General features: G+C 31.8%; 3 protein-coding genes, 1 long non-coding RNA gene and 1 pseudogene across 4 annotated transcripts; 1 reads left to right on the forward strand and 4 right to left on the reverse strand.

Annotated features, from left to right (window-relative positions):
* Positions 1–6,092: 6,092 nt before the first annotated feature.
* Positions 6,093–11,251, reverse strand: LOC146885753 (uncharacterized). The gene is made up of 3 exons (XR_014995555.1): positions 11,116–11,251; positions 10,870–10,976; positions 6,093–6,586 (listed from the first exon to the last, which is right to left on the reverse strand). It is a non-coding gene; the product is annotated as an uncharacterized LOC146885753 (long non-coding RNA).
* A 6,950-nt stretch (positions 11,252–18,201) lies between these two features.
* LOC114188445 (uncharacterized) lies at positions 18,202–21,114 on the reverse strand (annotated as a pseudogene).
* An 8,184-nt stretch (positions 21,115–29,298) lies between these two features.
* Positions 29,299–31,797, reverse strand: LOC114186965 (phytoene synthase 2, chloroplastic-like). The gene is made up of 5 exons (XM_028075052.2): positions 31,284–31,797; positions 31,131–31,181; positions 30,862–31,034; positions 29,894–30,129; positions 29,299–29,752 (listed from the first exon to the last, which is right to left on the reverse strand). The coding sequence occupies exons 1-5, from the start codon at positions 31,633–31,635 to the stop codon at positions 29,377–29,379; spliced, it is 1,188 nt and encodes a 395-aa protein (XP_027930853.1). The 5' UTR covers positions 31,636–31,797; the 3' UTR covers positions 29,299–29,376.
* Positions 31,798–43,808: 12,011 nt separating this feature from the next.
* On the forward strand, positions 43,809–47,548 carry LOC146885754 (uncharacterized). The gene is made up of 3 exons (XM_085675081.1): positions 43,809–44,135; positions 46,671–47,260; positions 47,341–47,548. Exons 1-3 carry the CDS (start codon positions 43,809–43,811, stop codon positions 47,546–47,548), a joined length of 1,125 nt encoding a protein of 374 aa, XP_085531207.1.
* Positions 47,549–64,407: 16,859 nt separating this feature from the next.
* LOC114187694 (coniferyl alcohol acyltransferase-like) lies at positions 64,408–67,735 on the reverse strand. Its single transcript, XM_028076007.2, has 2 exons — positions 67,249–67,735; positions 64,408–65,575 (listed from the first exon to the last, which is right to left on the reverse strand). The coding sequence occupies exons 1-2, from the start codon at positions 67,699–67,701 to the stop codon at positions 64,616–64,618; spliced, it is 1,413 nt and encodes a 470-aa protein (XP_027931808.1). The 5' UTR covers positions 67,702–67,735; the 3' UTR covers positions 64,408–64,615.
* Positions 67,736–72,089: the final 4,354 nt, after the last annotated feature.

Consider the following 72,089-nt stretch of genomic DNA (forward strand, 5'->3'; position numbering starts at 1 on the left):
TCAAGAAAGAAAGGTAAATTTGGATTACATAGGGTACTTTAATTGTTTCTTTATTGTTGAATTCGTAGTCTTGTCTCATGAAGGACTTCGTGATATCATATTCCAAGGATAAAATCCAAGAAAGTAAACAAACTCTCAAAGAGCTTGAAACTAAGCACAACAACTATGCGAAAAGACAAGAGGTTCGGATAACATGGGTTTTGTAATTGAATCAGTTTTCATAGTTATATTGTTGTGCATTTATTCTTAATACTAAGCTTTTAAGGTGGTAAGTATTCGGAAGATTTCATTGCAATTGAAACTCTATTCAAGAGACATCTAATTCTTTTGTTTCTTCTTTGTTAGGATTCATCCAAAATTGAAGCATTTATGAAATAAAGCAAGGAATGAACTGAATTGATACCAAAACTACAAAAGTTGTTGCTTAATGAGGAGAAGATCTTGGATGAAATACATAGAGTTTCAAAGGTGGACTTTTATCATTTTTATTAATTTATTTCCAATATATTGGAAAGTGCTTTTAATTAAATTTGATGTGCAGAAGTGGTGATGGATCTCCAACTCCAATAATTATACTTTAGTCAAAACCTATTTAAAACGTTTTTTAATCTTAAGCATACTTCCTTGCAAGTTGCTACATTTTATTTTTCATTCTATTTTAACATAAAAAAGTTTGTTTTAGTTAGGTTCCTTATTCCAATGCCTAACAAATAGTCATGGTTGTCTTCTACCTCTTGATATTATGAAAAATTGTTAGAGTGAACACACACATACTTAATTGACATATTTGAATAGATTTTTAAATATACTCCACTATATTTGTTAGAGTAAGCTTTATATAGTTATCACGAGAGGTCTATTTTTGATAGGTGAGTTTTTCATCCATGCCATTGAATAGGCATGGCATAAGGTTTTTCATTACCCTAAGAATATTGATTAAGGATTGGGGTCTTTGTATTTGTTACCGGAGAAAGAAAGTTTCATATATTGTTCTTTTTGCATTGTCATTACAGTGGTGGCTTTAATCAGTACTTTTTAGAGATGTGGATAAATCATACAGGGCTTTAGGAGGCCACAATGAGATTGTCATTTTGGATACTATTATCTCTAAGGTATGAGGCACATAATTTAAGTCATTTTTTTAGCTGACGAATACCTTTTTTCACTCAAATTAGCTTTTTGATTTTCCTATGCAATTTGTTGGCTGAACATTTCTCTGAATATTTAAATACCACTAGCTATATTTATATACCACTTTCTTGGCTAACTATATATTTATACACCTCCTCCCTCTCTTTCTTTGTATGTTTCTTTACCAGTTTGGCTTTGTCACGTTGAGGGTGATTGGGTCTGATTTGGTGATATAAACTAAATGGATATAGTCCGGCGAGGAACGTAAAAGGTGAATGACACCTAAAATGAAGGCCCAGGATATAAACACTAACGAGGATGTTATTGTTAGTCTGACTAAGGAGAATAAAAACCTGGATATAAAGTGAACTTACATAACTCAACAAGTGATTATTGTTAATTCTTTCCATGGCTAAAGAAACTCAAGCTAAAATCTTGTTAACAATGTTATTAATGTTGTATTTGGTAAAAAAAAAAAAAGTAGTTCTATCTTTACTGTCATATTTTTTCAAGTCCACAATTTTTGTTAGCATGTGCTTTCCATATAGTTTTGTACTTATTTATTTGTTAAATGAAAAGGTTTCTTTTTCATTACTAAGTTGACATGTTCAGACAAGAACAAATGTTTTGACACCTCAAAAGGTCGGTGGCTTAAAGAGCATTTCTTATTTGTCTTTTCAGAATCTTAAATAGATGCCAAAGTTACATTATATGATTCATCCACCGAAGAAGAAATTTTGTCAAGCCAACCTGATACTTTGTATAGGATTCTATTTATGTGTTGATAACATTGATACAAAGGTTCTACTTGACTATATAGTTACAAGTTCATGTTGCCATTGTATCATATAACATAATTATCTCTCAATTCGCTGATGTGAGAGGTGTTATGATTAGGCCCTAATGGTTGTTTTATATTCTTAGTCTTTTACTTTTCATTCCTTTATAATTCTTTAGCTTCTAATTTGTGTAATTGAAACATTCAGGGATCCATACAGGAATGTAGTCTGATGGATAATTTATATTAGTACATATGCCAATATGACTTGGTTTGAAAGGCTTCTTCCATACATACATGCAATATCTGTAGCTGGATTTTTTTTCTTCCTCCTATGCGAAAAAACGTGTGTAGGTTCATTTACACTTTTTATCAATTTTTACCCTTATATTGTAAGAATTACATATATGTAATTTTAACATTTTAATTATAATAATATTATAATTACATAATTTTATTATATTAATGAAATTACATAAAAATTGTTGTCATATTAAAAAATCCAGAGATACTTATATTATTTCAAATTTAGTCTAATTTAAAATTAAGAAAGATATATTTAAATAGTAATTATACGATGATTTATTTGTTTATTATATATACTTTTGTATAAACCGAAAAATAAACTTATGCGTTATATTAGGTTTTAAACTGAAAAATGAACACTTAATGCATAATAATTTTTTTGTCGGTCATTTTTTCTTCTTATTATTAATAGTATTGTTATTATGATTATTATCATTATTAGTAGTATTATTAACAATTTTAGTGTTTTTTATTTTATACGGGACCAAAGTTTATTACTTCCATTTTATTTTAATAACGATACGTACAATATATTTACATTTTACTTTATCAATGATTCAAATATAATTTCACTTTAATATGATATATAACTTAAAAATTTAATAATAAATTTTGACTATATAATATTATTACTTTTCTATACATTAATTATTATGTCAATCTAAAATATATGAAAACAATTACCTTTGGAAATTATTCAAATATCCCAACTTCAATCATTAATACCTATCTATTTTACAGGTTTTTCGGTAAATTACTCCTCTTTTAAACATGTTTTTCGTGTCTTTGAATATGTGATCGGCATTTTTACAACTTGAACCTTGCTTTGAATCTAGAGTCCATTTTGAAGTGTTTGGGTTAAAAGTCATTTTGACTTTTCTCGTCTTTGGAATTTGTGGAATTGGTAGATGGAAGGAGTATTGTACATTGAGTTGAAGGATGTTGCATCCATTAATAAAAGTTACAGAACTGATTTAAATAAAAAAAATATAAAGTCACAAAATTATTGATCTGAGAATTTTCTCTTTCCAAATGCAGATCTATCCGGAATGCGGACTTAAACAGTGCAAACTTAAATCAATACGGACTTAAACGAATGTTTACTAAATATCAATTTTATAATTTAAACAAAATCATATCCATTTTTTAATCTTAATCATTCAAAAAAAGTAATAATAATATCTCTGATTCCATATCTCATATCTTTCGATATATCTTTGTCTGTTTATATATGCATGTGTTACTATTTACAAATTTTAACATTAACGTGTTGTTTTTATTTTGTACATATCTTATAATATGTCTATATTTTACTTTAAGAAAGAGCATACATAGGCATTTTATTTTAATATACACATCACTACTAAATTATTACATCAATTTTATAATTCAACACAAACAAATTTATATCCTAATATTATTGGGTAATCTTAATATTACCATTTTAAACAAAATAAATAAATTGTGTGTACGCATCAAGAATTAACTATTATAAATTCAATGTCTATATTGATAACAACACCTGCATGTATTTTTGCTTAAAAATTTTAACATCAATTCATGTTATTTTTTAAATAGGGACCATATCTCACAATCTATTTCCATTTTTTCATTTTTCTTTTAAGTTGATTATTCATGTGTGGACAATACTCTTGTACGGGACCAAAGTTCATAATATACCTACATTTTATTTTAACAACAATATGTACATATACACGGGACAAAGTGCACAAGATACCTGATTACTATATCTTGCCACCAAAACCACACATTTTAGATTTATTCTCAAATGTAGTCATTTCAATATTTCAATATAAATTAAGTATAACTATAAACTATGTATTGTGTAAATTATGGATTATATCAATATATAATGAACCTAATCAATGGTCTTAAATAATTAGATAATGAAGCAGAATGTCGTAATTAACCAAAATCTAAATAATATATTTACAAATCCACATAAATTATACCAATAATAACAATACTTTAATTTATATTTTTACTGATATAATATATAATATTTAAACAAAATACCCACAAAAATAATAACACACAAAAATAAAAATAAGACTCGTGCGTACATATCTATGAAACATGACTGAACTCTAGAAAAAATTGTTGAAACTAAATCGCTTGGTTACTAACATTTTCTTTTCCCTGTACCCAGATGTCATTCACAGTCTGTAGGATTTTTTTTTTCCTATTTCAGCATCGTATCTATGAAATGCACACACCTATTCAACGCCAACTATAGAAGAGTCAAATGCCAAATCTTTAACGCAGACTACCAAATCAATGTGCTGAGATATCGAAAAGACACATGATAAGTTTTCCTTGTCGCCAAAATTACACCCTTCATATTCATTCTCAAATATAATCATTTGAAAAAAAAATTAACTATAACTATAAACTATGGATTATCTGAATACGTAATAATCCAAATTATTATTTAAGCATTACTAAAATAATTAGATAATTTTTTTTTACTAATACAATATGTAAGCAAAAGACCAAAAATAACAATAAAAAAAAACTCGTGCGTAGGCACGTATCTCATACTAGTTCAACATAAAAGAAGGAGATGATCCTATTCAGCATAAAAGAAGGAGATGAGTTCAGTAAATTAACTCATTTAATTTTTTAAAAAGTGTGGGATTTTAGTTTTTATTTTTCATTTTTTAGGTTAAATATATATTTAATTTTAAAATTTGAGATAAAATTAGAATTTGTCAAAATCTTAAATTTTAATACGAGGCAAAGATCTTTCATGTAACATCCATAAATCAAAAAATAATGTATTACTTTATAAGCATTTTATTATATATTATTATTATTATTATAAATATATATATATATATATAATATACATATTATTATTATAATAAATTATGAACATATGAATGTAAAAATTATAAATATTCAAAATATATAAATAATCGATAATTTTATAAAAAAAATATATATTAAATATTTTAAAATGTTAATAAAAAGAATACTTTTTTAAAAGAAGAAACATAAAATAAATATCTTAAGTTCCGTAAGTATGAACTTACATATTGTTAGGTAAACTAGACATATTATTAGGTTATAAAAGAAAAAAAGAGAGAGGAAAAGAAAAAAAAAAGAAAAACCCTTCACCATTATCTGTTTATTACTCCACGTCATGAGATGAGATCAGAAGCTAATAAATGCATGTAAAATTATAAGTTAAAAAAAATGAAATGAGAACTTAATCCATAACAAACCACGGTAACTAGAATTTGAAAGAAGAAAACAGAATTGAACAGTGTTACAAACCAAATAAACTAAATGTAATGATTAGGTGCATAGTATAAATAGGAGTGGTGGTAGTGAAACGAGACAAAGACAATAAGATCAAAGAAAAAAAAGGGAGAATAGGAGTTTGTGAGTATAAGTCGGTAGTGAAGAAAATAGAAGAAGAAGTTAAAACGTTCACAAAGCTTTGGGATATATCTTTCACAATAATTAAGGTAAGGGAATGATACATCTATCATTTTATCTTTTTACTTTAATTATTTTTTTATCTGTTCATAATTATTTTTATCTCTATATTTACCTTAAGTGAGGTGTCCCTAACCTCATTCTAATTTATATTTAGTTCCCATTCCTATTTATTTATTTATATTCATCTCTAGTTGAACACTGATCCTATTTATATTTACCCTCATTTACTTATTTATATCTCCAGTTACGTACTGGTCCTTTTTATTTATTTATATATATTATTTTTCTTTTTAATTATGCATCGATCATGTTTATTTAATTAAATAATTAAAAGGTTAATATTGAAATAAAATTTACAATAAATGAAGATTTGATTATTGTAGTTGAAGGTATGACCTTGGGGATTTAAACGAGTTAGTATTACTCAAGATGAGATGTTCTTGAGTTACTTTGTTGGCCATGAGCTCATTTATCCTGACTAGTCACTACAAAATTAATCAATATCTTTATAAAAGTATAATAAAAATCCAGTTTTATGGAACTGGGAGAGATTTCATTTCATTATTATTTTATTTGATATGCTGTATTTTTTTATGTGATATTTGTCTCACTTCCCTATTTGATGATTGTGTGTGAAAAACAAAATTTTATAACCTTATCATAAATGGTTGCTCCCAACATGTCTGATCCCTTCTTTGCTGACATTGTGGCTGTTTTCCCGAGAAATGCATGGCAAACCAACACAGTAAACAATTTTCTAACATTTCAGGGAACGGGAAACTCTACCATTACTTTTCTCTCTGCTCCAAATGCGCCGATTGTCATCGAAGGACAAATTGGAGTTACCTTTTATTTACCCCCAACAGTCCAAGTGAACCCTATCCATAACTTTTTTCCCTCCTCCTGTTTGAAAGCCAGTATATAAGGGAAAAACTGTAAATAAATAATACTTTTTCTCCGTGTAGTATAGGAAATATAATATGTACTAAACGGTGTAAATATAAGATACATATAGTAATATATATATATATATATATATATATATGAATACTTTATGTATAATTTTACCTTTAAATTTTATATGTATATTATAAGATAATAATAATAATAAAAAAAATTGTCGTCACATTTCAAGTTATCATTTGATATGTTTTAATTTAGGTGTTAGTCTTAGACGATTATTTAACAAGTTAAAAAAAAAGTTAATGTTATGAAAATAAAAAAATTATATTCGTTATTCTTTTAAAATTTAAGAATTAAAATGTATTAAAATTTAAAATATAACAATTTTTAATTTTTTAATCTAAATTTAGAAACTAAAAATATCTATTTTTTAATATAAAACTAAAACTAAACTTCCGATATATAAAATAATTATGACAAAAAAATATTATATTAATATATACATCATAACATAGGTTAGAATTTGTAAAATAATACATGATAATTATAATACTATATTAATATATGTTGAACACAAACACTTATTAATAATTTTAAATAAAAATTAAATAGGGTTATTAACTTTTATTGGTAGCCGAAGATTCATAGACCAACTATATTTTGATGGAATGGTAATTTGTAGTTATATGGGATTCCCAGACCTTTTTATAACTTTCACATGCAATCCTAAATGGCCAGAAATAACCAAATTACTCGCTAAGCTAAAGCTATCACCAAGAGACTGTCCGGATATAGTGTCAAGGGCCTTCAAGATTAAGTTTGAACAACTTTTGACAGACTTAACTAAGAATCATTTACTAGGAAAAACTATTGCATGTAAGTCATCCATTTTTGTTATCATCATTATTTAATATGGTTTTCTATCAAATTTGTTATAATTCTTTTCTATGTGAATAAATGTTTTCTGCTTCATTTATAGTCATGTATACCATAGAATTTCAGAAATACGGTCTACCTCATGCACACGTACTGATTTTTTTGCATCCCAGTAGCAAATACCCAATTGCTGATGATATTGATAAGGTAATTTCTGCTGAAATCCCTTGTCCAATAAATAGTCCTGAATTGCATAAATGTGTTCAAGATCACATGATCCATGGTCCTTATGGAATGTCAAACAAATCTCTACCTTGCATGAAAAATGGAAAATGCTCATGCCTATTTCCAAAAAATTTTCAAAGGACAACTATCATATCAGAAGATGGTTTTCCTCATTATCGTAGAAGGAACGATTCATTAATAATAACCAAGAATAGGGTTTTGTCTTGATAATCGTTCTGTGGTTCCTTACAATCCATAATTGTTGTTGAAGTACCAAGCACATATAAATGTTGAATGGTGTAATCGTAGCACTTCCATCAAGTACTTATTCAAATATATCAACAAGGGTTACGACAGAATAACGGCTGCTATAGTTCCAGAGCAAAATGAATTCTTTTTTAACAAAGAACCAATAGATGAAATCAAGCAATATCTTGATTGTAGATATGTATCTCCTTGTGAAGCATGTTGGAGAATATTTTCGTTTCCTATTCATGGATGAAATCCAGCGGTAGAAAGATTGTTTTTCCATCTTCCAGTAGTATACTTTAAGGATGATGACGTGATCGATGATATCATGGGAAAAGCAACAGTTTCGGAATCAATGTTTATAGGTTGGATGAAATGTAATAAGAAATACCCAGAAGCCAGGGAATTAACGTATGCTGAGTTTGTTTCTAAGTTTGTATATGTTAAGAAAAATTGATGTTGGAAACCAAGGAAAATGAGGAATACTATTGGAAGATTGATTTAGGTTCCTCCAAGTACTGGTTAAGCATTTTATCTTAGAAGAATGCTAACCCATGTAAAAGGACCAACATCATACATTGATATCAGAACAATTAACAATGTAGTATATTCTACATTTAGAGAAGCTTGCTTAGCTTTGGGAATATTAGCAGATGATACAAAATATGTTGAAGCTATAAAAGAAGCAAAGGATTGGGGTTCCAGACATTATCTAAGAAAATTATTTGTCACTATCATGTTGTCAAATAGTGTTAATCGACCAGAAGATCTATGGAACAAGACATGTGAGTGGTTAGCATATGGAATTCTCTACCGAGAGAGAAATATAGCAAGAATTCCAGGTTAGCTCCAATAAATTGTATTGATAAATATATATGTAAAATGACACATGATCTACTGTAAAATTAAATGTCTTAAATGTTTTTGTCTGCAGAACTAAATCTTACTCCAGAAGTGCTCTAAAATCTAACCTTGATTGAGATTGAAAAGATCTTGGAGTCTAACAGAAGCAGTTTAAAATTGTTTCCAACAATTACATACCCAAATGGTTTTGTTACACAAAATTGTGGAAATAGATTGGTATATGCAAAACTTGACTATAACACTGCTGAGCAACGAGATTTATTCCAATCAAATTTCAAATCCATGACAGGTTAAGTATTATTATCGTTTTTTGTATTTGAGTATTTAATCAAATTACATTATGCAATCAGTTTGAATAACCATTCAATTACAGGTGAACAAAAAAATATTTTTGAAAAGATCAAGCAAGCAATCGTTAATAAACAAGGAGGTGTATTCTTTCTGTATGGGTACGGTGGAACTAGGAAAATGTTCATGTGAAAAACACTGTCAGCAGCAGTACGTTCCGAAGGTAAAATTGTACTCACAGTAGCTTCAAGTGAAATAGTTTCCCTACTATTGTCAGGGGGAAGGACAACACATTCTAAATTCAAGATACCAGTACCAACACTAGAAAACTCAATTTGTAACATTTCACAAGGATATGAAGCATCAGAATTATTAAAGAAAGCAGAACTGATTATTTGAGATGAAGCTCCAATGGCACACAAATTTTGTTTTGAAGCTCTGGATAGAACTCTAAATGACATAATGAACGGTATCACAAAACAGGATTCAGTTTTTGGAGGAAAAGTCATAGTATTTGGTGGAGACTTTATGCAAATATTACCTGTTATACCAGGAGGGCCCAGATCTGATATTGTTAATGCCACAATTAATTCATCTTATTTATGGGATCACTGTGAAGTTTTAAAACTGACAAAAAACATGTGTCTGTTACAAGAAGGCCTACAATCAACTATTGCATCAAAGATTCAAGAATTCTCATACTGGATTGTTCAAATTGGTGATGGTAAGTTACAAGAACCTAATGACGGTTTAGTTGAAATTGAAATACCTTAGGAATTCCTAATTTCAGAGTTCAATGATCCTAACAAGCAATTGTGTCTCCCACTTACCCAAATTTGATACAAAAGTATACGGACGAGTCATTTCTTCATTGTAGAGCAATATTGGCAAGTAGGATTGAGACAGTCAATAAAATCAATCAATGCATGTTATCACTAATTCCAGGTATATCAATCTACACCCTCAAACTAATATGATTATAATTTGGAAATTTACTGTGACTAATATTATTACTAATATAGGGGAAGAAAAGGAGTATCTTAGCTGCGATTCAGTTGATGAAATATAATCTTCTTCAAACGATAGCTACAACACTATAACTTCCAAATTCCTAAATTCTCTGTCTATGTCTGGCCTTCCTAACCATAGAATCAAACTGAAGATTGGAGCACCAATAATGCTTTTGAGGAACTTGGACCAAGTTGAAGGTTTGTGCAATGGGAGCAGATTAATAATAACAAGACTTGCAAACCATGTTATTGGAGCTAAGATGATTACAGGTAATAAAGATGACCAAGACATTTATATTCCACAAATGTCAATGTCCCCCTCACAATCCCCATGGCCATTTAAGCTAATCAGAAAACAATTTCCTATCATGCTATCATATGCAATGACAATAAACAAATCTCAAGGTCAATCACTACGTTTTGTTGGATTGTGTTTGTCGACACCGGTATTTAGTCACAGTTAGCTATATGTTGTAGTCTCTCGAGTTCAAAGTAAATATGGGATAAGAATCATAATCCATGATAAGGACAACAAACCTTCGAATACAACAACCAATGTTGTATACAAAGAAGTGTTCCAAAATGTATAGTTTATCTTGAGATAAAATTTTTTGTTATTAATTACTAAACATTTTGTACAAGCCTTCCAAACAATTGATTAGGAAAAGGAAATATTATTGCATTCCAATTCCATAGAAAGAAGTTCGATCTATTAATTAAGTTTATAGGTCATACCAAAATACATTACCAAAGATGTAAAAAACTTCTTACTTTTCGAGATAGATAGAACCATTGCAATAAGCTTGTGAAGCTTTACCCATGATAAAACTTGGAAATCCCAATTGCAAACAATGATGTATGACTCTCCGCAAGCTTAACTGCAACAATGAAAAATCTTCAATAAAATCCGAAATAAAAGATCCAGATCCATCTAATATGGTTTAGACAATAATTGATTAATATGAGATTAAAAAAAACAATAATAAATTCAACATTATTGAGGCCAGAAGAACTCACCAAAATAGATATCAACCTCCTTCCATTGTTCGATCTTTTTAATTGTTCCCAAAAGCATACAAGTTCCCCTATATGAACCCATGACTACTTTAAAATCTTTTCAGGTTGACCATTATTTTGTCCTATTGCACAACACATGACGATGCATTTAAACTGAAACCAACAAACGTACCTAACTTATATTGAACTTTGATAACAACACCACCAAAATTTAGTATATTTAGTTTTTTTTCCAAGTCCAGTTTTTACTCACAGTCATACATCTTCCAGTATGTTGTGTTTCATGATCCATTGGGAGGACGTAAACTTCGAACCCAATCCAAATTTTCACTAACCACCACCACAAGTCTTAGCTACAAATATACCATCAGCCATGATTATAATATTGGTACACAACTGAATTATCACACTTAATTATTTGATTAACATTAACATTAAAGAATTTTCTTTATTAATAAATTATTGCAATTAAATATTTTCATGACATTCGTACAAAGCATTTGGTTTATTAATCAATTTTTGCGATTAATTCTTTTAATAAAATTTCTATAAAACTTCTATTCTATTAATAAATTTTCTATAACATCCAAAAGCATACGAAAATAGTTATTACTTTAATTAGTACACTAAAACCATGTGGATAGAAAAGCATGCATTTTAAGTAATAAATTATTATTATACCAGACAATTTATTACTTTAATTACTATATTAAAACCACGTTAATATACCAACAAAAATTCAACAATTTTATACCGGACAATTTATTTCTTTAATTACTACATTAAAACCACGTTAATATACCAATAAAAATTAAACAATTTTATACCGAACAATTTATTACTTTAATTACTACATTAAAACCATGTTAATATACCAACAAAAATTCAACCATTTTAAGTAATGAAATATTATTACATATAGTCTCAATCAATGTTATATCAAGTAATAATTAATCATTAAAATAACAATATCTAAACATTTTAACAATATTTGATCTTGAACCTCGAGTACTTGGTCAAATAACATCGTTGCACAAAATAACAATCCAAAGGTAAACAGGAGTTCACCAAACAGAAATTGTTTTCCAATTCTAACATGATACCTAACTATAAAGGCATCCCAAAATAGCCAAAAAGATAAATTAACTAAACACTATTGTCCAACACACCTAAACCTTTACAACATGGATGATATTTTTCTTATCATCGTCTATTACAAATTTTATGGCATCACCAACAACTAAGCCATTGTCCTTGCAAAATGTCTTTCATCCATAGGTCAGATAGCATTTAAAACTACTCCTTCTAGTCCAACGAATTGAGCAAGGCTAATATATAATAGTATCATTCGTAAGCAAATATCTCTTGCGGCTTTTATCCAAAAATTGTCCAGCAAAATTGGAATTCAGATACTGCAAACAAAAGGAGTTCTGTTAAACACCAAGTCAATAGCAATACTATTGTGAGAAATATACAGCCATAAACATAAACTATACCAAAGATGAAGTTCGAACATCATAATAAGTTAAGTATTTCACGAGTCCATCATCACTAATATGTGACGCATTATCAGGAATAATACTAACAACAACATTATCAGGAATAACACTAACAACAAGATCATTAACAACACCATGCTCTATGTCAAAGCCACCCACTGAATCCCTACGGTAGACCATTTCTACTACTTCAGGGGAGAAAATCTTATGGATAAATTGATTTTTTCCTACATAACTCAAATGTAGGAAAACACATTTCTTCAAACCATAGTACTTCATAAATTTCATCAACCCAAACAATACAATATTGCCTACATCTGTTGTATCCATAGACAGTTCAAATTTTTTTGTAACAGGGTCATAAAGTTCAACATTACGATCAATCTTGAGTTCATCTTAAGAAAACATCTAAAATTCGTCTGGGAGAAGAATATATGGCTGTTCAGAAGCATTAAAAGTAAAGCAAAATTAGTAAATATAGATATACATGCACAAAATTAATCAAAATATGTAAGGCATACAACATTTTACCCTCGATCGCAACAACTTCACTCTAAAACATTGAAAAAATCTCGGTGAACCAAAAGGGTCATAGGTCATCGCAGACCTTGATTGCCCTACCATAGGATACTCAATTTCCTTCCAATATGAGTCAAAGAGTCTTAACCGAAAGTACCTATCTCCACAAAACAAAGTGCATACGTAACACATGCATTGTAGATTGTAAAACCCTAATATCTGAGAAACACCACGAAATTTCCTCTCTGCCACCAGATTTTCATCAAACTTAATGTTAAGCACATTTCCCCCCGGATCAGAAAAATAGTTCGTCCCTATTACTAATGATTTACCCCATTCCAAGAAGAAGCCTTCATCAAACACTAAAAACTCCCGGGAAAAACAGAAATGGGAAGGACTATGTTTCAATAATTATTCTTTTCTAAGAAATTTCCTACTCTGAAACAAAATCACATTAAAAATATCTGCCTTCAAAGTAAATCACAGTAAAAAGAAAAAAACGAAAACCAAAGAACTCCATTAACACTAACCTCGGAAGGATCCAAGAACATGATCGAGTTCTGGAAAAAAATTTTGAAACCGAAACATTTGGAACCTGACATTTTCTCCTCTGCCAAACCGAAACACAAAGCTATGGACTCTGAAGGGTTTTGTTTTGTTTTTCGTCCTTGAAACTGAACAATACACTTAAACACAATAAGCGTTTCCTTTGCTCTTTTAATCCAACCTTTCCTTTGCTCTTTTAATCAAATCGAGATGCAACCATATAATAAAAGGTCAGATATTTCGAAAAGAAAAATAATCACTCTGCCTTACCACCAAAATCAGATTCTCCAAATCGAATCTTAAACGTAATCATACTTCTGCTGTGAAAAGAATATTATATTATAATAATATTATTACTTTTTTCATTAAATTTATTACCTAAACCTACATCTATAATTAAAATTTCTATTAATCAAATAATTTGATATTTACTTAGACAAAACATAAATAAATGTGAAATCCAAAACCAATAAAACACAAAAAAAGGACTCGTGCGTATGTACGGGTCTCAAACTAGTTCAACATAAAAGAAGGAGATATTTAATTTTTTTTTTAAAAAGTATGGGATTTTAGTTTTTACTTTTTATTTTTTAGGTTAAATATATTTTTAATTTTAAAATTTGAGATAAAATCAAAATTTCTCAAAATCTTAAATTTTAATACGTGTCAAATATCTTTCAAGTTATCATTTGATATGTTTTAATTTAGGTGTTAGTCTTGGACGATTATTTAACAAGTTAAAAAAAAAGTTAATGTTATGAAAATAAAAAATTTATATTCATCATTCTTTTAAAATTTAAGAATTAAAATGTATTAAAATTTAAAATATAACAATTTTTAATTTTTTTATCTAAATTTAGAAACTAAAAATATATTTTTAATATAAAACTAAAACTAAACTTCCGATATATAAAATAATTATGACAACAAATATTATATTAATATATACATCATAACATAGGTTAGAATTTGTAAAATAATACATGATAATTATAATATTATATTAATATATGCTGAACACAAACACTTATTAATAATTTTAAATAAAAATTAAATAATTTAAAAAATTAATTTAATATATTTATCTTAAAACGTATTAGATTTGATTTCGACACGTAATAAAATTTGTAATAATTTAATCCGATTCTTATTCAAACTCATAATAGACCTAATTCACTCTAGTGTATTTTAACAATTCTAAATTTAAGTATATAATAAATAAGGATAATTTTCTCTTTATTCTCCTATAATATTCTTTACACTACGTTTTTCTCTCTATCTTTTATAAAACGAACCGTGGGAAAAGAACGGAACTTTATCTAAGAATACCAATATTTTTATGTTTAATCTCTTTGGTTCCATTTTCGTAATAAAATCTTAATTTGATCCTTTATTTTTTTTTTTGTTAAAATACTTCGTTGGTTCTCATTTTTGTCACAAAATCTCAATTTGGTCATTGTATTTTTATTAGTCTCAATTAGGTCCTCATTTTTGTAAATTAGTATCAATTAGGTCATTTCCGTTAGTAGAGAACTAACACCGTTAAGTAGGTGCCACGTGTCAGCTCCTCACTTTTTTGAATTTTTTTTGAATTTTTTTTGAATTTAAAAAAAAAAATATTTATGCCACGTGTCAATCTAATATGGTGACATGTGTCAAATTATTCTATGAATCTCAATTTGGTCCTCATATTTGTTAATTTGATTTTATTTGAGTCCCAAATTAAAAAAAAATTAATTTCAAATTTCCGAAAACAGGACCAAATTGAAATAAAAAAATAGAGGGACTAAATTGAAATTTTGTTACGAAAATGGAACCAAAGGCATAATTAAACCATATTTTTATTTAACAAATGTTTTTCTAAATAGAAAGATTATTTACTTTATTTTGTTTTTTCTTTACTCTATGAATAATAGGAACATTAAATACTTCCTTTGTTATATTCTTTTATCCGTTTCAATTTTAGAAAAAAAAAATTATCTGTCTTTTAGAATTTTAATATTTTCAATTCTACTGTATCCTTAGTCTTTATAACCACATTAAAATAATTTACAAAAATACACCAGTGCAGTAAGGGCTTTTTGCCCCGGTTATTTTCCTCATTTTGCCTCGGGTCTGGAACCGAGGCATATTGGGGTGAGGCCAAAAGGTATCCCTTTTGGCCTCGGTTGTTACCCGAAATCATCGGCGCCGCTGCGACGAACGACGAGAAGACAGGCGCCGTTGCGACGAACTGCGACAATTGGGGCTCACGATTTGGGTCCTCAGGTTCGATCAGGTCCAGTGACGGCGCAGTCGCACGACCTTTGTTGCGGTGACGGTGGCTTTCTGCAATGACGGAGATCTCGACAGTGGTTCCTCTAGTGGAGCGCGATGGCCATCTCGTGAAAGGTGCTGCCATGGTGGATCGCGTCGCCGCGTTGCAGATCTGGTGCCCTGTTTTCGTGTCGCTGTGGTGGCCGGTCTTTGTTCATGTGTGAGGTGAAAGGGAGAGGGGATCCAGGAGACTAGCGAGACACAAAGAGAGATGGAGAAGATGCAGCGGCGCGCGAGGAAGAAGTAGAGGAGTTCGTGTTTTTGTGCCCTAATTAAACTATATAGCCTCGGTTCAATTAATAACCGAGGCATATAGCCTTATTTGGCCCCGGTTCAGTGCCACCCGAGGCCAAAGACGTAACGGCTAGTGGCATTTTTGAAATTTCTAGCCACATTTTTGGCTTCGGGTCTGTTCAACCGAAGCATATAAGCACCTTTTGGCACTGGTTTTTTTTTTTAACCGAAGCCTATAACCCCTTTTGGCTTCAGGTTTTTCTTGAACTGAGGCATAAAAGTTGCCTGAAATTGCAAAAATGACACCGCGCCGTTATATGTTTCGGTTCCTTGCCAACCGAAGCGTATAAGGTGAGGTAAAAATGCAATTCTACACTAGTAATATTTATTACGTTAAATTATGAGAAATTTTGATAAATAGAAAATTGAACTATTATTTATTAAAATTAAGAAATTTATTATATTTCTTACTTCTTGTAAAATAATCTTAAAAGATATATATCAAGGTCTAACACAGAAAACATACCAAGATCGACATTTTGTTTCAGATAACTTTATTAAAGAAATGTTTTTTATCATTATTTTTAAAAGTCTCCCTCCTCCGGTGAATTACCAAGAAATCATAGATTACTGGTATATAAGCAAATGTGCCTAAACATTATTAATTAACAAGAAAAAGGGACAATTTTAGTTGAAAGTGCCAAGTTATAACTATAGAACATCTTAATAGAATTCATTTTGTAAAGAACAGTAATAGTTACACATCTAAATACAATTTGATTTTATTGAGAGAAAAAAAAAGTGGGTAATTAGTCCCTCTCTATTATCTAACAGATCAACAAACTTCGAATGAAAAGTCATTGATGAAGATAAAGTCCATTAGATAGCCCAACAAAACACACTAATGTGATTTGTGATATCAACAGTAAAAATAAAAACCAAACTACCAAGAATGAAAATCAATGGTAAGTGGATTTGTAGTCTTGATTACAGAATCAATATTCTATAAATATATATGGCCAAAAGTGCTTCCACCAAAAAACATAAATCTTTAAAATTGTGACACACAAAAGCAGATGAAACTTAAGCTTAAATTTAGCATTGAAACAAGAAAGTTAGAAGTGAGGACTATTGCCAGTAGAAACATCTAAAGATTACGTTACTTTCAAAGAATTTAACAGATCTCTATAGATATTTGCTTACAGAGGCAATCATTCCAAAAATTGATGACAAATTTCTTCAAAAGAATTTCCAGTTCTTCAAATAATGAAACTGAAGTGTACATTATCCTTAATGCAGACCTTTTGATTTCAAGAGTGATTACTCAGGAATAATAGTCCTCTTCTCCAACTTGTGTGCTACATGTAATATATTTTGTACATACCTTCCAAAATCAACTTATACAGAGTATCAACTCTTCCAAATGAAACAACAAAGACACATGATCACTTTCCTTAAGTTAGTAAGGTACAAGTTTCTGATGTAGTATAGAATATCTTTGAATAGTACTTTTTATTTTATAACACCCTGTCATATTACATCAACTAAACACAATTTGATTCTTTTAAAATAAGCTTCGGATGTTGATCCCTTTCACATGCTCTTGGAAATAACCAATGACCTCCTCAAATATGGTTGCTGGCAGCTTTAAGATTAGACATTTTGGTTGTCCTGTCCTGTGATAAAAGTACAGACTGGTGAGTTGAAACAAATGTTTTCATAATAGACAAACCATATTTAAAACAAGAGGAAAACAATCAAAATAAAATTCAACAGAATTACTCTAGGCCAACAAAATATTCAACTTTCTTCAACATCAAGACGCTATAAATCTGGCCAAAAGTCTCACCGTCAAGGAAAATAAAACTTAAAATACCAACACAAAAAAAGGCTAACAAAAATCTAAGTTTACTATAGCATTGACACATAAAACCTTAAAGTTTGAACACTCACCAGCAAAATCCTTCAAAGATTATATTACATTCTGTTGATTAATCAAACTGGTGTAGACATCTCGCAATATAGGCAAATCTTTCTAGAAATTAACAACAAATTTCTCCAGAAAAGCTTTTTCCTTCATGCAAACAAAGGAACTAAAGTGAAAACTATTCTTGTAAGGCCCACTTTTCATCCCGTCCCCTTTTCTTAGGGCTGTCTTAATTATTGGGCCTTAGGGCTGGCCTAGGAAGGGAAAACAAACCTAGTCCGCCCCAAACCCTAACCTATGCTCACATTTCGTAAACAGAAACCACACCTCCTTGAGCTGCTGCTAGGGTTCCCAAGGTTCCTCAGACTCACGCTTGACTTGACCTTAGTTCTACTCACGTAAGTATCTTCTAATCCTTATCGCCCTTCTCTAGTATAGTTTTCGTAGTCACAGTTGGAAACTTTGTAATAATTTGTTTCTATCTGCTGTTCCAGTTTGCGAGTCTGGTTCTAGAGCTGCTGTTTGACGGTTATTTCGAGATTCAGTGGTGGATGTGATAATATGTTAACTGTGGATGTATGAATGTACTGCCTTGGACTGGTGTGAGGAACTGTTGCAGGAAAACAGTGGCGAGACCTGCTAATCTCGCCCAAGCGAGCCAGTCTCGCCTAGGCGAGATGGACAGGGACTCGCCCAAACCCTCTTTACGCGAAAGGTCGCCCAGGCGACCAGCTCAACTTTTGAGTGAGCGAGTATCTCGCTCAGGCGAGGCGAGATACCGCGTTGGTTTCCTGTTTCCTTTTCGAGCCCTCGCCTAGGCGAAGGGGACTCGCCTGAGCGAGACCCTTCAGCTTGAGCGAAGGGCTGGGCGAGGCAGTGCGTTGTTTGGTTGCTTGGTTGTTCTTGGATGATTGGTATTTGTTTGGGTATGATTGTTATGATGAGAAATATATATATATATATATATATATATATATATATATATATATATATATATATATATATATATATATATATATATATATATATATATATAATGGATTGCTATGTATGCGGGACATAATTCATGAATGGTGAATGATGGATATTGTGGGAACTTAGCATGTGAAATTAATGAATGGGTTGGAATTAAAGGGACATGGTATTGATATGAGATGAGGCCATATACTCACGAGGTGGTAATGACCGTTGGTATCAAATTGTAAGCATGATTAGTGTTCTCTTATTGTTGATTTATGATTTTTGGTCTGTGTCAGTGTGTAATTCCTTGGAGTCTCTAGGTGAGACCTCCGGGGTTGCGCTTTAGTGGTCGGGACATAATTCCATGGCCTCTGTTAGTGGGTGTCCATGGTGGTGCCCCATCTATATAACTAGGTAAGGATTCAAGGTAAGGTTGCATCCTGACGCTCTAAGGGGTCAGCTAGTTCACCTAGAGCGGACTGACTCCTGTGGTGAGAGTAGTAGGAGGCCTGAAATTCATTAAGGGCTAACCTTGTGGTGAGGGAAATTGATTCATTGTAACACTTGTAACACATAGCTCGGGGGTGAGCAGCTCAGGGGTGAACAGAGGTATCCACCACAAGTGCGGGCATCCGCTGAATCCAACCAAGTTATACGTATCCGGATGAGTCGAGTCATGTCGTAGTGTATTGTCTGAGAAGTCATAACATGCTTGACTGATATAAGTGTATGATTGGGCAAATATAATTGAATGCATGGATGAAATCTTTTGTGCTCTAGCTTACCCTATTTTCGTTGTTGTGTGCTCTGTTGTGTGGTACTCTTTTTTGCGATGATCATCAACTTGTTGGTGTGAGTAGAGGCGAGGAACCCCCGTGGACAACAGGGAGGTTGTGTAGGCTGGACCTTATTTCTTGATGAGTTTTTCCTTAGGGCTACGACCCATGTATTGCTTCATGTTTTATTACTGTACTGTCTGTTAAACTTTTATCCAGTTTTCTTTTGGGCATCGTGGTGTACCTTGAATTGTAAGGAATTGAGTTTTAAACTTCAGGACTGCACTATTATGTTATCTTTTTGTAATGCTTCGTTTAATTTCGTATATTAAATTAAATGGGGTGTTACAATTCCCAATGAGACCCTTTGATTTCAAGATTTTGATAACTAAAAATCTAGGGATAATCCTCTTCTCCGAGTTGTACCCTACAACTACAGGATATTAAGCAATAGCTTCTGGTGGACAACCCATCTCATTCACAAGGAAACTCATCTTTCTGGAAAATGTCTCCCCTGAACACTTCATAAAACTGGGAAACCTCAAACCTTGATTTCCACACCGCTTTGCTCCTAGAAAGCATTTCAATAGCCACAACTCAGAACCTCAATGTATGGAACCAAGTTTTTTTTCATGTCACTATAAAAAACTAAATGCGGTGATTTTCAAAGACCTAACAACTTCCTTATCGTCAAAAAGCACACTCCTTAACACCTCATAACGCGGAACGAGGCATTTTTTCAAGCTTCTGAACAATATATAACGGCCACTAATTAGAATCTTAGGCAAGTCAGAGTCGGAAACCCCAATAGAACGGAAGAACTTGAGTTTAGGCAAAAGGGTATTCTCAGCATTTGCAGAAAGCAATGTGGAATGAATCTCCAAAAGTTTTGCAAGTTGGGATTTGGAGCACCCATAGTTGCTGAGAAGATCAATGACAGCATTTGGGCCATCTGGGTTCTTCAAATTAACCCTGTTGGAGAGTTCCCTTGCTAATTTCGGGGACACCCCACATGTGTCAATGAGATAAGACACGGTAAAGGTTGCATCTTTGTGGTGATTTCCATCTGATTCAGGATCAAAAGAAGTACTTGAAGTGAAGTACTTGAAGTATAAAAGGAAAGCATTGGGTTTGTGTTGCAGCAGAGAACGCAATTGAATTTTGCACTTCTGTGGTTTGTGAATGATGCACTTAACGTTCGAATCAGAAAATTAGGAACCATTGAGTGAACTTGCTCTAGATTACACAGCACACGGTTGAGGATGTAATGAAATGCACGGTACGATGAGGTGGTGAGATTGGTAAAATCGTGTTTCGGTTAAGAAAATGAGATTTTGACAATTTTTTTTTTATAAAATTGATAAATTTTCTATGAATAGAATTAAAGTAGATTTTTTTTAATCAAAAGGAAGTAATAAAAATAATATTTTTTTATCTTATTTAAAATTTTGTCAAACTGTGTTAAAATAAACTTTATTAATGTATCATTTTTCTTTGGCTTAACAACAATACTGAATGGTTTGCACCGTTTGTGGTGCCCACATTTCGTATGAGCTCTATTTAGTATTTGGGGGCCTTTATAAACCCTAAAACTTAGAATTTTGATGGTAATATGAGTGCTTAAAATATTTTGGACTTAAAATTTCATTTCACACCATTACAATTTGAAATATAAATTACTATTTGAATTTGTTGTGTTGTGTACTGTACAAAATTAATGTTTATTTTAAAATTTAAAAAATATTTACTTGGTTTTCAAATTTTAATTTTAATTCTTTGTTATTAGCCACATTATACCTATTACTGATATGGCTAATGACATCCAAGCAAGCAATAATGACTCATGTCACCAAAATAATAATGAGTAACTTTAATTAATTCTCTTTTTAATTCGGAAAATGAGTGCAGAGATTGGTAGTGATGGGTTCGAAAGATTTTAAAAAAATGCAGAGAATGAAGGGAATCGGGAAAGTGCATAGTGAATGAAGGGAGAGTGAGTGACAATGGTTGGGTGAGTACAGAATGATTTGGAAGAATGAAATGAGAAAAAGAGACAAATTAGAAAAGAGGAGGGGGTCAGAAAAGAGAGGCAAGAGCAAACTAAAAAATAAAAACTTATCTTGAGAAAAATGACTTATTATAAAATGACATTTTAAAATATCATATTTTTAAATAATAACAATAATTAAAAAATTGACAATTTAAAATATATATTATATATGAAAAGTATGGTATTCTTTTAATTGATGTGTTAAAAGCGAAAAAAAATGCACCAAGGTTTTTACACCGCTTCACTCAATCCAAGAATTACACCCTAACCAAGCTCTTGAACCCTAATGTTTTGTTTGCATGAGGGGATTTATCAATTGTGCTGATTTGGAGCAACAAACGTTGAGCGAAATTCGTGTTCTAATGCGCCAATTTGGGAGCGAATGCAAAGACGAATTTGCATGTACTAACACAAAAACTTCTTATAACATTTGTTATTTTTTACTTTTGACGTCTACAAAAATACCGACGTCATATTGGGTGACGTTAAAATTAACGTCTAAAAGAAAAACTAACGTTACTTCACATCGAAATATGGGTGATCGATATCCCTTAACGTCAGTTTGATTCTCACCCGAACGTTCAACTCGTGCCATATGGATGGGAAAACTACTGAAATTGACATCTGACAGACGTCAAAAGGACGTCAGACAGTGCTATAACCGACATCTTTGGACGTCTGTCAGTGCAAGGACAGACGTCAATTTCAGCAATTTTTTTAAGTTTTGCTATTTACAAATTTTCACACCTGAAAAACAGAAAATACCCAAAACAGTTCATATTATATTCCAACAACGTGGTAATTTTAACTAATAATTGTAAAGTTGTCTAAACTTTTACAATTACCAAAAGTTTCATCCATAAATTGTTCTACCACGTTTTTAAAATAAAATTCTAATGTTGTTCTAGGGCCTAACTCCATTATTCCAATAAATATGTTGCCTACTATTGTCTTAGTGTCTGGATAGTGTCATCCTATAGAGGTGATGAATTCTTGAAACGCTGAAAAGATAATACAAATTCATTATGCATGAATATCATTGTTTAAAGTTTGATATGATTTATAATATCTTAAAGATATATTATTACTTCAATCCAATCATCTTTAACTACAATTCAAATGATTGTTCTTATCCAAGACATGACATAATACTCACATTCTCATGAATCTTCTTGCTTGTTACACTAAAGATGACAAAGAAAATAATCACATATCAAGTTCATAAGTTGACATGTGGAAATTAATAACTTGGTAAATAAATGAGTTACAACCTTTGGGTATAATACTTTAATTTGTGTGCTCTAGGCTTACCCATAACTCTAATGAAAATTTGGAAACATAAAATATAGATTAGTTTTAATATAACTAAATACATGATATGAAAAGTAACACTTATTCTTGTAACATATTTTTCAAAACATTTTCAAAGTGTCCGATCGAACAATTCAAGATTTAATACAAACGATTAAAAATGTAACTATTTGTACTAGATCTCAAACGGAAACTAAGGTTCACTCAATATTGTGAACTAAAATTATAATAAATCTTCACATATAAAATAAAAATGCAATAATAATATTAAAAAATTAAAAAAAGTTACAATAATTTTAACATGCAACAAGTCTAATAATAAATATAAATTTTATTCCAAATTTATTAACTAAATTGATCAACTATCCTAAAATTTCAAATAAAAAAAAAAGCCAAAAAAATCAACAAAATACATTAAAATTATTTTAACATGCAACCCATCTAATAATAAATCTAAAATTTATTCAAAATTTATCAAAAATCATAATTTTTCTAATAAAAAAAATAAGCCAAAAAAATATAAAAAATAAACGCATACATGAGCTAGAGGAAAATGAAAAACTAACATCTTGTAGCAAAAATAATGATGCAGATGGAGGAGGGTGGGCTGCCGGCAAACAAAGCTTCACAGTGCAAAGGGGAAGAAAACCATGCATTTATGTGAAATAGAGACCAAAACGAAATCCAATCGGTTCAAAATGCTTAAATTAGTGCATAAATCAAAACCCAACAAGTTTCATGGTGGAAAACTCACCTGCGGAAGTCACGATGGCCGGCAGAATATGGAGGCGAGCTCGCGGGGAAGAGGAACAATGGCGTGAGAAGTCAGTGCTGTATATACCCGATGATAAGTGACGTCGGGTAAGTAAAATAATAGACGTCGAGTGACGTCGGGGTAGGCAGAAACTGACGTTAAGTGACATTAGTGCAGTGCTGTACAAATGTCATTTTTGACACTTTATTTACAAAAATGGCACCAGTCATTTTTTTATGTCTGTGTTCTCTCTAGCATTCGTTAACTAGGTGACGTTATAGGCACTTTTTGTGTTAGTGAGGATTTCCTCAAAATCCCATTTCTCCAAACCTGTGAAGATTTGCGAGGATAAACGGTCATTTTAGCATTATATCTTTGTACGTGCCATCCTCGATTGACATCCTCTCTTCACGTGCTCATTCTCTTTTGCCTTTGTTGCGAGATTCTTGGTCATGCTGTAAAGATTCTTGACCAAGAGTGACTATTCACACCACATAGTTGTTTGATTTTGAAATTCATTGACCAAGTATGTGAACTTATTAAATTGCCATTAAATAGAAGCATTGAATATGAACTTGTGAAGTTAGGAAGCTGGTGCTCTCTATCTATGTTGGTGGAATGCGTTCATCCTCAAGCTTTAGAGGTTAGTAATGGAAGTTTTGGTCGTGTGAGGGTGTTAGTGAAGATGAGAACTTGGAGAATTAGTTCCTTAACCAATTCTTGTGTGCTTATGAAGGTTGAAAGAACCGATTAGTCAATCGATTATAGTGTGTCTTGTGTGGAGAATCAATCAGGTAACTGATTCTCATGTATGTGTGTGTGAGTTAGAGAATCGATTAGGGAACCCATTCTTGTGGGTGTTGTGTGTGTGTGAGTGATGATGCGTGAGTTTGTGGGTGATGGTCGTTCATGATATGGGTGGGTCATGAGTGTGAATACTTTGAACCATTTCATGGATGTTTGCAGGTGGATTGCTGGAGTTGTTAGAGGTGGCTCTAGGTGTTTGTTTCAGGTTGTTTTTGCAACTTGAAGTTGGTTCATCTATGTTGGTAAGGTGTGTTTTTATGGTGCATGGTTAGTAATGTTAGGAATCCAAGTGAGTCTCAGTTCCACATTTGCTAGAAATGAGAAAGTAGAGCACTATATAAGAATAAAGACCCAAAAATTCATTGTCTTAAGGTTTTGGGTTGAAAGTAGTGTCAATGCCTTATGTGGTTGGGCTCAGGTCTCATTGGTGTTATATCTCCCCGATGATATTCTCTGTAGACCTAACAATTTTTTTCTAATTTGGCAAAAATTGTAATGTAGGTGGTAGATCTTAGTAAGGAGTTGTTATGTGGCTATGGTGTGGTGCACATAGTTGGTTGTGTGAGTGTGGTTGTTTCCGCTACAAGCGGTGTAGGTGAAGATTCTACAAGTCATTAAGAGGTAAGTTTTGTATTGTATGTTGTTAAAATTGGTTGTTTATCTAAGCTAAATGGTTATAATAATTAATCTTTGCCATTTTATTATTAGTTTTATTGCTGTTAGAATAAAAGATGATAGTAATACCTATTATAAATTTGTAGTTTTAAGAAATGTTGTCATTAGATCTTGTAAGGAATTTAACAAATTTTGTGTTCATATAAGAGCTAAATTTGTGTTTGATTTTAATGTTTTTTTGGTTAAATTGTAAAAGAATTTAGAGTCCGTGGCGGATGGTAGTAGTGTTGTAGAGGGGCTATGGTCCGCCCTAATTTAAAAATAAAATATAGTATATATTATATTAATAAAAATTAAAGTAGATAAATTTTTAATTTATTTATGAAATATAATATTTAATGTTAATAATAATGAAATATAAAATTAAATATAATAAAAAATATTATTAAGATATTATTTTGTTCTCTTTTATTGTCTTTTAGGTATCTCATTTCAGCTTTCACGGTTGTATTTTCTTTTGTTTATGAAAAAAAGTACAAAAAATTATATACAAATTCATTCTTTCTATTTTCATTTCTCCTAAGTTCTCTTCCATTTTCTAAGATAAAAAAAATAACACTTTCTTATCTATTGATAATAAAATATTAGTTCAATATTTAATATTTTTTTCCATCTCATATATTTATTTTTCATGAATATAGAAATAAAAGTTATGTACTATATGTTTTTCATAACCATTTTTTAGTTGTGATCATTTGATTATTGTAGATTTTTCTTTTAGTAATTACTCTCTCAATTTTCGATTAGATTTTGATAAATTATATTTTAGTCTTATTTTTTTTAAACATGTATATTGATGAAGAATAAAATAATACATTCATTCTTTTTAAGTGATCAAAGAAAAGATATCCGTTAAGATAAAACAATACATATATACTTCTTCACATATCTTTAGAAGTTTCATATTAATTGTTTGTTGAATTAGAGAAACCCTTCCTTAAAGATTCAAAGAGTTACAAATGAGAAATTTCGTATTACGTTTTGAAACTTATTCTAATAAAACGTTTTCAAATATGAGAATATTCAATAAGTAAAGGAGATGAAATAGAAAAACTTAATTAAAATGGATTTCATATCAAATACAACTTTAAAATTATCATTTTTTTAAAAGAGAAACATACCATATTTCAATACTAAATTATATATATTTTTATTATATTAGTAACAATGATTAAATATATAAATTTTGAATATATTATTTTGTCCATTTACCAATGTATATAGTAATTTTTATGTTTGTTTAAGGTAATTTAGATGGAAGAAGTGTCATATTTGAATGATGAAGATGTAGTAGATGATGTTACAATGGACATGGACTTTAATATATTTACACACTTACGTCGATAATTACAAATGTGCACAACATTAACTACACTAACAATATTTGTGTATCGTTGCACATGCATTGACCATCTTGAATATGTATTCGAGAACAACATATATTTAAATCACATTCCTTTAACAAGTTAAAGTTTATTATAACTCATTTTTGTTTTAGATCTACCAAAATTTTCTCGACCATTTATACTAAAACATATGAAAGGGAAATGTATGTTAACTAAAGCATTATCTAAGTTCATATATTGTATTTACTTAATCTATAATTAATATTAGATAAATAAATATATATATATATATATATATATATATATTAAAAAAATTATTTAACGTATATATCTTGTTTATTAGTATTATTATATTATATCAAGAAATAAAAATTTGGAGAAGATAAATAAGATTCACATACCAAAGTTGTTTAATATATAAATCAAATATATTTGGTGTACAAGACCTAATGATTTTTACTATAGTGTACACTTTATTTTTAGATTATTATTACATAACTATTTACTATTTAACTAGAAATTAAAAGTTAGTAGGTGAAGATTTTCTCAAAAGAGAATATTCATTACAACATAATAATTACATTTCTATGTCTATAACATTTTATCCTTTCCAAATCATAGAATCATATAAATGTATCTTATGTAATCATGTCTAATACTAAGACTTTTACATAAAAAATAATAAAATATTATATATATATATATATATATATATATATATATATATTTAATATTATGTAACAATATTAAAACTAACTCAATTACAAGTAATATATTAGTAAATGTTTTTAATTTTTTTTGGTTTAATTATGCCTTTGGTCCCCATTTTGGAGTCAAAATCTTAAAATGGTACCCAAATTTTTAAAAATCTCAAATTGGTCTCCTTTTTTGTTAAAACGTCTCAAGTTTGCCCTTTCTGTTAAGTCTGACTAGACAGCGTTAAATGAGGTGCCACGTGTCAGTTCCTCGATTTTTTGAATTTTTTTATTATGTTTTTTGAATTTTTTTTTATTATTATTTTTTTTTAATTTTAAAAAAAAATCAAAAAAATTGTCACGTGTCAAGCTATCATCGTGCCATGTGGCAGTGACAGATTGATGTGGCAGTGACAGTGACATGTGTCAGTATTATGTCAGGTGTCATTTATCCTTAGTCTCAATTTAGTCCATTTATTTTAATTTGTCTCAATTTAGTCCCAATTTTTGTAAAAATTAGCAATTTTGTCCCTCTCCAAATTGAAACCAAATTTAATTTCTATATAAATGTACACAAATATTTCCATCAAAATTGATATTTCAAGTAAATATTTTTAACCAAATTAAGTTCATTTAATTAATATTTTACATTCAACTTTATTTAAAATTGTTTTAAAGTTGTTAATAGAAAATAATGTTAATAGAAAAAAAATTCATAAATTAACTAGTTCATGCACCAATAAAACACATATAAATTTAAAATTTGAAAACAATTTTAAGTAAAGTTGAATGTGAAACACAATTTTAAATAAACTTAGCTATGTTAAAAATATATAATAAAAATATCAATTTGAATAAAAATATCAAATTTAATAAAAATATTAGTATAACATTTATATAAAATTAATTTTTGTTTTAATTTGGAGAGGGACAAAATTGCCAATTTTTACAAAAATTGAGACTAAATTGAGACAAATTAAAATAAAGGGACCAAATTAAGACTAAAGAAATGACACCTGGCATAATACTGACACGTGTCACTGTCACTGCCACGTGGCACGATGACAGCTTGACACGTGACGATTTTTTTATTTTAAAAAAAAAATTCAAAAAAATAATTCAAAAAAAAAAATTCAAAAAATTGAGGAACTGACAGGTGGCACCCCCTCTAACGACGTCAACCTTGACTTAACGGAAAGGACAAACTTGAGACGTTTTAACAAAAAAGGAGACCAATTTGAAACTTTTAAAAATTTGGGTACCATTTTGAGATTTTAACTCCAAAATGTAGACCAAAGGCATAATTAAACCATTTTTTTTTCACTAAATTAACTTTCAAGTTCATTTTCTTCTTTTACCACAAACATATTGGAAAGAAAAACAAAAAAACAAGTAATATTTTTATAAATATCAAATGTCAATCTTAATAAACTTAATACACAATAATAAAATATAAAAGTTTAAAATTTAATTATATATAATATATGATAATTATAATAATGACATTAATCACTATAAAATATTTTAAATCACTTCCATTATTTTAGGTGTTTTTTTCGAAGATCCCAATTTTAATGCAAGAAAAATTTAGAAGAGGATAGATTTTGGTCCCCTCATCAAAATTGAACCAATTTTATTTTATTTTATTTTCTAAATCTCCTTTCTCTGTTCTCTGTATATCTTTTCACACTAGACCTATCTTTCAGTATTGAAAGGATTTCTCTTCAATATCTTTTACAGGGAAGTATACAATGAACACATGAAAAAATTATACACTTAACTAGCTTTGAGATTTGCATGAACAGAATTTACAAGCTGAAACACTTTGATGCTCATTGGAGCAAGTTTACTTAGTTGTAACCATTTTGGTTAAGTTTTTTGAGGGACCTATAAGTGCTCTTCCATAAGCAGCAGGCAGTGATAAGAGTTTCTTAAGTTTTCCTACATAAGCTCTTTTGGTGAAGTTATTGTAGTCATTAGCCTCAATAGAATCCAATATTTGCCTATACAACAACAAAGATGCCCACACTGGCCATCTGCTTGCAGAACTCAGCTCTGAAACTCCCTTTTCTGCCTCATCAAAAAACATCCTAGCTCTTTGTATTTGTCCCTTCATGAAACTTCTCCACTTGTCTGTTACTTTCCCTACCAAAATGTCTTCATCTGATAGTCCAGCTTGAGCTAGTTCATCTTGTGGAAGATATACTCTCCCTCTTCTTGCACTATAATCATCAACAGCAACAAATGATTATTGTTTTTTATTGTTTATGCAGGTTCTTGCAATTGAGGTTTTTATGCATATGAATGGCAGTGATAATAGATTGGAAATCCAAGATGTTGTTGTTGTGTTGAGAGATTCTTACTCTTCTCCAACGTCTCTGAGAATGTTGGTAAGTTGGTTAGCAATGCCAAGTGCCAATGCAGCATTGTAGATGCTCTCTGTTGAAGCCTTTGATTCTGGTGCAATCCCCATTACTGGAACACTCATAAGGCCTACTGTTCCTGCTACATAGTAGCAGTAAAGGTAGAGTTCATCAAAGTTATTGTATCTTGACTTTCTCAGGTCCAACCTCATCCCTTCAATCATGTCCTTAAATGGCTACACAAACAGACAAATCCATTGTAAATTGGACTGCTTTTAGTCTATGAAGGCCAGACGGACATGGATACAGATACAGACACAAGATACCGTTAAATCTTAAAATATAAGACACGGATACCATGATATATTTATGAAAATATACCAATTATACAATTCAAAACTAATCTTGTGGAACAGAGACTCCTTATTCATTACTTTCAACAAGTCAGAACAATCCAGCAACTGAATTCCATTAACTTTTTTCTTGAGTGGCCTGCATTTTAAGACAATATGCATGCTTGGTAACTCTTATTTCAGGAAAAGTAATTGTTTCTTTGTTTTAAGCTTTCTTGGAAATTTGTACATTTTCCTCACTTATTCTGTCCTTAAGAACAACCATTTTCCTTGTTCTTGAATTTGGGTTTGGCTAACTCTACCTCAAAAGGTTGACCACCACAACAACTCCTTCACATCCAAATAAGACATTTTTTTTAGAAAATTTGCAAGTCAAGGTAGATCTTTGAAAATTTAAGAGTGACCCAATGTTAGATCTGTGACAAACTTTGATACCATCTTAAATTTAAACTTGAAAAACTAGCTCCTAAGGTAAGGACTGTCAAAGGTGAGATGTAAACACTTATTTGACTAGTTTGAGTTCTGATGTAAACAAAGATTTATTTTCCCTACAAACTACGAAAGGTAAAAGCTTCAATTTCAGAGTCCAGTTTTGGGGCTTGTGCAGTGGTGTACCTGTATATCAACTGGGTACTTTGAGACTGTATCTGAGAGGGCAGCATCATACATATCATAAGGGTACCCTTCAAAAACATCATACAATCTTTTCTCCCACCTGTCCAAGGCCTTTGGTGTGATGTGTGAAGCATTAGGGCCATCCACCAGTTCATCTGTTCTTCTACACCACACTTCAATGCAAGGAAAATGGTTGTTGAGTCAATTTCATTTTCATTTTCAACAAAGAAATAATGGACCACAAGCCTCATTGGATAAAGCACACATACCATATATGGCCCAGATAGCTTTTCTGCGCTCTTGAGTCATCAATTGTGTGCCTGAGACATACCATATATGTAACTGATATAGTGATGAAATTTTAACAATGAACAGCAACTACTCGTTAGTAATGTGTGTGTGTGTGTGTATAGAGAGAGTACCTAGATAAAATGTCTTGGCATATTCAGCACAGACTTCACCACACCTGTCATAAGCAACACTCAACAGATCCCCTTGGGTGAAATCACCTTGAATGGGTTTGTTCAAATTCAAAGGTCTCTTAGTACCCTTATTCTGTTCCTTCACCAGTGCTGCTTGCTTCAACACCACTTCATAGACCCTCTCTTCTGAAGATCTTGAAGGGTCTGCCACTGCAGGTGAAAAGCTTGCAAAAGTGATTCCATTGCACAGTCCAAACCTCCTCTGCCTCCTCCCACCTCTCCCTGCAACACCAACAATAGAGATGGGGTTCTCCTTGGGTCCACAACTCACCCAAAGAAGAACACCGGACATCTCACCCACTATGCAATTTCCTCTACCTCTTCTGCTGCTCCTTTGAATGCCTCAAACTGATCAAAGAGAGGGAGAAAACGCTAGAAAATTTGAGCACTTGTGAGGGAAAAATGGTTGGTTTTGTGGTGCTGTCACAAGTTTTAGGAGCAACCCATTATTGTGAGTGTGAAGATAGGGAGAGAAATTTGATTGGAAGGCAAATGTAAAGGAAATCTCTTGTTTTGTAACCTTAGCTGACACATGTACAATGTATGGACGGTGATACAGTAATCTTCAACTTCCACAACTTGTTTGTCTTTTAATGTTAGACTATTCTTTCTCTTTCTCACTCTCATTCCCCCACACACTGTCTCTCTCTCTACCCTTTTTAACTGTTGTGAATTTGTGGTCCAGTGTTTTGTTTTTCTCTGTGGTTAAAAATGTGGTTGAGAATGACTTGTCTAGCATCAACTTCAACACCATCACTAACATGGTTATAGCAGGAACTGGTTTAAGCACCAAATCTAGTGTATTTGTTTTCCGAGATTACATAAATAGATAAACTCTTTGATCTTCCTATATTGTTATAAGTTATACTTATACATGTAATTTAATTTTGGCTAAACATGACGGAGTTCATAAGTACTTTTAACCTAAATTTGTGAACTAATTAATTGGAGAGTTTTTATCCTTCTTATATTGTTTATGTTAATTATTTTTATATAACCTGAGATTTTAATTTGCACTTAAACATTATCATTATTTCTGTTAAAAAAGTGGACTCTACATTGTAAGCTTTTCTTTAAGCAAAAGTTACGAGTATACTTCCAACAATATATGATTAATCTTGAATAAGATATATACCCTTTACATTATAAAAAAAAAGAAGAAGTTAACATAAGTTGTACTATATATGATTCTACAAATTCAGTTTTTTAAAAATAAATAAGACATAAAAGTTTTATGTAATGAAACAACTTTATAATAGAAACCAAAAGAAAAAAATGTACTTCAAGTAACGATTTTTGTGTAAAGAAAAATATAAAGTGGTAATTGTAATTGTACATTTCTTTATAATAAAGTTGTTTATTTATTTACGACTTATGTTAAAATAAGTACTTTTTTTTAAAATTTACTATTTTTTTAATTTCCTAGAAAAACAAAATACACTAAATAGAAGAAAAATAAAAACAGCGTGAACTCATGATTTACACAGTTATTTAAACATTGAATCTGATATCCAAGTATGCTGTACAAAAAATAAAAAATAAATAAAACATACGTTTCATACATAAATTTTACAATCTTAAATGATTAATATCTACGGAGTACTTTGGATTAAAAAATTTAAACGTAATCAATGTAGAGTTATAAACTTTGATTTGCGTAATTTTCATGTCCACTCATTGAAGTAATTTGTCAAATTATTAATCTCTATCTAATACTTTGGATTGTAGAAATTAAAACGTAATCAATGTGAAGTTGTAAACTTTGATTTGTGTAGTTATCATGTCCACTCATCAAACTAAATTGTCATAACTATGGAAGGATATATATATATATATATATATATATATATATATATATATATATATATATATATATATATATATATATATATATATATATATACTTGAAATTTTAATTACTATTGCTATTTCCATGAACAATTTTAGAATGCTTTAATTAGAATTTTAATTTAGTTTTCACATCAATCAAGGATTAGGGTCTTTTTCAATAAATAATTTAATTAACTAGTAATTTGACTAAAGTTTACATTATGCATGAGAGTTTATAGTTTAGATGAGTTTAATTCAAATATGTTTAAGTTGACAGACATTACCATATCCATTATTAAAATAAGTAACATAGTGTATAAAAAGTCATAAATCACTCTCGTATTGAATAGTTTTGATTTTCATTTTAAATACTTTGTATTATAGGAAAATGCACCATTTTGGTGTAGTTTTTTTCTATTATTCAAATGGATATTTTCTTTTAAAAGTAAGTGGTATTTAGAATTATAACTTTTCAAAGAAAAAAGTCATACTTTCAACACAATTTCAGTTTTTTATTTTTATTTTTTAAATAGGAAGTCATGTTATATCATACAACTTTGTTTTCTATTTTTTATTTATTTTTTCATATAGATTAAGAAGAAGTCTTTTTAATCCACATGTCTTTTTGTTTTTTTATTAATTTACATGAAATTGTGTTTATAAACTCAATTTAGCATACATTGAATGCTTATAAGTACAATTCTTATTTAATTAATTATGAAAAAAATTAGAAATTGTATATTTATTTTTTAAATTAAAGATTTGTTATCGATTACTTAAACTAAAAATAGAGTAATATTAATTTACTTAAATGTTTTTATAACATTGTTAACATCAACTTTGCATTCAAAATATTCTGTCACTAGATTAGTAAACAAAATGTTAAATAGAAACAAATATTTATGAAAAGTTAACAAGACATATACATTTTGTATTTATTTATCAAAAATCTATGTTTCACAAATAAAAGATTGATCTCTTCTTTGTAAAGTGAGTACCACTTATCTCAATGCATTATCATTCCTTAACTTTTAATACAAATTGCATATGCAGTTACCCATATGATTACTAATCAAAAGAAATTTGGAAAAGTGCTTCCATATATCATTAAATCACATGAACTTCGAAGATATAAAGCAATGAAAAAGAGTTCCATAACCACAAGCCTAACCTTATTTTTTCTTATTATTTTGACAATGATTTAGGAAACAACAATGGATTTTTGTAATAATATAAGAGAGGCTTCAGTCCAATGTGCATTATTTCTTATTACTTAAAGGAAAAGGTGGCGATTTGCATTGATGAGTGATTATTTTCTTAGATCTATTGTTATGAGAAAAAAAGTGAGAGCATCAAGCATGTGCATATGATTAAGATTTTAATATTTTTCTTCTCTACTTGGAATAACTGAAACTTTTATATATATTATGACTCAGATTTTGGAGAAATATAATATCTTACTCCAAATAAAAAAATAATATGGTGGAACGTAGCACAAGAGAGATGAAGTTTAACACAATGACACAAATAAAAAATTTAACACAATAGTATTAAAATATTTTGAAATTAAGTAGGGATATGTGCCTCATAGGAATGCACGTAGGTTCATCCCTTTTATACGCCAACTTTGTTCAAATATATATAGAAGATCATGAAAACTTAAAGAATATCATTGGTATATATATTTTTAAATACCATACATCAAATGAGGTTAAAAATAAATGCCGTTTCAATATAAATGTTAGTGAGTTTGAAAATTATTTGTTTGAAATGTTGGGTGATTGAGCTTATTAATAAAATACTAAAAAATAAAATTTGAAAAACAGGACTACTAAACTTTTGAATTTTCGCATCAATTTAATGTGTTATTTAGTGGCGGTTATAACTGCCACTATTTTCTCTATTGTTAGTTAATTAACTATCACCGAATTTAGCGTCACAAAGTCATTAAAAGTTTTGGTGTTTGTTGGTTCCTCCCTTCTCTATTTTATACATTTTATTATTTTGCATATTATTTATTTAGGGAAGATTTGATCTGAGTTTTGCTTCCACACTTGGTTATCTGTTATTTTTTGAGATCTTCCCAACAATTGGTATCAAAGCTCTAGTTAGGGGCTTTGATTTGTGCTTTGAAAATGGGAGATAATGATGGTGCAAGAACCATGATTAAATTGGATTCTACAAATTATTCAATATGAAAATCTCGCACGGAAGATTTGTTATTTTGTGGAGACCTATATGATCCTATTGAGGAAAAGGGTGTTAAACCAACAGGTAAATTTGATCGAGAGTGGAAGAAAATAATTAGGAAGACTATTGGTGTGATCAAACAATGGATAGATGAATTTATTTATCATCATGTGTCAGGTGAGACTCTTGCTTACAATTTTTGGAAGAGATTAAGTGAGCTATTTGAGTTTAAAAGTTCCTTGAACATGACATTCCTTATTAAGAAGATAGTAAACTTGAAATACAAGAATGGTTCCTTAGTGGTAGAGCACTTCAGCAGCTTTCAGAATATGGTAAATCAGTTGACCACAATGGAGATTGTATTAGACGATTAGTTATTAGCATTGTTGTTGCTTAACTCCCAGACAGTTGGGAGACTCTGGTGGTATCTCTGAGTAACTCTGCTCCTAATGGAAAATTGACTTTTGACATGGTCAAAGATAGCCTCTTAAATGAAGAAATTAGAAGGAAGGGTAGCAGTAAGGTTATCTCCTCTTCTTAAAATGAAGCTTTAGTTATAGAGTCAAGAGGAAGAAATATTTACAGGAATTCTCAGAAATTTAATAACCGCTCATAGAGATTTAATGATCATTCTCAAAGATTTAATGATCGTAGTAAGTCAAGATGGAAGTCAAGGCCAAAGACAAATATCACATGTTTCCATTGTAATAAACCAGGACATGTGATTAAAGATTGTTGGCTCCTCAAGCGAGAGAAGTCATGGGATAGAGAAAATAATTACAATAGAAGAGAAGATAAAGATGAAACCATTACTATAGTTGTGTCTGATGGTGAAGTTGTCATTGTTTATGAAGATGGTTACCATAATTTCTTTGGTGATGGAAAATGAAAATGCACTAAAGGGAACATGGTGAAAGCAAAAGGAGAGAAACGAAATACTCTTTATTGGACAACAACAAAGTTCTTTACACCTCAAGTGAATGCAGTTGAGGGTTGTTCTATAGAGCTGTGGCATAAACAACTTGGTCACTTGAGTGAGAAGGGCCTTGTTACACTTTCAAGACATAGGTTGCTTTTTGTTAAAGGTACATCTCTTGAAACTTGTTCTGATTGTCTTTCTTGTAAGTAACATAAAGTTTCTTTTCGCACTTATCCTCCACATAGAAGACCACATGTTCTAGATTTAATTCACACTGATGTTTGCACTATGAGTGATAAATCCATTAGTGGTTGCTCTTATTTTGTCACTTTTATTGATGACCATTCTAGAAAGGTTTGGGCTTTTGTTTTGAAATCTAAAGACCAGGTACTTGATGTATTCAAGCATTGACATGCAAGTATTGAAAGAGAAACAAATAAACTATTGAAGTGTGTTAAAGCAGATAATGTTGGTGAGTTGAGCAAGTCCTTTGCAATGAAGGATTTGGGTCCTGCAAAACAAATCCTTGACATGAAAATTGTTCGTGATATGAAGAATGGAAAATTGTGGTTATCCCAGCAAAAATATATTGAAAAGGTATTAGAGAGATTTAATATGAAAAATTCAAAGCCTATTAGCACTCCACTCACATGTCACTTTAAGTTGAGCTCAAAGGATTTTCTTATAGTGAGTATCAGAAAGAAGAAATGCAGAAGATTCCATATTCATCTGCAATTGGTAGCTTGATGTATGTCATGGTGTGTACAAGGCCAAACATTGCTCATGTTGTTGGTGTTGTGAGTCGTTTCCTTGGTAATCCTAGAAAAAAGCATTGGCAAGCTGTAAAATTGATACTTAGGTATCTCAAAGGTACTTCTAGAGTTTGTTTATGCTTTGGAAGTGATAAGCTTGTGTTGAATGGTTACACAGATGTAGACATGGTTGGTGATATGGATTCTAGACAATCTACCTTTGTGTATATGATGACTTTTGTAGGGAGAGCAGTGTCATGGCAATCCAGGTTACAAAAATGTGTTGCTCTATCTTCTACAGAGGCAGAATATATTGTTGTTACAAAAGCTACTAAAGAGCTCTTATGGATGCAAAAATTCCTACAAGAGTTGGGATTATCACAAGAAAAATATGTTTTATATTGTGATAGTCAAAGTGCAATCCATCTTAGCAAGAACTCAACTTTTCATTCAAGGTCAAAGTATATTGTAGTCCGACATCATTGGATACGGGATGCATTAGAGATGAAGCAATCGTCATTAGAGAAATTCCATACTAATGAGAATGGGACAAATATGATGACAAAGATCTTACTTGTAGGAAAATATGCTATATGCAAAGAGAAAGCCAGTTTGGTTGATTATGACCCCAATTAATTGTTGAGGGAGAGATTTGTGAGGTGGGTCACCAATTTTTTAGGTCCACAATTATTTAATTAAGAAAAATAAAAGGAGGTATTTTTTTATAGGCTCCCGACCCATTATGCAATTTAAATATGCAACCCTTGCATCAGGTTTGAGATGAGAGAAAAATAGAGTGAGACAAAGAGAAATAAGTTATGAGTGCCTCTAGTGAGAAGCCATCAGAGAGAGTGAAGAAGAAGAAAAGAGCAACCAGTTTATCCTATGCAAGTCTGTGCAGAGGAGCTACCTTGGAAAAAAGGTTTTATTCCTCTTCTCATATACTAGGGTTCACTCTATTGTTTATTTAAAGTACCCATTGGAGTTTGTTATTCATCTTGTTGGTGAAGAGAATAGTGCTCTTGATCCTTGAAATCTCTAAGAGAACTTGTGGCATATCCATTAATTTTTATTAGTGAAAGTTTTTACTGGATAAGGTCCCGTGAGTTTTTCCTCCATATTGAAATTTTCACACGTTACAAGTTTTCTCAGTCCATTACAATATTTTATTGGCACAGAGGCAACAGACATCTCAAGGGCCCTTCATCTCTCCGAGACAAAATACATCAAGGAAGTTCTTCAACGTACAAACATTCTTCAAGCCAAATCAGAGCTTACTCCAATGGTTACTTCTCATCTAGCACAAGTTGGATCCACGAGTATAGAATGAATTTGCATTTATTTAAACTATCGAAAAGATGAGTTCCTCCTTTCCAAAAGTAAAACCACGTGAGGCACATAACTTGAAGTATGCCTCCTTCTCTGGACCAGAAAATTCCTTTGCATTTTGGTGACATTGACTTGTTTGGCTGATTTCACAAGATGACTACCCTCGAAGTAACATTAATATAGACAATAATTTTCCAAAATTAAATAATTTTTTTGATGACGATATGATAGTAAAATCAATTTTTGACCAATGCTATTCTTACAAAAAAAGAAGAAGGTATTTTTATTCAGAAATGAGGGATACTAAGTTAAATTAAATTGAGTGATTAATATTTAATATGAAAGATTTAATTTCTTAAAACATGATTAGGAAACAAGAATATCTTTTAATGATATTTCTGATAAATATGAATTTGAATATGAAACCATATGCTTAAAATATTCAAACCCTTTTAATGTAGTGCTAGTGTTTACGAATAAAAATACATTAATTACGGTTAGATTCTATTTGCTTTTTTTAATCATATAAACGCGAATTGTTCTATAACAAAATGGTCGAAATACATTAGTTAAAAGTACACACAATTTTTCTGAACCGAATTGAAAATGTCAATATTTGTACAACTTAGCAACAAAATTTGAAAATAAAACCTTGTAAAAATTGTTCAAACTTGCTTATCGACTTTAATGGGTGGAACTGAATATTTTGGTTACTTCTCCATTTGAATTTTTTTTTTCCTTCGTCTCTTTCATAGAGACTCTCCTAGAACATTGCACGATAGCACACGACATTTTTCGTTATTTTCAATTTATAGATCACAAAATTTATAGATAATATCAAGCAATGATATAGATCACAAAATTTATAGATAAAATAAGTTGTAAATAAGGAGAGACTATAATTTTGAAACAAGAGTACAATTTTTTTTTATAAGTCAGTTTTGTAAAGTTAAATTAAACATCAATTAAATTATTAAAATAATATCAAAGTCATTCGAACCTTATTATAATCAATTCTTTTTAGAATTACTAGCATAACACAGGCGCTATCGCGCCTGTGTGTATGTATTTTTTAAATATGCGTGATATTATATTAGTAGGCGATAATATGCGTGATATATATATTAAAATTATATTTATTAAAAATAAAGTGAAATATATCAGAACAAATAAAAGAATAACTATTGATAAATAAAGAAGAAGAGAAGAAGTAGAAACATCTGATTTTATAAAAAGTTTGTAGAAGTAATGGTCAATTTTTAAAAATTTAATAAATTGTTATATTTAAAGGGTAAAATCGGTATTTTGAAAAGTGGACACAAAAAGGGAAATTCCCTTTATATATTGTTATAGATTACTACTATATTATCAAATTTCTATTAAACCATCTATAAATATATAATTTTACTCTCAAATAGTCCATTTTTAGTGGGAGAGAATTTATTGAAAACCATATGTTAACTATATATAAAAATTAGATTATAATATATAAGTGAAATACAATCTTCATCTTATAAACAAATTTGTAAAGTTGAGCCATTAATAAAGCAATTTATTTGAAAAATAAATTTTTAAAATGATTTATCAACGGAATAGGTTTTGATAGGCCTCTTGATGAGATGCATGTGAATTCTAGGGCATGCTTTGGTGTACGTTTTCGTGTTTGTTCCAAGCATTTGAGAGATTGAACTTAGACTAGATGGGGAGGTTTGATGAGTGTCGTGTCATGAAGGTGACCATGCCATGAATGTGCGAATGAGTCACACTTTTAGGTAGTGTTCTTCAACTTGTCCAATAAGGACGCTTTCGTGCACTTTTCGAATCCTATAAAGGGTTTCACTTTTCTTCTCCAAAATTTGTGGTGGACATGTTTGTAGACAACTTGGGGTGAAGGAGTGTCCACACTAGCCATTTTGAGCCAAAGATAGCAATCAAACAAATGTGAATTGGCTTTTTCGTATAATCTTTTAAGGTTAAATCAAATGTGTTTGTGTTATTACTTGCCAAATTCTTGTTTACCCAAACCACCTATGTGTGGTATGTGGATTTCTTTCTATCCTCAACTTCCCATTTCTTAACTTATTTAAGAATGGTAGATGTGAAGTTTCATATTAAATATAAATTCGAAGGTTCAACGATGTATAAATGAATTTCATTCATATTTGGATGTATATTTCGCTTATATTCAAAATATTGGCATCTTTATTTTATTAATTTTAGACAATCTTTTTAAATTAATTTAATGATCATTACTAAAATATTTTATTTGATTTGGTCCGATCAACTTAATCATTTCATATTTTAAAAATAATTTTTACTTGGAAATATTTGTTAATCTTACACTATAGAAGAAAAAAAAAGTTAGCTATAGGTAAAATCGGTCAATAAATACGTAAAATCAGTCTCAAACACACCTAACCATCAAAAATAGATGGTCACGAAAACTTTAGTTGTAAATTAAAAACAAGAAACACTTAAGGTAATCAAAGACTTGTTTTTACAAATAGTGCATCGTTGGTTTTAATAAAGTAATATTTCAACATTGAAAAAGAACATTCTATCAATGAAACCTATAATGATAGTTTCATCTGTAATCTCAAAGGCTTGTGCTTGAAACCCTATGTTTTGTTAGCATCATATTATTATTAATTTTTTTTTAATTTTAGATATCAACACTAGATAAAATGAAGGCCACTTTTTTGAAGGAATCAAACATTATAATTGGTATGCTTTGTCTATTTCACTTTATTTCAACATATATGTTGATTAAGTATATTTAACCTTAGATTATAAACATAACAAAGGAAAATCGGCAGGATGAAACAATAAAATTAAAATCCAAACAAAATAACCATAGATTATAGACAATAAAAGGGAAAATAACAAATCAAAAAGGAAATACAAAATCAAATCAAAATTCAATCAAATTAATCAACCAAAAACAAAAACCTAAGTTACATGTCAAGACCGACAACGATAATAATCAAATAGAGTGATATACTTACCTAATCTAGACCATGGCGAGAAGTGCACCAACGATGATAAGTAGACACCACGGTGGAGAAGGTGACCACAAAGAGACAATGAAGAGTTGCCTCGAAGAAAGGGGTAAATGACGATGAAAGAGCAACCAAATTGAAGAAGCAACCATGATGAAGAAGTGACCACGATGAAGAACTTTCAATTTTCAGCAAGCCACCACGATGACAACAACCATATTGATAGCGACCACAATGACGATGACCACGACATTGAGTCTTTGCATTTTCAACACTTATGTTTTGAAAGGAGGGAAATTAAATGTTATGTGTTTCTTTTTAGTTTTTCGCATTTCAAAGGAGGGAAATGAAATGTTATGTGTTTCTTTAGTTTTTGCATTTCAGTGTTTTTTAGTTTTTATAGAGAGAGAAATTTTATTTTTTTGTATTTTCAAATACGGAGAATATTTTTTAGTTAATTTTTTTTTAATTTATTTTAGGCCACATGTTAATAAGATTAGACCACACTTTTTAGAGGCAAGCACTTAAAAATAATTTAGTCATGAAACTAATTCAGTCATTAATTTGCCACCAAAACCCACTAAATCACTATTTAGCCACCAAAACAAATTTGATTGTTGCAAAACCACTTTATTGAGTGACTAATTCAGTGGCTCAATTGAACAATTTATTCTACTTTTCACAACCATCGATTTAGTAACTTAATTTTTGCCACTAATGTTTTTGGTCGATATTGGTAGTTAACTGTCATTTCCTTCTTTCCATTTCAATGTGTCTTCCTGGTACCTAAGCCTCCTTCCTTTTTTAACTTACAAATGCTATCCCATTTTTTCTAAGCTATTGTCACAACCCAAATCGCGACGACAATGGCTAACTTGAAAAAATAAACGTGTTTTAAAATAAAATAGATTTTTTGGAGTCGTCACCATTGTTTATTTTGAAAAACTATGGAAAACCGTAAAATAAAACATGTGGTATGCAAGAATCAAATTTTGAGTTTGAGAGTCAATTAGGTTGTAAGAAAGGTATTAGCACCTTACGGTGCCCGTCCAAAGACAATACCTTTAACTAGATATGGGAAGTTGGTGTGGCTTTCAAGATGTTCAACGTTCCCCAAAAATAATAAGAAAATAATAAGGAAAAGAAACATTTTTTTTTATTTTGTGAGTCCGAAAATGATAATTATTCGCTTATACGTATCTCTATTCATAGTAGAGAAACAACTTAGGTAATTCTTTCTAAAAAAATTGTGTGAAAATATGCCAATGACAGTTGGGCATGAATGAAATAGAAGTCCAATGTGAATTAGGCTTAAATGAATGAGTGTTGACATTTTAAATTTTGAAAATTTTACTTTTTTAAATTTTTAATGGAAGAAAAGGTACCGAATACTAGGATGATACATACAATCACACAAGTATTCAGACTTTATTATTGGGATGTTAGATGACATACAACCATACAAACATCCCAAAAATTTATCTTTAAAATATTAAGGTAAGATAGTTGAATATTAGACAATACTTATGACCATACAAATACTCGAATCTTTATTGGAGATATCAAATGACAGACGACCATACAAACATCCCAAAAGCTCTTATCTTTAAAATATATTTGGATAACAAAATTGGTTACCAAACTATACGAATAACCATACAAATATCCAAAACATTTATTAGGGATGTCAGACAAACGATCATACAAACATTCCAAAAATTTATCTTTAAAATATTTTGATTCACTAATTGGATACCAGATGATGACTGTACATATATCCAAAGCTTATTTTAAAATTGTGAAATTAAACTTTTTACGTTTGTTTATTTTATTAATAAAAACAATTGCATGACCTAACGAGGCCCTGCGCATTAACAATCCTCAAAATCAGATATGACACTCCCGTTGTTAACAGAGATTTGGAGCAAAGCAGAGGAAGAAATGAATTAACGAAGGTAAGGATTAATATAGTCCAAGCAACGTCCTCCCAAGATAAGTGCGTCAAATATGATCATAGCAAGCCCATATACCCAATCAAGCATTAAACATAACCAGAACCACACCGGTTCAAACATTCATTCTCACACCCAAGAAATAAACCAGAAAAATTTACAACATCAATGAACAGAAACAAAGACACAAGAACAAATCAATCACATAATTATATTACATTGATCCAAACAAATACGAACTTAACAAAGAACCGATTACACAAATGCATTCACTAATTTTAAAATTCCAGTCACCTGAAATACCAACACCTCGTCGGAGTCTACCATAATTGCCTGTGCCAAGCAACTTAGAAAACCCCCAAACTTCATCAACAATCAAACTCCAACATTAAACCTGTTAGATAGTTCCAACAAAGTGGTATTCAGAGCACGGTTATTACGAAACCTTGTTGTGAAAAGAAGAGAAGGGCGCATAATTGTGAGAGTGTGCAGCCATGACCACTACAGGTATCATACCAGGGAACTTACCTGTGTTTGATGGGCAGGGATATGAAGATTGGTGTGTGAAAATGGAAGCGATTTTTGGCTTTCAAGAAGTTGAGAAGATTGTAAAAGAGGGCTTTCCAGAACTCCCTAAAAATGCAACGGACGATCAGACATACGCATACAGAATGAACAAGAAGTTGGACTGCAAAGCGAGAGTTCTCTTACATCAATGCGTTTCCATGAACATTTTCCAGAAGATCTCCAAGGCCACCACAGCAAAGCAGATTTGGGATGTGTTGAAACAAGCATATGGCAACGTAGGGAAAACTAAGAAGGTGCGTTTGCAATCGTTGTGAAGATAGTTTGAACTCCTTTCTATGACTGATCAAGACTCAATTGCGGAATATTTCAACAAGATCCAAACCGTTGTGAATTCTATGCATGTTTGCGATGACTATAACATCCCTATTTTTAATAAACTGTATTATTTATTTTAAATAAAACAATTAGAAAATCTTATATTTTTACTAATGTTTTGTATTTTATTATGATGTAGTTTAAACATTAAAAATATTATTAAATAGGTGTGTGTAATATATATATATATATATATATATATATATATATATATATATATATATATATATATATATATATATATATATATATATATATATATATATATGAAGAATTTTCTAAAAGAGAAAAAAAATAATATAGAAAAGAAAAAGAAAAAGAAGAAGAAGAAGAAAGGATAAGAAGATAAGAAGAAAAGAAGAAAAGATAAGAAGAAAAGAAAAAAGAGAGAAGAAGATAAGATGAAGAGATAAGGATTATCTCTTCATTAATGCATGTAATCATGATTTTGAAAGAAAAGATAAGCACATGGCTTGCTTATATATATATATATGGAATGAAGGTTACGGGAGGTGAGAAAGTGAGGAAGAAAGAAAGGAAGGAAGAGAAAGAAAGGAGAGAGAGAAAGAAGAGAGGGAAAGAGAAAAATAGGAAAGAAAATTTAGAGCAAAGATTCAAAGAGATCCTAGTCTTCTACAAATATTATTAGTGTGCTCTTCAGTCAATAAGGTAAGGGGGGAGTGAGGTTAAGCTCTTATATATTAATCTTGATAAGCTCATGGGTTTTATATTAATCTTTTATTTATTTTGACTCATATATTATTCTTTTTACTTTCATTTAACTTATTTTCATTTATTATCCTCTTGTATTTATTTTATTTAATCTCTAATTATACACGGATCTTGTTTACTTATTTATTTTATTTAATCTCCAAATATGTATTGATCCTATTTATTTATTTTATTTGATTTACATCCAGTTACGCACTGGTCCTATTTATTTATTTTATTTTATTTATCTCCAGTTACGCACTGGTCCTATTTATTTATTTTATTTTATTTATCTCCAGTTACGCACTGGTCCTATTTATTTATTTTATTTTATTTACCTCTAGTTACGCACTGGTCCTATTTATTTATTTTATTTTATTTACCTCCAGTTACGCACTGGTCCTATTTATTTATTTATTTTATTTTATTTACCTCCAGTTACGCACTGGTCCTATTTATTTATTTTATTTTATTTACCTCTAGTTACGCACTGGTCCTATTTATTTATTTTATTTTTATCTCCAGTTATGCACTGGTCCTGTTTATTTATTTCAATTAATATATCTCCAGTTATGCACTGGTCCCGTTTAATTTATATTTTTATATTTAATTATAATGTTCTAATCCTTATCTAATTATTTACTTAAAGTTCTTGCTTTGATTCTTGTTTTATCATTATTTTATAATTAAAAATAAAAATAAATGTGAAGTGAAAGTAAATATTATTTTATTTAGTGAGCTTGGATAGAAGAAAATTGCATATCCATTTTATCGTTGTTTTATATTCTTTGTATATTGTTTATACAATGACATGAATTGATAGTCATCACATTTTATGACCTTTGAAAATACCCAAGAGTGTGTCAGTTAAGTAAGAGTTAAGTCTGGTTTCAATAAGTTGAGATTAAACCAGTGTCAAAGTATTTGTATTTGGGAAGTCACAGTTTGGTACACTGCGGGATGAAAGGCAGGGACCATGGTGGGGTCTAAGGAAGTTTTACCAAGTAGGTGAATATCTGGATAGTTCAGAATAGCGCCCTGGACTAGGATATTCATAGGCCAAACTTGGGACTATCCGATACCTGCTCGACATCGCCAAGGTTAGGTAGTGAGTATATATCTCTTTTGTGAGCCGATGAATGGCTGATATTCTCGAGAAAGAAATAATTATGATTGTACCAATGTTTTATGAGAAATACTCAACTACCTAATCACTTCCCAAAGCAACTTTTGATGTTCAGATTGGATCATCAGAAGTGGAATATGGATCCATATGTCTGGTAAAACAAGATCAAGTTTGGTGGTTATAGGTCCAAATCTAGGCCCCCGGTGTCTGCATTGTTTGTTGAGTTTATTAAGATTGATATTTAAGGCTTATAAAGACCTCACTCCTTTCATATTTTTCTTTCATATGTACCTGTTGCATGAGCAGAAGAGGAACCTGTTCAGTGAGAGTTGTTCGGGATATTATTGGTGGATCTTCTGAAGATTGACTCATGGATAATTTCTATTAATATCTTTAGGAGATGTTAAAAATATAGAAAATCTTCTATTCTGATGTAGGACTCTTAATATTAAACAAATATATATTTTTGTAATATTTTATGAACAATTACATAGATGCAAACTACATATATGAATATGAAGTTATGTTATTATTAATGTTCTCTCAAGGATAATGTTATGGAAAAAAAAATTGATTCCATATCTTTTTATCAAATAATAATTATTTAGTATAATAGTCGGGGCGTCACAATGACAATGTAACGGACATTCAAATCATAGAGAAGGTTCTCCGAACTCTAACTCCAAGGTTTGATCACATTATTGTGGCCATAGAAGAATCCAAGGATCTAGAGGCAATGTCGATTGAAGAGTTACAAAACTCATTGGAAGCACACGAACACAGAGTTGTTGACAGGAAAAATAATGAGAAAGCAGTTGAACAGGCGTTACAGGCCAAAATTGGCCAGAATACCAGAGGTCGTGGTGGTTGGACTCGAAGAGGTAGATGGAGATCGAGAGGAGGCAGAAGTGGAGACAAAAATCATGATTCTAATTCCCGTTCCTCTCACACTGGCAGTGATAGGAGAGGAGGCACTCAATATAGAGGAAGAGGAAGAGATAACAAGAAGATTGTAGACAAGAGGAGAATCAAGTGCTACAATTTTGAGAAATGGGGCTACTATTCTTCTGAGTGTTGGCAAGATAATGATAACAAGAAAGGGAAGAAGACTGAAGAGGCGAATTTGGTGCAAGAGGAAGAAGGGTCTGATTCAGATCCAGTCTTGCTAATGGCAACCACAGACAATGATGAAGATTGCACATCCTGGTATCTTGATACAAGATGCTCCAATCATATGACTGGAATCGTGATTGGTTAATTGATCTTAATCCACATGTGAAAAATAGTGTTCGGTTTGTAGACAACAGCACTATAATTGCTGAAGGGATTGGCAAGGTTGTGATTGCTCGAAATGATGGGAAAACAGCGTATATGAGTGACGTGTTATATGTCCCAAACATGAAGAATAATCTTCTTAGTTTAGGACAATTGCTGGAAAAGGGGTATGTGATGAACATGCAACAAAATCATATAGAAATTTATGATTCTAAGTAGAGACTGGTGATCAAGGCACCATTGTCCAGAAATAGAACGTTTAAAGTGCACCTAAATGCTACAACAATTCAATGTTTGGCTGCCACTAATGTTGAGGAGGAGAGTTGGTTGTGGCATTATAGGTTTGGCCACCTTAATTTCAAAAGTTTGAACAAGTTAAGCAACAGTCAGATGGTGTATGGTATGCCATCATTACGTTCTCCCACGAAACCGTGTGAGGGATGTTTAGTAGGTAAACAACCAAGAAAGAATTTTAAAACTGTTGCTCAACACCGATCACGACAACCACTTGAAGTGGTTTATTCTGATGTATGTGGGCCCTTGGATACACCTTCGTTCAGTGGTAGCAGATATTTTGTCACCTTTGTTGATGAATTCACAAGGAAGATTTGGTTATATGTGATAAGAGAAAAACGTGAAGTGTTCCAAATTTTTGTAAAATTTTGTTCACTAGTTGAAAGACAGGCAGAAAAGAAATTAAAGATCCTTAGGACAGACGGTGGAGGTGAATACAACTCCAAGGATTTTTGTGACTTCTGTACAGAAAGGGAATAGTACATGAGACAACTGCACCCTACACACCACAACATAATGGTCTAGTAGAGAGAAGAAATAGGACCCTACTAGACATGACTAGATGCATGCTAAAAGCAAAAAAACTACCACACTGCTACTGGGGCGAGGCAGTAAGCACCGCTGCCTATCTCTTGAACAGGTGTCCCACGAAGAAAATGAAAACTATGACACCAGAGGGAGCATGGTCTGGAATCAAGCCATTTGTCCAGCACTTGAAGGTCTTTGGGTCAATCTGTTACAGACACATTCCGGATGAAAGGAGGAAGAAATTATATGACAAGAGTGAGTCTCTTATCTTGATTGGCTATCACCCAACAGGAGCCTACAAGTTATATGACCCAAGGAAACAACAGGTAGTGATAAGCAGGGACATAGTTGTGGACGAGGCAGCAGCTTGGAGTTGGGAAACTGATGCAGTCCTACACATTCCTTGTGTTCTGGAAGACAAGGTGGTGACTTTAGAACCTAATACTGCTGGTGATTTTATTAGTGGTGATATTGTAGCTGATGACACTAGAAGATCCCATCGAACACGATTTCCTTCATCTAGACTTTCTGATTATGAAGTCTACAATGATTCTGAGATAGCAGATAATGGAGAAATGGCCCATTTTGCTTTTATGGCAGGTGCTGAACCATTGGATTGGAAGCAGGCTATTAACATCAAAGAATGGAGGAGTGCGATGCTTGAAGAAATTGAAGTTATCGAGAGAAACAAAACCTGGGAACTTTCAAACTTACCTCTTAACAAACATCCTATTGATGTTAAATGGGTATTTAAAGTTAAATTTAAGCCAGATGGATCTATAGCCAAACACAAGGCTAGACTTGTTGCAAAGGGGTTCCTTCAAAGGCATGGTATTGACTACACTGATGTGTACGCACCAGTAGCTAGAATGGAGACTGTACGCTTAGTGATTGCTATGGCTAGCCTTAACAATTGGAAAGTATGTCAACTTAACGTGAAATCAGCCTTTCTCAATGGCCCTTTGGAGGAGGAAGTCTACATCAAGCAACCACCTGGATTTGAAATAAAGGGTCATGAATCACAAGTTTACAGGCTAAGGAAAGCATTATACGGTCTTAAGCAAGCCCCTAGAGCTTGGAACAAACTAATTGATTCTTTTCTATTCAAGGAAGGTTTTACCAAGTGCACAGTGGAATTTGGAGTCTATGTGAAGGTAACGCAACTACAAAATCTTTTACTGGTTTGCCTCTATGTAGATGATTTGGTTGTTACTGAGAATTTGGTGACAGACATTGAAAATTTCAAGAGAGACATGAAATCACAGTTTGAAATGACAGACCTAGGCACTTTGAATTATTTTTTGGGTCTTGAATTTGTACACTGTCGTCAAGGGATATTTTTGCACTAGAAGAGATACACTTGTGAGATTCTAAAAAGGTTTGGAATGGAGGATTGTAACCCTGCATGCACACCAGTCATGGCAGGCTTGAAGCTGACTGAGGAACGAGATGCAAAACCAGTAGATGTAACTCTATTCAAGCAAATTGTGGGATCTCTTCGATTCCTATGCAACAGTAGATCGGATATCAATTATGGAGTTGGTCTTGTTAGCAGATTCATGCACAATCCGAGAGTGCCACATATGGCTGTAGCTAAACATATAATAAGGTATTTAAAGGGTACAATGGGATATGGTCTACTGTTTCCTAAAGGGGATAAGAGCACTTTAGTTAATCTGGAAGCTTTCTCTGACTCTGATTGGTGTGGAGATAAGGTTGAGAGAAAGAGCACCTATGGTTATTTGTTCAGATATGCAAATGCACCAATCTCTTGGTGTTCTAGGAAGCAAAACGTGGTGGCTTTGTCATCCTGTGAGGCTGAATATATAGCAGCTGCAGAGGCTGCTCGTCAGTGCTTATGGTTGGAAAATTTACTGCATGAACTTAAGGTGAAGTATGCAAGACCTGTCCAGTTGTTTGTAGATAACAAATCTGCAATATGTCTTTCCAAGAATCCAGTTTTTCATGGCAGAAGTAAACATATTGAGACCAAATTTCACTTTTTGAGAGATCAAGTCAGCAAGGGTAGAATTGAACTGGTGCATTGTGGTACTGAAGAACAGGTTGCTGATATTTTCACAAAATCTTTCAAACAACCGAGATTTGAAAGATTGAGAGAGTTCTTGGGTGTAAGGTGTTTGGACTCTTTGATTAAGAGGGAGTGTTGAAATTAATCAAAGAGTTGTTTGTTTCTTTTATAGTTGCAATAACTATCATATTTCGTGTGTGATTGTAATAACTGTCATCCTGACAGTTTATATAATAATTGTATTGCTGTTGCAGTTAATGAGAAAAATATCTATCCTATTTTCTCTGCATATTCTTTCTCTGCATATTGTGTGTGTGCGTGACCTGTAGTGTTAGACAGTTCCAACAAAACCAATCCCGTGCACTACACGGATGAGCTTCACAAACATTACCAATTCTCTCTTCCAGCGCTTTAACAGCCAACAATTAAAAAACAATTCACTAACACTAATCAAGAATTAGTTACCCACAATCAAGCATTATCAAATTAACCATCAGCGTTCAATCATTCAAATATAATTACATAAATCCCCTAAATAATTAACCCAGTAATTTTAATGCTCAGCACTAGATCAACAACGCCGTGAGGGAATCAGGATTCGCAGCATCAACACCTCCATTCATTCCAGTTGTGAATTCAAATAAAAAAAACAACAGGAAAATGCAATAGTGAAAGAGAGGAACAGGATGATTACTGTGAATAGAAATCTGCTTTCTCCAATTACTAATTCTTACAATGGCTGAAACAGAGGAGATGCACGATGGCTTCGTCGAAGATGACCCCACCCAGTGGCGAAACCTGTGTAGCGGGAGTTGAAGGAGGATAAGTGTGTTTTGCTTGTGTGGATTCTGGAGAAGATGATGAAATCGGAGGAGAAAAAATATAGGAAGATTGTGTGAGTGGGTTTTTCTCTGAAGAGAGAAAGACCTTGGGGTAGGGAATGAGCGTGAGTCAATGGTGAGTGAATTAGTGAGTTGGTGTGCATGAGTGTTAGTGAGGTGTGTGTGTGGATGAATATGAGGGCAGTGTGTGCGTCAGGTGAGTGTGGTGAGGTATGGAGTGTTCACAGAGGGTGTTAGTGTGTGCGTGAAGGTTTTTTTGTGCATCAGTGGAGTGCTTCGTGTGCGTGAGTTTTTTAGTGTGTGCGTGAACCTTAGGGTGTTAGTGTGTGCGTCACCTGTTGAGGACACTGAAAAACGTGAGTGTTAATTGTAAAGTGAGGTGTGAGTGAGAAATGGGGAGCTGTAAAGGAAAAATAGGGGTGTGGTTAGTAAATAGGAAATGGGTTCATGAAGATGGGTGGTAAGAATAGAAAATTAGGGTGCAATAAGAATAAATTAGGTTTTTTATTTTTATTTTTATTATTATTATTATTATATATATATATATATATATATATATATATATATATATATATATATATATTATTTTATTAAAGTTGGGCTAAGAATATAGGTCCAAAATTATTCTTTTTTATTTTTTTAATTCTTAATTAACTTAACCAATTAATTTTCTCTTAAATTTTAATTTTTTCTTTTTATAAAATTTATTTCACTTTTTACTACTTTTTTATTATTATTAATTTTCTATTTACTATTTTTTTTAATTTTTTGAAAATATATTTTATTTTTCAGGACGCAATCGGGTGTTCACAATTATCTTTCTATCATCGCTACACCAACCACATAGGAACTCTTTGAATTTTCTTGATATCCTTTTACTTTTGAGGGCATTAATTTTAAACAAAGACGTATACAATTGTTAATATCAATTTTAACTAGCATATTTGTCCTGCGAACGAGAGTTATTTTCCTTTCCATCTAGCCAAGCATTTCCTAATCTTCTCCACTACCCCATTTTGATAGAGAACTATCCCTTACACTAGTGCAATTTTGCGTTTTTACATCGCTTTATAGGCCTCAGTTATTGCTGAACCGGAGTCTATAAGAACGCAATGACATTTTTGAATTTTTTTGAATTTTTCTACCTCAGGTCATCAACCAACTGAAGCCTATAAGGGCTTTTATGCTTCGGTTGTAAGTCAACCGAAGCCTATGACTCATCAGAATTCAACATTTTTCAAAATTGTCACTACTAATAGAGCCTTTGGCCTCGGGTAGAGTAGGACCAAGGCAATATCGAATTTAGGCCTCAGTTATTAATTGAACCGAGGCCATATGCCCTATTTAGGTTCCCAAATTCGTGACTTCGCACTGTTCACCTTCATCCCGGCGTGAACACTCTACACGTGGTGGAGGCGTTCTCATCTTCATATTCGTTTTCTCGTGCGATGGTGTTTGGTTCGTCACTAGCGGAGGAGGCATGCTCGCGGCTCGCGACAAAGGCGTGATTTGGTGGTCACTCTCTTCCTTTGTCTACGATGGTGATGGTGGCATTCATGCTCAACTCTCGATCTGGTTGGGTTTGCGAGAGTTGTGGTGTTGTCTGCGTCACAGTAGTGGGGTTGCCCGCGACGGTGGCTTGCAGTTCTGCTTCGAACGGCGGTGGAGGTGCTGGATCTTTAGATCTCTTAGCTTTATTGGTTCATGGTGGTTTATCGTCGTCGAATCCAGATCGTGCTATGGTAGCACGCCATAGGTCTGAGCGTCACGGTGGCTTGCTCGTTCAGTGCTGGTGAAGGTCTGGCCACGACGACATTTCCCAACGATCTCGGTGGCGAGGACGAGCGCGAAAGTGCTAATGGTGGCGCGAGCGAAGCCGCAAAGGAACTTGAGCGCAGAGTAGATCTAAACGTTGGGGGAGAGAGTGGCGAAAAAAGAAGTACCCTTATGGCTTTGGGTCCTTAGAGAACCGAGGCAGAAAAGTACCCCTATGGCTTCGGTTCACACCCGAGGCCAAAAGCCACCCCTTTTTACAACACCCCAATATGCATCGATTCTGGAACCGGGGTAGAATATCAAAAACAATCGGGGCCAAAAGCCCTTACTACACTAGTGTTAATCCAATACAAAGGAGAAGGAATCTTTAAGTGGTATTAATTTGAGGATAAATTCTCTTTAAAAAGAAGGGTATGATAGAGGACTATCTCTTGATCCAATACAATAAGAACTTGAGGAGGAGTTGTAACATCCCTAAGGAATATTACGAATATTTAATAAATAAATTCCAAATTAAAATAAAGACCGCATTTAATAAAACTATTTCCTAAAAACACGGGAAATTTAAAACTTTAATATAACTGCCATAAACCAAGAGTCCATAATAATAAAACTAAAATAAAATTCAATGGCTCCCGAAATGATTACATAAATATCTCAAAACTAAAATAATAAATATATATACAAAAATCCCAAGCTAGCCCCCGCTCCGAGTCTAAGCGTCTCCTGGCTCACCTGTCAAATCATCTGCTCCCGGATAACGAGTTATCTGATCATCGCCACACACACACAGAAAGGGTGAGCTATGCATAATATATATATAACCAAATACATGAAATAAATATGTTTCCCAACCCAAAATAACATAACTAAAATTCTCATACTTTTCAAATAACCCAACCATGACCTCATAATCCTTCATGAGTTATATACATGTACTAGGTCTTGGGACTTCCTTGTGCTTCCACGAAACTAACTCATTCGTGATCCAACCCTATGAGCCTATCTCGCTCATAGTCCTGCCCTACAAACTCCTCGTCTGTAGTAAAACATCCAAGTCTCATACTTGGACCCTAGCACGCACGCAATCACTATACTATGGACTCCTCGCCCAATAGTAGCCGATGGGAATATAACAGTTCCTTGCCCATCGTGCGCCCGACACATGTAATCACCATACTAAGGACTCCTCGCCCATTAGTAGTCGACGGGAACTCAACCAGTTCCATGCTCATCATGTGTCCAACCACCAAGCACATCCCAGACCTCTATTGGACTTAGTCCTTCAAGCCCACACACCACAACACATGCATATACTTCCTATACTTAAGAAATGTAGTCATTTCACACACACTAGGTCATACAAACATGAGAAATTCACATAAACTCGCTTAAGCCAGGGACTCTAGCCCAAGCTAAGCCCACTGCTTCGCTTAGGCTAGTTCACCTCGCCTAGGCGAGCTTAAAAAAACCACAACATCACATTATCTCGCTTAGGCGAGATTCCCTCGCCTGGGCAAGCTATAACATCGCTCAAAATACCACCCACACCTCGCCTAAACGAGGATCCACTTAAAGAACATCATTTCTCATCGCGACCTCGCTTAAGCGAGTGTCTCTCGCCTGAGCGAGTGTCTCTCGCCTGAGCGAGTGTCTCTCGCCTGAGCGAGTGTCTCTCGCCTGAGCGAGAGACTAAGTCACTCAAAACACCAATACCTCTCACCTGAGCGAGATGTCGCGCTCAATGCGCCCAAGTTTCCTCGCGACCTCGCTTAGGCGAGTGTCTCTCACCTGAGCGAGACTAAGTCGCTCAACCCAAACCAAGGTCGCCTGAGCGAGCAGCGCGACCCAAACCAGACGTGAGGGTCTGCAACTCTCGCCTAGATGAGATAGACTCGCTTGGGTGAGACTTGCAGAGTTCCCTCACTGTCACACACGCATTTTACCCAAAACAGTGTCAAATCATACCCAAAAAATGTACCACCAAACATTCAATCGATACCAATGTAATTGTAATGGAAAATGACATTCAGAATCATGCTTTCCAAACAACTAGACCACCAATTTCGACTATAGAACTAAAAGTATCAAAACCCTCATCCCACAACCTATTCCACATACATAATCAAACACCCAATCCCAAATAACTCCAATTCACAATCACAGCACATAGGATACGAAATTTACATCATTCAGAATTCAGTTGAGAAGGCAATAATCCAGAATTATAACACAAACATCAGTTAATACACACACAGAGACAACTCCCCTAACTTGAACTTCTTGATTCAATTTGGGGAAAAGAGGATGTTGCTTTGTTGCCCACTCCTTTGTTCCAATACCCTCCTAATTCAGTCTTAAATTCTCTTCTCACTCCCTCAGAATTCGTGCTCCTCTCAAAACCCAATTACCAGCACTGCCAAAACCCTTCTTTTCCCTTAAAATGGCCTTTTATAGGTGTCTTAATTAAGGGTCTAAAAGGGTAAAACGAAAAATGGCCTTAACTAAGGTTTTTCAGCCCTTTGGCTACTCCTCCCTCTGATTTTTACCTTTGCCCTTTCAACTCCACTCTAAGCTAGAATTAGCAAAAATAAACCCATGACCTTCCACTCACAATGCCAAAGCACAACCACTATGCCAATCTCATACTCATACATATCCTTAAAATCAATAATAAAACAACATCACATAATTGGCATACATAAGACTCGAACCCAAGTCCTCTCACACAAACCAAGTACTCTCAACCATTTGAGTTAGTACTTTTCCACATCACACTAAACAATAACTAATGCCATAAAGGCGCTTTCTACCCGCATTTATTAATTAATTAAATATTTAATTAATTAATTTTCACGGGTCTTACAGGAGCCTTTGCAATTCAAAGGACATGAAGTCATGAAGATCATGACTTGGAACACAATTATAAACTATTTTAAGGCAATTACAAGTATTTGCAATTTTCTCTTTCATTTTAAACAATTTTTAATTATCGCTATGCAAGAGAACTCACTGGGCAAAGAGTCCAAGTCTATTTTTGAATTTTCAAGTTATTTTTGGGTCCAATGTCTATAGGCTTTCTTCTAGTGTTTCTAAGGTTGCTTAAATTGTTGTTACTATGTCAAAGAAGAACAAGTTGTTGTTTTTGATGATGTCCAAGTGTTATGAAACATGTGTTTAGAATTAGGTCAAACTAGAACTCATTAGAAACTTAACCATGTGCATAATCTATTATAAATCAATATGGCGTGAAAGTTTGAGAGGTATTTGAAAAGCTATCAAATTAATCCATTAGGTTAATAATCTAATAGATTAGAGAGCTAATCCATTAGGATAAGTATATAATCAATTAAAATTCTTAGAACTTGTATTTGATCATTAAATTTGGAATTTTGTCTTCACAAAACTAAGCAATTCATTTCTGGAAAAGATTCAGAATTTTTTTTTAGCACAATGTAAGAAACAATTGAAGTTCATCAAGATCCTTCATGATTAGAATTAATCACATGGATTTTGGCTTGGCAAGATGAAGGGAAGTCTGATTGAACAAGTGTATTCAATCTGATTATTGAGTTTTGAATTTGTATTTTATTACCTAAAAATCAATGTGAATGTGATTGTGTTTGGTGCAAGTGTGTGTATAGCCTTGCATAATTTTTTATCTTGTCTTGGAGTTAATATTTTCTAAGTGCTTTGTTAATTTTATAAATCTTTGAGACATAGTGAAAAAGACTCTTTAGTTGTGTTTGCTAGGAGAAACTAGATGTAGATTCCAAGGAATCAAACCAAAATAAATCCCTTGTGTGTGTGCTCTATCTTTCTATCATTATCTTTGCTCTTTCTTTCATATTAAAGTCTATTTCTTGGTGATTGATTAGGTCTTTAAATTGTACATCATCCATTTACCTTTTTAATTGATTGAAGAAGTTATTTCCCTCTTTTGGTTGTGAAAGATTGGTCATATATGTTTTAACATAAACATTTGTGCCTATATACAGAGGCATCAAATACATATGTAGACACCTGGAATTATCATTATATGAAAATTGGTTTTTCATTGAGAGGCGATTCTTTTGGTTCTTGGATTAGAACTCTGGTTCTTATCAAAGATTGAATTCTTTGTGGTGAATCTTCCTTGACTTATCTATTAGATTGAGGTATCTACAACTCTATTATGTATCAAAGATGACAATCTTTGTAGTGAATCTTCATTATCAATCTGCTAGATTGTGATGTTTGCATCTTTGTCTTATTTCGTATTTTTCTCTTTTATTTTTGTTTATGCCTCTTGAGGATTCAATTTTAAAAGCAATTGTACTCTTTTCTGGATAGGATCATATCATTTGGTATCTAGAGTAAGGTTCTGGTTTAAATTTTCTCTTCAATCTTATTTTTCTATAATGTGAAGAAAACCTAAATTTTTTTGAATGTTTGTGTTTTGTGCTTTGTTTTGATTTTTTTTTTTGGTTCATTGTTCTTATAAGGAGTAAAACTCCTAAAGTTTTGTCCAATTCGGTTGAGTTTTATTTTTTTTTTCATTTTTTTCATTTTCTTTGTTTATAATTATGCATTTTTGCATTTGATCCTTTAAAATTATATCTTTTTTTTGGTTTTTTTTTTAAATGTAGTTGTAATTAATTGTTTACTTTGAATTTGCATGAGTTTTGGTGGTTGAAGGGATACTTGTTTAGTTTTCTTTGTTTGTGTGTTAAACTGAAAAATTGAAAAGAAAAGAAAGAATAGTGGATCCAAGTCAAAAGAAAATAAGAATATATTGAAAGAAAAGAAAAAAGACAAAGTAAGGATCCAAGAGCAAAAAATAAAAATAAAAAAATTGAAGAGTTCAACACAAATTTTTGTTTGTGTTTTATTGATCTATTGAATTGCAATCAGTCTTTTCCTTAAAGTCTCTACGTTTGTCTCCTTTAACTCTTTTTGGAAGTCTTGTTACTTTCTAATTTTACTAACACAAAAAAGTCTTTTAACGTCCGATATTTTCGATCTTTGACGTATGCCCAAACACCGACTTCGTATTGGGTGACGTCAAAATAATGTCTGAAAATCAAGCAGATGTCACTTAACGTCGGGGCTATCCAACGTCGGGGCTAAAAGCAGCAAACATCAATTTTTGCGCTAAATGGAGCCAAAAAACAGAGCAATTTGACTTTTATTGGGCTCTGACAGACGTTAAATAACATCAGCCATGGTAAGCTCAGACGTTTGAATAATGTCTGTCAGAGCACTGCCAAACGTCAAACTGCTTTGTTTTTTTTTAAATTTGGCTGTTTTTACAACATTCCCACACCTGAAAATCAGCAAATTCCCAGAACAATTTCATAATAATTTTACCACAATTCTGGAGTTACAGTTATATCTAATAACACTTAAGTTTCAACATATATTCTAAACTAATATAAATAACACCAAACTAAAAGTTTCAACACGATATTTTTATACAACAAAGTTTTTGAAGGAGTTCTAATTCTTGTGGTATCAACTCCATCTTTCCAATAGATATGATGCCCACTCCTATCTTAGTGTGTGGATAATGTCACCTGGTAGAGGTGATGGATTCTTGAACCGCTGAAAAAGTAATACAATTTCATTATGTATGAATATTATTCTTTAAAGTTTGATATGATTTATAACATGTGAAAGATATATATATATATATATATATATATATATATATATATATATATATATATATATATATATATATTATTACCTCTAGCCATTCATCTTTAATTGCAGCTCGAATGATTGTTCTTATCCAAGATATGACATGATATTCACATTCTCATGAATCTTCTTGCTTGTTACACTAAACATTACAAATAAAATAAACACATATCAAAGTCATAAGTTGACATACAGAAATTAATAACTTTAAACTAAATGAGTTATAACCTTTGGATATAATACTTTAAGTTGTTGGCCTCTAGGCTTACCCACAATTCTAATGAAATTTTGGAAACATAAAACATATTTTAGTTTTTATAACTAAGTAGATACATTAGGATTGAAAAAAAGTAATACTTACTCTTGTAACATGTTTTTCAAAGCGGGTGGAATCTTCCTATAGCATAAATAAAACCATACAATTGTGCATTATCTTGGAATGATGACACATAGTTGCAAATGATACCTACCATCAATCACATGTACTTAGCAGAAATAATTAATAATACTTCATAAAATATTACTAGCAAAAACACATACGCATCAATGTATGGCGCAAAGTAGATCTCTCTATTTGACTCAACCATCCATGTTTGCAAATAAAGTTTGATGTGATCATGTGAGTTTCCCGAAGGTTGAATGGTTTGAGGTTCAATGAATCCATAGATGGAAGATTGACCTTGGTCCACAATGAATCCATAATAAATCTACATATATAAAATAAAAATTAATGCAACAAAAATATTAAAAAATCAAATACAATTAGTCCAATTTTAAAAATAACATTAAATATAATTTTATTTCATAATTTTACAAATATTATTATAAAAATTCAATTAAAAAAGAAAAAGGCCAAAAAAACTAAAAAAAATAAGTCTAAGATAAAATTACAAATAAAAAAATACAAGCAATTATATATATACAATGAAAAAGAGATAAGAAAGCAAAATAATCTCAAAACGATGCAAATGGGGATGAAAACACATAATATTCGGTTGAAAATGCCTAAAATCATTCCATAATCAAATCCCAACCAGTTGATGGTGAAAAATGTTCGAAACTCACCTAGAAGAGGTCGAAATAATGGTCGCCGACGGGAAGGATCGCGAAATACTGGAAATGGGGATGAAAACGGAAAATATTTGATTCAAAACGCCTAAAATTAATCCATAATCAAATCCCAACAAGTTTGGTGGTGAAAAACGTTCGAAAATTACCTCGCAGAGCTCGGAATGGTGATCGCCGATGGAGAAGCTTGGCGAAAAATTGGTGGCGCGACGAAACAGTTAGGGTTTCTGCGTTTCGCGCAGAGAAAACCCAAAAATTGACGTCGGGGCTGCGTGGTCAGATGTTACTTAACATCGATGTAGAGGGGGTCAGACGTTAAATTAAGTCGGGGCAGAGTGGGTCAAACGTTAAATTAAGTCGGGGGCAGAAAGCTCAGGCGTTAATTATTACATAACGTCGGGGTAGTGTGGGTCAGACGTTAAATTATGTTTGTGTTGGAATAGGCAGACGTTAAAAAAGTCAAATAATTTACAAAAAGGCCACCGATCATTTTTAACGTGGGACTTTTTCTGGGCAGACGTTATATGGGTGACATTATAGGGCTTTTTTGTGTTAGTGTTTTATTACTTTGTGTCTTTTAAAATTACTTGAAGTTTTGTCTAGAGTTTTGTTTTTACCTTTAACCTTTGAGTAAAGATTTAGATCTTGCAACGTTTTTTACATTGATTTGTCACTTTTTACTTAAACACTTGAAGTTCTTTACCAAGCGCTAAAGCGAATTTGAGTGAAAAAAGCCAAGGATGTGAAGAACAAGGGGCTTATACATCTATAAACAAGACTCAATGCCTACTTATATATTCACCTTGAAAAATTTATATGTTATTTTAGTAATCTTCTTATTCTTTCAATGTCTTCTAAATGAGAGTATTCTCCTTTTTAGATCTTCTCCACAAAACCTTCCTTAGAAAAGGAACTTAAGTCTTGAATTTAATTATTGAAACTATTGCCTTGAAGATGCTTCCATCAGAGCTTCTCACTTCATTCACATTAGAGGGAGTAGATCAATCTTGAATTGCCTTAAGGATGTTTTCCATACAAAATGAACATTTGTTTTTATCATTATATAACGAATTTTGCATAAGAGTATTAAATACCATTCTATGATGTTAAGCTTGAAAATCCAAACATAGGCAATAAATGAGAATATCATCAAAGTAACCACAATAAATCTATCAATGAAAGATCTTTAGACATGATTCATCCATCTTATAAAGGTACTATGAGAATTAGTAATACCAAAAGGCATTGTCATCCATTCATACAATCCAAGTTTATTTTTAAAAGTAGTTTTTCATTCATCTTCATCTTTTATTCTACAATGGTTTTATCCACTTTTTGAAGTCAATAGAGAAAACTTTGTAACCATGAAGTTCATCTAACATATCATTTGATCTAGGAATAGGATGACTATATTTATTTTGTTGTACACTCTATACACATTCTTCATTCTTTTTACAAACAAGTATCATAGGCACAACATAATGACTCACGGTTTCTTTTATTGAACCTATATCAAAGAGTCCCTCAAGTTAAGCTATTATTTTCTTTGTAAAGAAGAGCTTCAAAGACTCAAATGAAGATGAAGACTTTTTATCTAGGGATGAAGATCTGCCTTAGAGTTCAACTTACTTTGATTTTTTTTTTTGTCCTTCACATAAGGTATTCATAAAGACTTTATATTTCAACCTACCTTAAATAAATTAAAAGAAAATAGTTTTACAAAGTTAAAATCAAGCATAAAAAGGTATTTTTAGCATTTTTAATTGATTACCTCTATTTGTAATCAATTAAATTGTTCTTCAATGTTTCATAATTCTATAATCAATTGTCTTGTTTAATAATTGATCAGTACAAGGAGAATTTTAAGTGTTTTCAAACTCAAAATTATAATCGATTTATTTTCTAATCGATTAAACTTCTTTTGTGTAATTAATGAGGTTTGTATTTAATCCATTAATGATTTCCATTGTCATAGGTGAAAACAAAAATACTAAGGTTTTCCTAAATTTATAATATGGAGCACAACCTAGGTCGATTCTCAAAGACATATACTAAACTTTTTAATATAGAGCATTTCAGGACCTTGATATGCAAGTCTTCCTCATCAAACCTTTTTCCCAAGGCCGATCAATTGATTTACAATTTGTGTAAATCGTTTTTGAACATAAGTTATATTCTCTCCAACACTTGTTCCATAATGAGTAACCTCAAGCACTTGTTCCATGTACTTTTCACATCACTTGTTCCATTTTGAGTAACCTCAAGCACACCCCACATCTCTTTAGCACAATTGCATTGTGATACTCTAGAAAATTCATCCAGATTTAAAGTAGAGATTATTATGTTATTGGTTGCACGATCTTATTGAGCTTTCTCTTTTTTCTTCTTCAGTCTAGATATCTCAAGGATTTTGTGTCTGCACATTATTAACCATATGGTTTGGAATGAAAGAATCATTTACAATCGCATCCCATATTCCTTGGTCAATAGATTCAATAAAAATATTCATTCTTACTTTCTAAAATTGGTAATTAACATGGCTAAAGGCTAAATATAGGAGTTTATGAATAGAGACACCTTCAATAAAATGGAACTTGTTCTCAACCATTTTGAAAAAGAGTAAAGATCTAATTATTAAATAGTTTTACGAGAATCAACTTTGATACAAATTATTGGGGGATAAATTGAACCCAATTTGATGTTTTTAGAAAAACTTTCGAAAACAATTTTTGTTGATCTCATCTTTACCAAGAATGGCATAAACCTGTCATTCAATAAACTAAAATTAGCTAATAGTTGATTAAAAAAATGAATATGATTATGATATCAATCTAGATTTCATCGATAGATCAGAACAATATTTTTGCCAAAGCTTTTTATTTCAGAGAATTAATTTAATTATTGAATTACTTAGATCAACATTAAAATAATATTTAAGAACAAATCAAAATGAATTAAAGATAACAAGGAAAACAAGACAAAATTTATACATGTTCACTCTTTCGAGCTACATCCATATATTATTGTTTTGTAATCTAACAAAGTGTTCCCTAATTCAAATATTACATTATTTATTGTTTCGGGGGTAGGGGCCAAGAGCCTGCTAAAGAACCTCTTCAAGCTTACTTCACTTCTCCCTACAACGGTAACTTCTTCTCCAAGAAAATCTGCTCCTTCGCTCGATCGGCTGGGATGACGATCGGGGTACCTGTCTAAAGGACTCCGATGCTTAAGTCAGTAATGAACCGATCGGTGTATCAGTGTAACTGTTGTAATAAATGCGAATTAAAGATCATCACCAACCTACCTTTGGGCCCTATTTATAGTTTTCGGTGTGGGCCTGTGATTAGGGTTCCTTAATTACGGCCCAATGATCCTTTAATCAAGATTACTGACTCGCTTTATCGTTAATTAACTCGACTGACTGATGGTTTGACCGATGGCCGCTTGACTGGATTAGTTATCCCCTGTTTTTAACAAGTGAATGATTCATGTATGGCTGATCGACCGATGGACGTATGTAAAGGACTATGCGGTTCTAGAGATTGGTCGACCGATCGACCCGATGGTTGATCGAATGATTGTCCTTTATTAGGTTAAGGTGTTGTTCGTGTGGGGCTGATCGACCGATGGGCCTGAATGTGGGTGGCTTGCGAACCCCGATCAACCAATTGCTTCCGATGATGTAGTGACTTATTTGCTTAACCGTTTGACCGATGGTCCTATAGTTTGTTCACTAGGTCGTTCGACCGATAGTCTTTTAACGATGCTATGTGGTTTGTTTGTAGAACCGATTGACCGATGGTCCTACGCAATTTATTTATCAAGTCGTTTGACCGATTGCTATTTTTCCAACCTTGGCCGATGGGCCTGAGAATTGGCTTTGGCCGATTGACCGATGGGACATACAGTACATTTACCAACGATCAATACAAAATGATTGACACACATTTCTTGAATCCTACAAAGAGATAACTACAACACGGAATACCCTATTGCATACCGAAAAAGTCTTTTCCGAAATATTCATGAAGTACAAGAACAAAGTAGGAACAACTACACCTCATGATAGGCAAGCCTCGCTTATCACACGACACTCTCCCTCAAGATTTCCAAGATTTCCAAAATTCAAAACCAATATCTTCGCAAGAGTTGAAAGATCCTTTTGTTTTCATAGAACAATACAAATTCAGCTTTAAGAACATGTTTTTCAAATGTGTATAAAATCACTATTTTTTACATAGAGTTGAATGTTGTTTTATAAATATCCTCTGATATGTTTAACCAATAAAACTTAACTAACAATCAATTTATTTCACTTAATTAATCAAATAAGCTAATTAACAGTTCTTTTTAGTCGATTAAATTGTTTGTAGAATATATCCTTGAAAACTAAAATATTTTAATTTGTTAAAACTTCATTTTAACATACTAAAATATCAACCAAAAATCAGAGTTGATAATCAAGATATTTGAATGAATCAAACGTACTAAAACATCAACCAAAAATCAGACTTGATAATCAACATATTTGAATGAATCCAAAGTTGGACTGAACAATTGAAATATTGTTATAGAACATTTTAACAAATTAGATTTTACTTTTAGTTCATTAAATTATACTCTATTAATGTGATGCCTCAATTATTGGGATTGAGACTGTAATTTTATAAGAAAAATATACTATTTCCCATGTTAATGAGAAATTAAAGGGAGATCATGTTAATTATTCAACTTATGATAAATAATTGCATTATCTAGTTAGAGACACTATCTTCTTCTACCGAACTTTGAAACATGTAAAAAGTCAGGTGGAGCTTAACCAGAGACATATCAAGTGGGTTTGAGTAGGTTGAAAGTACAAACAAGAAAAAATCAACATAGCAGCTGATGCAGTTTCAAAGAAATATACTGTGCTTTGGTTGAAACTAATTTTTTTTGACTTTAACTTATTAAGGAATTCTATGAAATTGATAATGACTAGCTTGACCAGTCACCTAATATAATTTTTGTTACAATGGCGGGTTAAACAAAGACATAAGAGTTGATTAACAACCATGTCAAAGATTATTGGTTAAGGTAATCCCAAGTTAAGGGCTTAAACACATGAGCAGCTTCAGTCTCCATGATTTCCAAGTGCTTCTTTGCAAGGTGCATGTAAACAACCCAATCACCATTCCCCAGAGGACTTGGCATTGGCATAACATAACCAGCTTCACCACCCCAAGGAAAATGGTACGATGCAAACACCGCTTTCCCCCACCCAAAATCCACCTTCTCCACCGGAAACCTCTGACCGGACGACACCACAAAGGCCGGTCCCTCGTCGGCACGGTTACAGTAAATTCTGGACACTCCAGGAATCGGCCTCTTAGCCTCCACCCAATCAATTAGTCCTAAGAAGTGCTCCTCCGTGGCCGCCGCCGCCAAAAACTCGTGAACAGCCTCCACCACATACCCTAACGGCTCCTTCACCAACTGCTCCACCAGTTTAACTCCAAAGGGTATGGAAAGCACGTTCCCAAAGTAACACTCCATCATTGCTTCGCTCTCTTTGTCACCGTTGCCCAGTCTCTTCCTTCCATCAATCACAATGCCCATTTTGGCAGTAGCCCTTTTACTGTATGTGTCTCTTGAAGCTGCATGCGCAACCATCTTCCATAAGAACGCACAGAAACACTCCAGCTTCGTGCGCGTGGCGGCGAGGGACTGCATGTGGCGGAGCTGCTCCGCCGTGACGTAGTATATGCGGCTGAGGAGAGCGGTGGCGTCGGTGGCGGGAGGTGGAGGAAGGTCGGAGATTGAGGTGTACATGTGGTGCTGAGAAGGGCGGATGAAACCTGGACGGCGAGGGCTGAGGAGAGAGCGGCGGAAACATGGGTGGCCGGAAGTGGCGGCGAGAATGGTGGTGTTGGGGTTGGCCATGGCAGCCCATGAAACAAGAAACATGTTTGTTGAATATGCATCTGCTATGCGATGATCAAATGTGCATGCCACTATTATTCCTCCACACTTCAGTACAGTTGCCTGAAATGGAGACATTGAAATATCTTAGCTTCAACAAATATATTAAGGAAAATAATTTTTTAATAACTAAATTTTCACAATTTTATCTTAGAACCATTTTTCATTTCCTAATATTTTATATTTTTAAACCAATTAGTTTGAATGAATTCAATCATAATTGTAATAACTTTTAAAAAATAATTTAAAAATAAAATTATCAAACTTTAAAGTAAGTAATTGTGTACTATGTTTGAAAAACATTGTCACAGGTTTGAGTTGATAGTTTGGGTGATATATCACATCATATTCGGTGCTTTTAATGCTTATTCGATGTATTTGACTTTACAGTTGTAAAGAAAGATTCAATATCTTATAACGTTGTTTTCACATCTGAAAAGGTAGGGGAGGGGACAAAAAAAAAGAAAATAGAATTTATATTACGACAATGACATGCTGCTAATAGATTAAAAAACATAAGAACTTACATACTGTTGACTATTATTAGTGGAGCAATGATATTTTCACATATTATATTTATTTGGCAATTTATCGGAAGGGTCAAATTAATTATGAAAGAGTAAATTTTTGTCCTCTAAAAGGAAAGAAAAAGCGAAAAACAGTAAAAGATAATAATAAATGAGTGTAAAATATTTTTATGTGTGTAAATATTATTACTTATAAGTTTATTATTGGTTTAATCACTTCTTTATTTTCGTTAAAAAATTTGTCCTCAAGTTTTAAGTCCTCCAAATTGATCCTACTTTTAAAAAATTTGTTCTAATTTGATTTTTTTGTTAGGATATTATTTACGACGTTAAATGTGTTAAATGTGTGTTAAGTTTTTTTTTAACTTTTTTTTATATTTTTTAAAAAAACAACTGACATATGTCAAATTAGGATTTTGTCATTTGTTAGTCTGTGATTTTTTTTATTTTTTTAAAATATGTTTTTTAATTAAAAAAATGGTCACGTGTCAAAATATGGTTCTGTCATGTGTCAATCGTTTATGTGAACAATCTTTATTTGATCATTGTTTTTATTATTTTGTCTCAATTTAATTCTATTTTCTTTTTAAAATAGAGTAATTTTCTTTCTTCCAAATTAAGATCAAGTTTAACTTTTATATAAATCTTATAATTATATTTTTATAATAATAGATATTTTAACTAAATTAAGTTTATTTAAATTTAAATTTTACATCGAACTTTATTTAAAATTGTTTTAATAATTTCTAGACAACTTTATAAATTCAAATATAAAATTTTCCAACAATTTTATAACAATTACAAACAACTCTTATAAAACTATTTTAAAATTTTATATTTGAATTTATAAAATTGTTTAAAAATTATTAAAATATTTTTTTTAAACAAAATTCAATATAAAATTTAAATTTAAATAAATTTAATTTAGTTAAAAAAATTTATTATAATAAAAATATCATTATAATATTTATATAAAATTTAGGTAGGTCTCAATTTGGTAGGATAAAATTACTCCGATTTACAGTGTGTGATTATTCACTATAGTGTTTGACGGCTTCTGGTCATTAAAACTGATTATGAATAAGATATTTTCTTATAATGATATAATTAAATACAATCTTTATCTTGTAAAACAATTTTGCAGAGTTAGAATTAAGTTTAAACTCTGCTTTCCGATTTGAAATTCCTGAAATAACTAAAATCTAGTACCTGGACAGCAAGTACACAAGCATTTTTCTTCTTTGGAACAAACTTGCCTTCGATAGATTGATCAGGGTTGTAAAAGTTCAGGTTTTTGAGTTCCACATCTGCCTCAGCTTCAAGAAAATCAACACCACGATTGTTACAGAGAACTTCAGGTTCACCCATGCTGTTGAGCACCACTTCACCAGCAAACACGTAATAAGAGATTAGGGTTTGTGCCAAGGCCTTCTTCAGAGACCCCACCATGGTTCCAAAGGTGATTTTGTGGGTGGCACAATCTTCCATGGTTGTGGATGTGAGAATAGGGTTGTTGTAGCAAAAGAAAACTCCTACATCCAATGGAGGTAGAAGGAGGTCAAGGTTGGAGAGTGGAAGCCAATGTTCCTGCATTGGTAACACTGCTGCCACCACCTCTTCATTGGTCACACTCACAGAAAAATCTCCGTTTTCGTCACACATTTCTTTTTTTGATGAAGGCCTGGTGGTGAAGTAGTTCGTTGAAGCCGTGCATTTTATATGCACCATAAAGTGGAGATATTTTCTCATTCAAGTTGGTATTTTAGGATAAGATATGATTGGTGACATATAGTTCTATAAGTCTTGTGTAGTTCCGCACACATTTTACTATATTAACATGTGAAGGCTAGTTGGTGGGTCAATAGTTTTATGAGGTCCTACATTTATGCACATCGTAATGCATATAGTTAAGAGTTGAAATTAAAGGATCACATGTATATATAAGTCTTATAAGGTTGCTCATGAGACTTATCATACTTGCTGCGAAAATCCTTCAAAATACTTTTCTAATAATGAGTTTAACTAACGCTTAATGGGAACACTAGATCAATCATTATAGAAAAGATTCCAATGCTTCATTTAGATGTTGATTTTTTTATGAAATAATTTGAGCTAGTAAAAAACTATGTTGTTTAAATCGGTATGTAATTCCAAGATTTGGATTTCATGAGTACACAATTATGGAATCCATAGAATAATTATTAACATTGAGCATTAGTAGGTCAAATGTTTGAATGGTATGTATGAAATTTCAAATTTGATTTTGAGTACCTTATATTTTAGGATAATATATTATAATAATTAAATTTTGATAATTTTTTTTATAATCTTAAGATATATTTTAAATAGATTTAAAATATAAAAAAAATAAAAAAATAAAAAGTCACTTAAAAAATAATAACTTATATTATAAAATAAAGTTATCAATGTTACAGAATAATTTTCATATTTTTTATATATGAAAAACTATGATTAAGTATATAATCACTGGACAAAACCTCTTCATTTTCTTCCTCAAATTGCGTGTATGCTTTTAGTACAGAAGAGTAGGTAGGATCTGATTTGAGGTCTAACACAATTTACTTATCTTCAATTAATAATTTTGACATTGTCAATGCATAAATATCATTTTCACAAAAAAAAAAACAGTAAATATCAACTAATTTAAAAAATAAAAAAAATTAGGACTAATTTGGATACTATTTATAAACTAAAATTTAATATATAAAATAACTTTAATACAAATAAACATTTATAATTTAATTAAAAATTAATTTTTTAGTGATTAGTAACCGTAAAAAATTATTTATTTAGAGATAATTTCTTTAATGATTGAAAAGGATTTATTATTATTATTATTATTATTAATCTATTTTAGAAACTAATTTTTGATCAATAAAAATATTAAAATTAGAAACTGATGTTTTGGTTTCTAATTATATATTATTAGAGACATAATTGTTAGTATTTAAATTTAGAGACTAATTTTCAATTAACTAAATTTCATAAAATTATAAACTAAATTTTGTTTGTTTGCTTATATTATAAATTGCAGGCTTATTATAAATTAATTTAGTGACTATATTATATAAAACTAGTTTAGTGACTAAATATATAAAAAAATACCACTAAATTCATCTCTAAATAGGTTATTATTTTAACAAATATTACTACTATTATTATTTTAATATTATTCATAACTTTAAAATATTTTCTAATAATTTTAAACTAATAATTTAAAATATTTTAAACTGATTATGATTTACGGTTAGGTATTTTTTTGAATTTCTGTTTAATTTAGAAAATAAAAAATCTCAAACTCTTCAACTTGTACTTTGATCCAAAGCATTACAAAAGTTTTAGTTTTGATCCTTTAGAATTCTCAAACGTTTCTTCTAATTTGACGCTTTGCAAGCGTTCTTCGTAGACCCTAACACCGTTGATTTAATGTGAAAGCAGAAAAGGAAGCATAGAAAAGGTGAGTTAGTAGTATATTCACATCGAAAAATGATAATTTAACTTCTTGGATTTAACCTCTTTTTGAAATTATCTTTGTCCAATAAAAATTACGAAAATGATATTTCAACAAAATATTTTGACAAGATTTTGACAATACACATGCGGGTTGGTTTCTTTGGAAACTAAAAGGAAAAAGTTAATTAGAGAGAGAAAGGAAGAAAGGGAGAAAGGGAGAAAGGGAGAAAGGGAGAAGTGAAACAGAGAGAGAAAACAAGTGTTTGTTGCGGGAGTAACCGGATTCAGAGACTCACGTACCTGAAGTTCTCACCGGCAACCATTTCACCGTCCACACTAGAGGTCACTCAAACTATTCCCATACACTATTATTCATCCAGACCGTTGCATTCAGAGTTGGGAGTGGGTTTGTGGAAACTGCAGCCACCTTCCGTCGTCGACGGCAAGGAACAATATCTCTTATTGAAATTATATATAGGACAATATCTATAATGATAATGTTTGTTATGATATTTAAATTTTGTAACCAAGTGGAAGTGCAATTAAGAATTTGCATCACTACTCCTTACAAATAAGTGGTTGACTCCCTAGTTTGTGGTTGTTCTGATTATTTTTCCAGTTGGCAATGAACAAAGCAACCACTTAAGTCAATGCAGATTTGATGATGGAAAATAATTTCAAGTGAGTTATTAAAGTGAACCAAAATAAGATTTCAAATTAACTATCAAATAAATTTGAACCCTCGAAACATAATAACCAACATTAGTCCCCACATATTCATGCGTGACTCCCCACAAATGCATTTGTCACTCCCCTTTATTTGATCTGCAACCTATAATGACAAAGTTTGACTTTACTTCCCACAAACGTATGACTTACTCCCCACTTTTGTTTCAATTGCTTTTTTAGCCTATTGTGCAGTTAGACAAACCAGCCACTTCGGTGCATGCAGTTTTAATGATGGAAAGAACTTTGTGAGTGAGTGAATGGATGATGAATGATCAAAATAGGAAATTTAAATAAAGTTTATCAAAATCTGCAATCATTAATCATAAAGTCCGATGTAAGTCCCTACATACGTATGAGTAACTCTCCACTTTTCATACAGTTGTTTATTTTGGCTATTGTGAGGTTAGACTACCACCCAATTCATTGAATGGGGGTTGGATGATGGAAAGGACTTTGTCTGTCAGTGAATGAATGATGAATGATCCAAACACGAAATTTAAATTAACTATATTGAAATATGCAACGTTTGAAAATAAAGTTTAACGTAACTCCCCACAAACGTATGACTTACTCCCCACTTTTGTTTGACATGCGTTTTTAGCCTATTGTGCAGTTAGACAAACTAGCCGCTTCAGTTCATGCATTTTTAATGATGGAAAAGACTTTGTGAGTGAGTGAATGAATGATGAATGATCGAAATAGGAAATTTAAATAAAGTTTATCAAAATCTGCAACCAATAATCATAAAGTCTGACGTAACTCCCCACATACGTATGAGTAACTCCCCATTTTTCATACAATTGTTTATTTTTGCTATTTTAAGGTTAGAATACCACCCAATTCATTGAATGGGGATTGGATGATGGAAAAGAATTTGTGTGTGAGTGAATGAATAACAAATGATCCAAACACGAAATTTTAGTTAACCATATTGAAATCTGCAACTTTTAAAAATAAAGTTTGACGTAACTTCTCACATGTATGACGTACTTCCCACTTTTGTTTGAGTTGCGTTTTTAGCCTATTGTGCAGTTAGACAAACCAGTTGCTTCAGTGCATGCAGTTTTAATGATGGAAAGGACTTTGTGAGTGAGTGAATGAATGATGAATGATCGAAATAAGAAATTTAAATAAAGTTTATCAAAATCTGCAACCAATAATCATAAAGTTCGACGTAAATCCCCACATACGTATGAGTAACTCCCCACTTTTCATACATTTGTTTATTTTGGCTATTGTGAGGTTAGACAACCACCCAATTTATTGAATGAGGATTGGATGATGGAAAGGACTTTGTCTGTCAGTGAATAAATGATGAATGATCCAAACATGAAATTTAAATTAACTATATTGAAATATGCAACGTTTGAAAACAAAGTTTGACGTAACTCCCCACATACGTATGACTTACTCCCCACTTTTTTTTTAGTTGCGTTTTTAGCTTATTGTGCAGTTAGACAAACCAGCCGCTTTAGTGCATGCATTTTTAATGATGGAAAGGACTTTGTGAGTGGGTGAATGAATGATCGAAATAGGAAATTTAAATAAAGTTTATCAAAATCTGCAACCAATAATCATAAAGTCTGACGTAACTCCCCACATACGTATGAGTAACTCCCCACTTTTCATACAGTTGTTTATTTTGGCTATTGTGAGGACGAAATCCTTGTCGTCGACGAAGAAAGGTGGCCGCAGTTTTCGCAAACCCACTCCCAACTCCGAATGCAACAGTTTGGATGAATGATAGTGTATGGGAATAGTGTGAGTGACCTCCGGTGTGGACGACGAAATGGTTGTCGGCGAGAACTTCAAGTACGTGGGTCTCTGAATCCGGTTACTCCGGCGAT

The sequence above is a fragment of the Vigna unguiculata genome, chromosome 6 (genome assembly GCF_037176805.1).
Source record: "Vigna unguiculata cultivar grain cowpea cultivar isolate G323 ecotype 2 chromosome 6, ASM3717680v1, whole genome shotgun sequence".
Lineage (NCBI taxonomy): Eukaryota > Viridiplantae > Streptophyta > Magnoliopsida > Fabales > Fabaceae > Vigna > Vigna unguiculata.

Excerpts from the sequence above, each read along its gene's own strand:
- LOC114186965 (XM_028075052.2), bottom strand. The coding sequence starts at position 31,635 with ATGTCCGGTGTTCTTCTTTGGGTGAGTTGTGGACCCAAGGAGAACCCC. Across the intron at positions 31,182-31,283 it reads TGCCAAGACATTTTATCTAG|GCACACAATTGATGACTCAA; the intron begins GTACTCTCTCTA and ends GGTATGTCTCAG. Across the intron at positions 29,753-29,893 it reads CTCAGAGACGTTGGAGAAGA|TGCAAGAAGAGGGAGAGTAT; the intron begins GTAAGAATCTCT and ends TGATGATTATAG.
- LOC146885754 (XM_085675081.1), top strand. The coding sequence starts at position 43,809 with ATGACCACTACAGGTATCATACCAGGGAACTTACCTGTGTTTGATGGG. Across the intron at positions 44,136-46,670 it reads ACGTAGGGAAAACTAAGAAG|TCGGGGCGTCACAATGACAA; the intron begins GTGCGTTTGCAA and ends TTAGTATAATAG. Across the intron at positions 47,261-47,340 it reads GATGAAGATTGCACATCCTG|TGTTCGGTTTGTAGACAACA; the intron begins GTATCTTGATAC and ends TGTGAAAAATAG.
- LOC114187694 (XM_028076007.2), bottom strand. The coding sequence starts at position 67,701 with ATGTGTGACGAAAACGGAGATTTTTCTGTGAGTGTGACCAATGAAGAG. Across the intron at positions 65,576-67,248 it reads CTTGTGTACTTGCTGTCCAG|GCAACTGTACTGAAGTGTGG; the intron begins GTACTAGATTTT and ends TCTCCATTTCAG.